Below are 70,900 nucleotides of genomic sequence, written 5' to 3'. Positions count from 1 at the left end.
ACTCTGTCTAAAAAAAAAAAGCCAGGCGTGGTGGCTCACACTTGTAATCCCAGCACTTTGGGAGGTCGAGGCAGGCAGATCACGAGGTCAAGAGATTGAGACCATCCTGGCCAACATGGTGAAACCCCATCTCTACTGAAAATACAAAAATTAGCTGGGTGTGGTGGCACGTGCCTGTAATCCCAGCTACTCGGGAGGCTGAGGAAGAATTACTTGAACCTGGAAGGCGGAGTGGCCCAATCTCAGTTCACTGCACTCCAGCCTGGTGACAGAGTGAGACTCTGTCTCAAAAAAAAAAAAAAAAAAGAGTGGTCAATGTGTTTTATGGCCTCGCTCATCTCAAAAACCACAGGCTGTCATTTCCGCAATCTCCTATTGGTGACAGTGGTCAGCCCTATTTAACGTGGAGGTGCTTGAATCCCGGGAAGCAGAAACCACTGGAGGCCTTCGTGGAGGTTGGCTGCCATGGTTCTCAATAAATTAGCTAATTTAAATTCCATTTAAGCTGGGCACGGTGGCTCACGCCTATAATCCCAGCACTTTGGGAGGCTGAGGTGGGAGGATCACTTGAGGTCAGGAGTTCAAGACTAGTCTGGCAAACATGATGAAACCCCATCTCTACTAATGTGGTGGCAGACACCTGTAATCCAGTATCGGAGGCCGGGGGAGAATCTTGAACCGGAGGCAGAGTTGCAGTGAAGATTACACCATGGTGCACCTTGGGACAGGTGAGATTATCTCAAAACAAAACAAAACAAAACAAAAAAATTCCATTTAAGTCTCAAAAACCCTATGGGGCTATCTAAAAAAACAAAAACAAAGATCCTATAAAGAGAATGTTTTTTTTATTTACCACAAAAAATTTTTCTCATTTTCAGATGAGAAAATAGAGTCACAGAAAAGTGAATAGTTGCCAATTGTAAATAGAATTGGCACCAGGTGGATCAGATAAATTTTTTTTTTTTTTTTTTTTTTTTTTTTGTCTTATTCTGTTGCCCAGGCTGGAGCGCAGTGGCACGATCTCAGCTCTCTGTAACCTCCAACTCCCAGGTTCAGGCAATTCTCTGGCCTCATCCTCCCAAGTAGGTGGGATTACAGGCATGCGCCACCACCCCCAACTAATTTTTGTATTTTTAGTAGAGACAGGGTTTTCACCATGTTGGCCAGGCTGGTCTCGAACTCTTGACCTCAGGTGATCCACCCACCTCGGCCTCCCAAAGTGCTGGGATTACAGGTGTCTTTGCAGTCCATCCTCCTGGCCCTGTTCTAGGTAATCACCCATCTGCTATCTGTCACTACATTCAACTGATAAGAACAGATACTGCCAGCACAGTGGCTCACACCTGTAATCTCAGCACTTTGGGAGGCTGAGGCGGGCAGATAACCTGAGGTCAGGAGTTTGAGACCAGCCTTGTTCAAAGGGTCCTCTTGCCTTAGCCTTCTGAGTAGCTGAGACTACAGGTGCATACCACCATGCCCAGCTAATTTCCTTTTCCTTTTTTTTTTTTTGTAGAGATGGGGGTCTCACTATGTTCCCCAGGCTGGCCTCAAACTCCTGGCCTCAAGTGATCCTCCCGTCTTGGCCTCCCAAAGTGCTGGGATTACAGGTGCGAGCCACTGTGCCTGGCCTGATAATTACTTATTTTTTATTGCTCAATACTATTCCACCATATCAATATAACACAAGTCATTTATTCAGTTCTCTTGTTGAGCAACATTTGGGTTGTCCTGAGTTTGGGGCTTTTCTGAATAAAGCTGCTGTGAAGTTCATGTATGCCTTTTGTGTGGACAGATATTTTCATTTGTCTCAGGCAAATAGCTAGAAGAATTACTAGATCATATGGGAAGTGTATATTTAACTTTATAAGAAACTGCCAAACTTTTCCAGTGTAATTGTGCCATTTTACACTCCCACCAGCAGCTTATGAGAGCTCCAGTTGCTCCATGTCCTCACCAACACTTTGTATCATCAGTCTTGTTAATTTTAGCCATTCTAATCTGTGTGTAGTGGTGACTTATTATGGTTTTAATTTGTACTCCCCTGCCAACTGAAGATATTGAGCATCTTTTCATCATGCTTATTTGCCATTTGTATGTCTTCTTCTGTAAAGTATTTGTTCAATTATTTAGCCTATTTTTTTTTTTTACTGGGCGTGATGGTTAGTATTGAGTGTCGACTTCATTGGATTGAAGGATGTAAATTATTGTTCCTGGGTGTGTCTGTGAGGGTGTTGCTGAAGGAGATTAACATTTGAGTCAGTGGACTGCGAGAGGCAGACCCATCCTCAATCCGGGTGGGCATTATCTAATCAGATGCCAGTGCAGCTAGGATAAAGTAGGCAGAAGAAGGTAGAATGAGCAGACTCCCTGAGTCTTCTGACTTTCATCTTTCTCCCATGCTGGATGCTTCCTGCCCTTGAACATCAGACTCCAAGTTCTTCAGCTTTTGGACTCTTGGACTTACACCAGTGATTTGCCAGGGGCTCTGGGGCCTTTGGCCACAGACTGAAGGCTGCCACTGGGAGCTTCCCTACTTTTGAGGTTTTGGGACTCAGACTGGCTTCCTTGCTCCTCAACTTGCAGATGGCCTATTGTGGGACTTCACTTTGTGATCGTGTGAGTCAAAACTCCTTAATAAACTCCCCTTCATATATGCATCTATCCTATTCTGTCCCTCTAGAGAACCCTGACTAATACAGATTTTGGTACCGAAAATGGGGTGGTTCTAGAGGAACAGAATTTCTTTTCTTTTTTTTTTGAGACAGAGTTTTGCTCTTGTTGCCCAGGCTGAAGTACAATGGCACAATCTTAGCTCACTGCAACCTCCATCTCCCGGGTTCAAGTGATTCTCCTGCCTCAGCCTCCCGAGTAGCTGGGAATATAGGCTTCTGTCACCATGCCCGGCTATTTTTTTTTTTTTGGTATTTTTAGTAGAGATGGGGTTTCACCATGTTGGCCAGGCTGATCTCGAACTCCTGACCCCAGGTGATCCATGCGCCTCAGCCTCCCAAAGTGCTGGGATTACATGCATGAGCCACTGCGCCCAGACAAGGAACAGAATTTTAAGGATGGATTTCTTTAATTGGTTTTGGGGTTTCTGGAGTCGGCTGCTTAATCTGATTAGACCCAAAAATGCTAAGGACTCTACTTCTAATAGTATGAAGAAGACTGATAGTCCTTGGCATGAACTATTTAGAAAGTTATGCAAAATAGGGCCGGGCATGGTGGCTCACGCCTGTAATCCCAGTACTTTGGGAGGCCGAGGTGGGCAGATCATGAGGTCAAGAGATCGAGACTATCCTGGCCAACATGGTGAAACCCCATCTCTACTAAAAATGCAGAAATTAGCTGGGCATGGTGGCACTTGCCTGTAGTCCCAGCTACTCAGGAGGCTGAGGCATGAGAATCACTTGAACCCGGGAAGCAGAGGTGCAGTGAGCAGAGATTCTGCCATTGCACTCCAGCCTGGTGACAGAGCAAGACTCTGTCTCAAAAAAACCTGGCCGGTGGCTCACCTTGTAACCACACTTTGGGAGGCCAAGGCCGGGTGGATCACGAGGTCAGGAGATTGAGACCACGGTGAAACCCTCAAAAAAAAAAGAAACTTATGCAAAATAAATGCTTTTGATACTCCTGATCTACCACTCCTGAGAGGCGAGAGGCAAGGAGTTTAGTGACTCTATGCATAATACCTTTGGCCATTTGTGGAGAACCAAGGAACATAATGAAGTTGGTTGATTGCTCCTAAGTTTGCTGGACAAAGTGACTAAAGAAAAGGATGAGCTCAGGGGTTCTAACTCCCGGCTCCAGAAGCACATACTGAGCCTCAAGTCTTCTAAGACTGCCCTGAGTGAGAGTCTTACCTCCTGTAGACAAAGGGCTGAAATTGTGGAAAATCAGACACATGCCCTTATCATGAGAGTGGCTGACCTGCAAGGAAAGGTGCATGCTCAGTCTCGCCAGGTATCTACTGTTAAAGTTAGGGCATTTGATTGGAAAGGAATGGGGTCTGCAACTTGGAATGGGGATGTTTGGGAGGAATCTAATGAAGCCAGGGACACTGAGCATGTACACTCTGATGAGCCTTTTTTGCCAGAGGAAACAGCCTCCCCACCCTTAGTGGTGACAACATCCCTTCCCCACCCATGCTGCAATCAGCCTTTCCACATTTGTCTGAGGAGATTAACCTTGCACTGCCTGAGGCAAGAGTGATGGCCTCCCCTGAGGCAGTTGCCAGGCAAGACAATGCTGATTCTCCTCAGGACCCACCACCAACACCCCTGTTTGCTTCTAGACCTGTAACTAGACTCAAGTCCCGGCAGGCCCCTAGAAGTGAGGTTCAGAGTGTGACCCTCAAGGAGGTGTGCTACACTGCAAAAGAACTGCTTGAGTTTTCTAACTTATATAAGCAAAAATCTGGAGAACAGGCATGGGAATAGATATTAAGGGTGTGGGATAATGGTGGAAGGAACATAAAGTTGGATCAGGCTGAATTTATTGATATGGGCCCACTAAGCAGGGATCCTGCATTTAATGTTGCAGCTTGGGGAGTTAAAAAAATGTTCTGTTTAGTTGCTTGGTTAGCTGAAATAGGGATCAAAAGATGGCCCACTGTGAGCGAGCTGGAAATGCCTGATCTCTCTTGGTTTAATATAGAGGAAGGGATCCAAAGGCTTAGGGAGATTCGGATGCTGGATTGGATTAGTCACTTTAGACCTACTCATTCCAGCTTGGAGGGTCCAGAAGACATATCCTCCACCAATACTTTGTGAAATAGATTTGAGAGGGGAGCACCTGCATCCTTGAGGAGCTCTGTGATTGCTCTTCTCTGTATGCCAGATCTTACAGTGGGAATTGCAGTCACTCAATTAGAAAATTTAAATGCAACAGGAATAATTGGATCCCGAGGTGTCAGGGGCCAAGTGGCGGCACTCAACTGTCAGAGGCAAGGTGGGCATAGTTACCATAATGGACAGCAGAGGCAAAGCAGCAATCAGAATAGTCTGACTTATGTAGAGCTCTGGCATTGGCTAATAAATCACGGTATTCCTAGAAATGAAATTGATAGGAAGCCTACTGCATTCTTACTTAATTTGTATAAGCAGAAAACTTCCAGGTCAAGTGGACAAAAGACTAATTTGAATCATAAAAACAGAGAACCATGGCCCCTCATCAATTTCCAGACTTGAACCAGTTTAGAGACCCAGAACCCCTTGAATAAAGGGGAGGCCAAGTCCCTTTGAGGAAGAACCCCACTACCTTTCTGACAATTTATACCATTAATCTTTCTTCCATCCTTCCCCAGGCAGACCTCCCCACGGTAACTGTGCACTGGGGAAAGGGGAATGATCAGACTTTTTGGGGACTATAGGACACTGGCTCTGAGCTGACATTGATTCCAGGGAACTCAAAACATTGTGGTCTTCCAGTTAAAGTAGGGGCTTATGGAGGTCAGGTAATTTATGGAGTTTTAGCTCAGGTCTGATATACAGTGGGTCCAGTGGGTCTCCGGACTCATCCTGTGGTCATTTCCCCAACCAGAATGCATGATTGGCACAGACATACTTAGCAGCGGGCAGAACCCCCATATTGGCTCCCTGACTGGTAGGATGAGGACTATTATAGTGGGAAAGGCCAAATGGAAGTCATTAGAGCTGCCTCTACCCAGAAAAATGGTAAATCAAATACAACATTGCATCCCTGGAGGGATTGCAGAGATTAGTGCCACCAACAAGGACTTGAAAGATGCAGGGGTGGTGATTCCCACCACATCCCCGTTCAACTCTCCTATTTGGCCTATGCAGAAGACAGATGGATCTTGGAGAATGACAGTGGATTACTGTAAGCTTAACTAGGTGATGACTCCAATTGCAGCTGCTGTACCTGTACCAGATGTGGTTCCATTGCTTGAACAAATTAACACATCTCCTGGTACCTGGTATGCAGCCATTGATTTGGCAAGTGCCTTTGTCTCCATTCCTGTCCATAAGGCCCGTGAGAAGCAATTTGCCTTCAGCTGGCAAGGCCAGCAATATACCTTCACTGTCCTACCTCAGGGGTATATCAACTGTCTGGCTTTGTGTCATTATTTTGTTGGCAGAGATCTTGATCATTTTTCCCTTCCACAAGATATCATACTGGTCCATTACACTGATGACATTATGCTGACTGGATCCAGTGAGCAAGAAATAGCAAACACACTCAACTTATTGATGAGACATTTGCTTGCCAAGGGATGGGAAATAAATCCGACTAAAATTCAGGGAACTTCTACCTCAGTAAAGTTTCTAGGGGTCCAGTGGTGTGGGGCCCATTGAGATATCCCTTCTAAGGTGAAGGATAAGTTTCTGCATTTGGCTCCTCCTACAACCAACAAAGAGGCACAACGCCTAGTGGCTATTTGGATTTTGGAGGCAACACATTCCTCATTCGGGTTTGTTATTCTGGCCCATTTATTGAGTGACCCGAAAGGCTGCCAGTTTTGAGTGGGGTTCAGAACAGGAGAAGGCTCTGCAACAGGTCCAGGCTTCTGTGCAAGCTGCTCTGCCACTTGGGCCATACGACCCAGCAGATCCCGTGGCGCTTGAGGTGTCAGTGGCAGACAGGGATGCTGTTTGGAGCCTTTGGCAGGCTCCCATAGGTGAGTCACAGCGGAGGCCGCCAGGATTTTGGAGCAAAGTCCTGACATGTTCTGCAGTTAACTACTCTCCTTTTGAGAGACAGCTCTTGACCTGTTACTGGGCTTTGGTAGAAACTGAACCTTTGACAATGGGTCATCAAGTCACCAAGTGACCTGAACTGCCTGTCAAGAACTGGGTGCTTTCTGACCCATCTTGCCATAAAGTTGGGCATGCACAGCAGCATTCCATCATCAAATGGAAGTAGTATGTACATGATGGGGCTCGAGCAGGTCCTGAAGGCACAAGTAAGTGACATGAGGAAGTGGCTCAAATGCCCATGATCTCCACTCCTGCCACGCTGCCTTCCCTTCCCCAGCCTGCACCGATGGCCTCATGGGGAGCTCCCTATGATCTGTTGACACAGGAAGAGAACACTAGGGCCTGGTTCACAGATGGTTCTGCGTGACATGCAGGCACCACCCCAAAGTGCACAGCTGCAGCTACAGCCCCTTTCTAGGACATCCCTGAAGGACAGTGGTGAAGGGAAATCTTCCCAGTGGGCAGAACTTCGAGCAGTGCACCTGGTTGTGCACTTTGCCTGGAAGGAGAAATGGCCAGATGTGTGATTATATACTGATTCATGGGCTGTGGCCAATGGTTTGGCTGGATGGTCAGGGACTTGGAAAAAGCATGATTCAAAAATTGGTGATAAAGAAATTTGGTGAAGAGGTATGTGGATGGACCTCTCTGAGTGGTCAAAAACTGTGAAGATATTTGTATCCCAGGTGAATGCTCACCAAAGGGTGACCTCAGCAGAGTAGGACTTTAATAATCAAGTAGATAGGATGACTCATTTTGTGGACACCACTCAGCCTCTTTGGCCAGCTATGCTGTCATCACCTAATGGGCCCATGAAAAAAGTGGCCATGGTGGCAGGAATGGAGGTTATGCATGGGCTCAGCAACATGGACTTCCACTCACCAAGGCTGACCTGGCTACAGCTACCACTGAGTGCCCAGTGTGCCAGCAGCAGAGGCCAACACTGAGCCCTCGATATGGCACCATTCCTCGGGGTGATCAGCCAGCTCCCTGGTGGCAGGTTGACTTATTGAACCTCTTCTATCATGGAAAGGGCAGTGGTTTGTCCTCACCGGAATAGACACTCTGGATTCGGTTTTGCCTATCCTGCATGCAATGCTTCTACCAAGACTACCATCCATGGACTCACAGTGTGCCTTATCCACCATCATGGTATTCCACACAGCATTGCCTCTGACCAAGGCACTCACTTTACAGCTAAAGAAGTGTGGTAGTGGGCTCATGCTCATGGAATTCACTGGTCTTACCATGTTCCTCATTATCCCGAAGCAGCTGGATTGATAGAACAGTGGAATGGCCTTTTGAAGTCACAATTACAGTGCTAACTAGGTGACAATACTTTGCAGGGCTGGGGCAAAGTTCTCCAGAAGACCATGTATGCTCTGAATCAGCGTCCAATATATGGTACTGTTTCCCCCATAGCCAGGATTAATGGGTCCAGGGGTGGAAGTGGAAGTGGCACCACTCACCGACACCCCTAGTGACCCACTAGCAAAATTTTTGCTTCCTGTTCCTGCAACATTATGTTCTGCTGGCCTAGAGGTCTTAGTTCCAGAGGGAGGAACACTGCCACCAGGAGACACAACAATGATTCCATTAAAGTGGAAGTTAAGATTGTCACCTGGACACTTTGGGCTCCTCCTGCCTCTAAGTCAACAGGCTAAGAAGAAAGTTACAGTATTGGCTGGGGCGACTGACCCAGACTATCAAGATGAAATCAGTCTACTACTCCACAATGGAGGCAAGGAAGAGTATGGGTGAAATACAGGAGATCCCATAGGGCATCTCTTAGTATTCCTGTGCCCGATGATTAAGATCAATGGGAAGCTACAACAACCCAATCCAGGCAGGACTGCAAATGGCCCAGAGCCTACAGGAATGAAGGTTTGGGTCACTCCACCAGGTAAAAAAACCCACAACCCACTGAGGTGCTTGCTGAAGGCGAAGGGAATGCAGTTTGGGTAGCAAAAGAAGGTAGTCATAATACATCTACGACCATGTGACTGGTGGCAGAAACAAGGACTGTAATTGCATTGAATATTGAATATCCTCCTTATTTTGTTAAGAATATGTTTGTGCCTGTATACACTTGTACTAAGAAAATATCTTCATTTTATGTCCTTTCTTTTTCCTTTATCATGTGACATAAGATTTACTGACTTCATATCAGCATTTAAGTGTTGTTAACTTTATGTAATAGCATTTAGGTTAAGGATTAGCGTGCTTCCAGTTGTACAAAGGATAGCCATATTATGTTGGGTGTAATTATGACCTTATTGTTGTCTTTATTTGAAGATTATGTATGATTTCAGGAGATGTATATGGGTTCAAGTTGACAAGGAGTGGACTTGTGTTGGTTAATATTGAGTGTCAACTTGATTGGATTGAACAATGCAACGTTTTGTTCCTGGGTGTGTCTGAGAGTTTGTTGCTGAAGGAGATTAACATTTGAGTCAGTGGACTGCGAGAGGCAGACCCACCCTCAATCCGGGTGGTCGCCATCTAATCAGCTGCCAGTCTGGCTAGAATAAAGCAGGCAGAAGGTGGAAGGAGCCCACTTGCTGAGTCTTCCAGCCTTCATCTTTCTCCCATGCTGGATGCTTCCTGCCCTCGAACATCAGACTCCAAATTCTTCAGCTTTTGGACTCTTGGACTTACACCAGTGATTTGCCAGGAGCTCTTGGGCCTTTGGCCACAGACTGAAGGCTGCAATGTGGGCTTCCCTACTTTTGAAGATTTGGGACTCGAACTGGCTTCCTTGCTCCTCGGCTTGCAGACGGCCTATGAATCAATACTCCTTAATAAACTCCCCTTCATATATACATCTATCCTATTAGTCCTCTCCCTCTAGAGAACCCCGACTAAAACACTGGATTATCTGTCTTCTCCTTATTTAGTTGTAAGAATTATTTATATATTCTGGATACTGAGTATTTATATATTCAGTCTTTTGTCATATTTATATAATGCATATTTTCTTTCGATCCGTGGCTTACGGTTTCATTTTTAAAGCAATGTTTTTGGAAGAAGAAATTAAGATTTTAATGAAGTGTTGTCTGGCAATTGTTTTTATTATTTGTGCTTTTTTTGTGTCCTAAGAAATCTCTGCCTACCCCTAGGCCACCAAGGCTTTTTCTTGCTTTCTTCTAGAAGTTTGTTTGTTTTAGAGATAGAGTCTCACTTCGTCACCTAGGCTGGAGTACAGTGGTGTGACCATAACTCACTGCAGTCTTGAACTCCTGGGCTCAAGCAATCTTCCCACTTTAGTCTCCTAAGTAACTGGGACTATAGTTGCACACCACCACATCTGGCTAATTAAATTCTTTTTTTTTTGGTAGAGACAAGGTTTCACTATGTTGCTCAGGCTGGTCTTGAACTCTTGGGCTCAAGTGATCCTCCTGCCTCAGCCTCCCAAAGCATTGGAATTACAGGCATGAGCCACTGAGCCTGGCCTTCTAGAAGTTTTGTAGGTTTAGTTTTTCCATTTAGGTCTCTGATTCATTTTAAGTTAAATTTTTGCTTATGATGTGAGGTAGGGGTCATGATTCATTTGTTCCTTCCATACAGATATGTTTCAGTCCCAGCTTCCTTTCCTCATTGAATCACCCTGGCACCTTTGTCAAAAATTAATTGATGGTATGTATGTGGATCTATTTTTGAGCTCTCTATTCTGTTTCATGATATACAGCATCATTATGCTACTTCCCACACTGTCTTGATTAATGCAGATTTACAATTCTTCTTGAAATAAAGTCGCTCCAACTTTGTTCTGTTTTTCAAAATTGTTTTGGCTACTCTATAATACCTACAGCTAATATATTTAATGCTGAAAGTCTAAACACTTAAACACTTTTCTCCCTAAGGTTGGGAACAAGGCAAGAATATCTGCTCTCACTACTTCTATATATTAATAACGTTGTACTGGAGGTCCTAGCCAGGACAACAAGGCAAGAAAAATAGTGGGAAAAGGCAAAGTTAAATTGTCTTTATTTGCAAATGACATGATTATGCATGTAGAAAATCCTAAGGAATTTACAATACAGCAAAACTACTAGAACCAATAATTTTATTTAGCAAGGTCAAAGGATACAAGGTCAATAAATAAAAATGTGTTTCTCTACACTAACGATGAACAATTGGGAAATTAAATGTATAGAAACATTTATGATAGCATCAAAAAATGTGAAATACTTAGGGATGCGACCAGGTACAGTGGCTCACACCTGTAATCCCAACACTTTGGGAGGCTGAGGTGGGAGAATCGCTTGAGCCCAGGGGTTCAAGACCAGCTTGGGCAGCATAGTGAGACCCCATCTCTAAAATAATAAAAAAAATACCAACAGGCTTTTTTTTGTAGAAATTATCAGATTCTAAATTGTATATGAAAATGCAAACAAACTATTAATATTTTGAAGCAGTCTTTAACAAGTTGAGGAAGTTTCCTTCTATTCTAAACTCTACATTGTCAGAGTTTGTTTTTGTTTTTAATCCACGAATAGGTGTTAATTTAAATTTTTTTTTTTTTTTTGAGATAGACTCTCGCTCTGCCACCCAGGCTGGAGCGCAATGGCGTGATCTCAGCTTACTGCAACCTCCGCCTCTCGGGTTCAAGCGATTCTCCTGCGTCAGCCTCCTGAGTAGCTGAGATTACAGATGCGCACCACCACACCCAGCTAATTTTGTATTTTTAGTAGACGTGGGGTTTCACCATATCGGCCAGGCTGGTCTCGAACTCCTGACCTCGTGATCCACCCGCCTCGGCCTCCCAAAGTGCTAGGATTACAGGTGTGAGCCACTGCGCCCGGTGAGAAGGTGTTAATTTTATGAAGTGTTTTGTCTCATTAATTGACATGACCATGGAGTGAGCCCAGATATATAGTCTTTTTTTTTTTTCTGTGCCTATGTTTACTCAGTTAACCCAGATGTATTCTTTTTTTAAAAAAGAAACCTGAGATAAGATTCACATAACATACAAGTATTTAAAAGTGAACAGCCAGGCGTGGTGGCTCACGCCTGTAATCTAATCCCAGCACTTTGGGAGGCCGAGGCAGGCAGATCACTTGAGGTCAGGAGTTTGAGACCAGCCTGGCCAACATGGTGAAACCGCATCTCCACTAAAAATACAAAAATTAGCCAAGAGTGGTGGTGCGCACCTGTAGTCCCAGCTACTCGGGAAGCTGAGGCAGGAAGATTGCTGGAACCTGGGAGGTGGAGTTTGCAGTGAGCTGAGACTGCACCACTGTACTCCAGTCTGGGCAATAGAGAGAGACTCCATTTCTAAATAAATAAATATATAAATAAAATAAAAGTGAACTATTCAGCAACCACCACCTCTACCTAGTTCGAAAACATCTTTATCACCCCAAAGGAAACCCCACACACATTAAAAAGTCACTCCCCATTTCCCTCTCCTCCCAGCCTCTGGCAACCTCTAATCTGCCTTCTGTCTCTATGGATTTGCCTATTCTGGACTCCTCATATAAATGGAATAATTTCATATGTGGCCTTTCGTGTCTGGCTTCTTTCATTTAGCATCATGTTTTTGAGGTTCATCTGTGTTGTAGCATGTGTCAACACTTAGTTCATTTTCTTTCTTTTTTTTTGGAGATAGAGTCTTACTCTGGCACCCATGCTGGAGTGCAGTGGTGCGATCTCAGCTCACTGCAACCTCTGCCTCCTGGGTTCAAGAGATTCTCCTGCCTCAGCCTCTTGAGTAGCTGGGATTACAGGTGTGTGTCACCATGCCTGGCTAATTTTTGTATTTTTAGTAGAAACAGGATTTCACCATGTTGGCTAGGCTGGTCTTGAACTCCTGACCTCAGGTGATCTGCCCACCTTGGCCTCCCAAAGTGCTGGGATTATAGGTGTGAGCCACTGTGCCTGGGCTACTTAGTTCATTTTCATGGCTGAATACTATTCCATCACTGTAGGGGTATACCAGGCGATATGGTTTGGCTGTGTCCCCACCCAAATCTCATCTCGAAGTGTAATCCCCACATGTAGAGGGAGGGTCCTGGCAGGAGGTGATTGGATCATGGGGATGGTTCCCCCCATGCTGTTCTCGTGATAGTGGGTGAATTCTCATGTGATCTGTTTTATTTTGTTTTATTTTAATTTTTGAGGCAGGGTCTCACTTTGTCATCCAGGCTGGAGGGCAGTGGTGTGATCTCAGCTCACTGCAGCCTCAACCTGCTGGGCTCAAGCAATCCTCCTGCGTCAGCCTCACAAGTAGCTGGGATTACAGGCACACACCACCATGCCCGGTAATTTTTTTGTATTTTTTGAAGAGACAGGGTCTTCCCATGTTGCCCAGGCTGGTCTTAAACTCCTGGGCTCAAGAAATCCTCTCACCCTGCCCTCAGCCTCCCAAAGTGCTGGGATTACAGGCACGAGTCACCATGCCTGGCGGAGATCTGGTTGTTTGATAAGTGTCTGGCGCTTCCCTCTTCTTGCCCTCTCTAGCCTGCCACCGTGTAAGACATGCCTTGCTTCCACTTCATCTCCTGCCATGATTGTAAGTTTCCTGAGGTCTCCCCAGCCATAGTGGAACTGTGAGTCAATTAAACCTCTTTTCTTTATAAACTGCCCAATCCCAGGTAGTATCTTTATAGCAGTGCAAGAACAGATTAATACACCAGGCTAGAGTGCAGTGGCATGGACACAGTTCACTGCAGCCTTGACCTCCTGGGCTCAAGTGATCCTCCTGCCTCAGCCTCCTGAGTAGCTGGGACTACAAGCAAATGCCACCACGCCCAGCTAATTTGTTTTAAATTTTTTGTACAGATGGTGTCTCACTATGTTTCCTAGGTTGGTCTTGAACTTCCGGGCTCAAATGATCCTCTTGCCTCAGCCTCTCAAGGTATTGGGATTACAGGCGTGAGCCCCCTTGCTCAGCCCTAGGTATATTCTTTTTTTTTTTTTTTTCTGAGACAGAGTTTCGTTCTTGTTGCCCAGGCTGGAGTGCAATGGCACAATCTCGGCTCACTGCAGCCTCCGCCTCCCAGGTTCAAGCGATTCTCCTGCCTCAGCCTCCCGAGTAGCTGAGTTTACAGGCATGCACCACCACGCCCAGCTAATTTTTGTATTTTTAGTAGAGACGGGTTTTCTCCATGTTGGTCAGGCTGGTCTCGAACTCCAGACCTCAGGTGATCCGCCCGCCTCAGCCTCCCAAAGTGCTGGGATTACAGGCGTAAGCCACCGCGCCCGGCCTAGCCCTAGGTATATTCTTAACCACTATTCTGTGCTGTCTCCCTATATGCCAGGTGCTGTGTTTAGTTCTGCACATACAGTGGAGAAGAACAGAGAACTGGTTTTGCTCAAACTGAACCCAAGTCTCTTCTGGAACTTAGTACTCTCTGTGGCGATTATGTATGTCCATCTCAGATCACACAGGGTCTTGTGAGGTCCTGCTCATTCATCTCCATAGCTCCAGTGTCTAGCCCAGTGCTGTTAGCTGAATAGATGAGTTTAATCTGAGAAGGCTTCATGGAGGAAGCAGCTTTGAGTAGCACCTCAGAGCTAGAGGAGTTGAGCAGTTTCCTTCAGCCCACAGTGATTACTAACAACAGCCACCGTATATCAGGCACCTTCCTGTGCCACACAGTACGATGAGCATGTTAACCTCCCAGGGGTGTCCAGCCAGTGAGGGGCAGAGGACAACTTGAAGTTGAACCCAGATCCACAGCCCTAATGACTACCTTGTACTGCCCCTCCAGGCCTGGTTCCAAATTAGGGGTTGGGTCTCGCTACTCTGTATTCTTAATCCCCCGTTTCTCTTTTGCTAGGGACATTTGGATGGGACTAGAGAGTGACAAAATGATGGTCAATGTAGCAAAGCCCGGACTTGGGACACCTTGATGTCTTGGGAAAGACTTTCCACTGCCTCCCCTGCCAGGTCCCTCAGACTCTGGGGGACAGTGCCTTCCGCCCTGTCCTTCGAATCCTCCTTTCCTCCTTCAGCCCCCTCTGCCCCTCCTCCTTCCTTAGCCCCTCTAGTTCATCGGGCTGTGCCGGAATCTGTGGGGAAAGGAGCAGGATTTCAGCTAAATATAAACCAGGCTGTTCCAGTTTCCAAATAGAACAAAGGAGCAGGGTGTTAAGTTGATTTTTATAAATAAAGAGAGAGGGAGTGAGAGAATATTTTTTCGAGATGTTTAATAAAATCGCCTTGGGAGAGGCAGGAAAATCACTGGGCTGCGGTGGGAGGGTTTGCAGGAGGAAGAGGAGGGGGAGGAGGGAGAGTGGGGGATGCTTCCTTCTTTCTGCAGGGATTCTTTTCCTTGGACCAAGGAGAGAAGGTGGTGCAGAGAGGGGTGGAGGAGAATGGGGAGGGGCATGAGTGTCCCTGGGAGGAAGAGGAGGAGGACAGGGAAGGCTTGTCATCATAATAGTTACTGCGCATTATAGAATAGTTCCTGCATATTGAGCACTTACTGTATGCCAAGTTTTATGCCAGATTACTGCATCATCTCACCAAATGCGGTCAGGATTCTCGTCACTTGGAGCTCTGTGATCTAGCACCTGCCTACCTCTCTGACCTCATCTCCTCCCTCTTTCTCCCTAGCTCACTCCACTCCCACCACTGAGGCTCCACACACCAAACTCATCCCTTCCTCAAGGTCTGTGTACCCCCTAGGTCTCACAGCCAGCTCTTTGTCATCATTCAGGTCTCAGAATAAATGTCACTTCCTTCCTGACCACCTTATGGAAAAGAGAGCCCACACCCAGGCCAGTCAGGATTACATTCCCTTGTTTCATTTTCTTCATTAAGATATCATTTCCAAAACTATTCGCTTGCTTTGTTATGTCTCCCCGCTTCCCCCCGCCAAAATGAAAGCCCTATGAAAGCAGAGACTTTGGCTGGATATGGCGGCTCATGTCTGTAGTCCCAGCTGCTTAGGATCGCTTGAGTCCAGGAGGTTGAGGCTGCAGTGAGCTGTGATCACACCACTGTACTCCAGCCTGGGTGACAGAGCAAGACGCTGTCTCAAAAAACAAACAAACAAACCCAGATACTTTTTCTCTCCTTCACTGTGGTAAGGCCAGGACCTAGACCAGTACCTGGCACATGGTAGACACTGCTTAGTATGTATTTGCTAGATGAATGGATGAGTGAATGAAGCTCAGAGAGGTGAAGGGACTTGCCTAAGGTCACACAACTAGGAAATGACAGAATTCAGGAGGAAGCCCAAATTTGTCTGATCTCCAAATGCATGCCCTTTTTTTTTTTTTTTTCTATTTTGTAAGGCTTCCAGCATGATGGAGGAGAGGATTGAAGGGGATCACTATGGAACCTTGGAATTTTGGGGGATGATCAGGCACAACCCCCATAGTGGGTCAGTGAAGCCAAATGTTACCATCACCCTCATCCTTAAGCAATGTGTGTATCATATAAAAATGGTTCCACAGACAGATCTCCTTTGTGGGGGCTATTCCATAGTGAGAGTTTTACCCAGTGCTACCCAAGGGAGAGCTAGTCTAGGTTTTGGGGAGGTGGCAGAGGGCTTCTCACCTTAGGAACTGGAAGGGATGGCTGGAGGAAGCACATATTGTACACCTCCACCTGCCCCGCCTTGCCACTCCTTGAATCTTTACTCTTTTACCTCTGCACACAGTGGTGAGTCAGGAGTGGGTTGGGCTAAGTGGCTGCACAGGTCTCTGGGGCACCCAGTGATGTGATTATGTCTTCCTGCTGACACCAGGTCCTGCCTCACCAGGGATATCCAAGGTATAACCTTGGACAAGTTATGTGGCTCCCTTGGTGTCTCATTGTCTTCCTGTGTAAGACAGGGCTGTTGAAGCTTGCTTGGCTATGAAGAGTAGAAATCCTGTATTAGGCCAGGCACGGTGGCTCACACCTGTAATCCCAGCACTTTGGGAGGATTTCTCAAGGCCAGAGGTTTGAGACCCAGTCTGGGTATCACAGTGAGACCCTGTCTCTACAAAAAAATTTTAAAAATTAGCCACACATGGTGTTGCGTGCCTGTAGTCCCACCTACTTGGGAGGCTGGGGCAGGAGGATCGCTTGAGCCCAGGGGTTTGAGGCTGCAGTGAGTTATGATTGTGCCATTGCATTCCAGCCTGGGTGATGGAGTGAGGCTTAGCCTCAAAAAAAAAAAAAAAAATCGGGAGCTCAAAAAAACTTCCAAGCACATGACACGATAGATGCTCAGCAGAACAGATGAAAACTGTCCTTCTCTTACTTATTATCACCTCTCTTTGGATTATAATCTAATTGAGCACAGGGACCATCACTCCATTAATTGAGCAGCTACTGTACGCCAAGCTCTAGGCTATGTATTTTACGTGAGTTATCTCATTGAATCCTCATACTAATTCCATGAAGTAGGTACTATTATTATTGTTATCCCCATTTTATGAATGAGGAAAATTGAGCTCTCAGGGGTGAAGTGTCTGGCCCAAGGTCACACAGCCAAGAAGCAACAGAACTGGGCCTGAAATCCAGGCAAACCCAGCTGCAGATCCTGGGCTTTCAAATATTATCCAATCCTGGCTGGGTGCAGTGGCTCATGCCTGTAATCCCAGCACTTTGGGAGGCCGAGGTGGATGGATCACTTGAGGTCAGGAGTTCCAGACCAGCCTGGCCAACACGGCAAAACCCCGTCTCTACCAAAAATACAAAAAAGTTAGCCAGGCATGGTGGCACATGCCTGTAGTCCCAGCTACTTGGGAGACTGAGGCAGGAGAATCGCTTGAACTCAGGAGACAGAGACTGCAGTGAGCTGAGATCACGCCACTGCACTCCAGCCTGGGTGACAGAGCGAGACTCCATCTTGAAATATATATATATATATATATAATCCAATCCTGTGTCTCAGAACTAAGGAAGTAGTGGGGCTGTCTGGTGCTCCAGGAGTTAGAGCCTGGCATAAGCGGGGAGTAAAGAGGTCAGAAAGGGTCATGGTGAGAAGAGAAGCAGAGGCCTGGCCTTGGTGAAGAGGACAAAGAGGGAGCCCAAGGTGGGGTGGGGGAAGGATGCTGCAATTCGGGGGGCTGTGGCTCTGCGCCTCTGACTCATTCGGACAGAGCAGCTTGATTCCCTGCGGCAGGAGATGCTATTTATAACCTGCAGGTTCTAGCATCCTGTTGAGCACAGAGCCCTGCAGCTACCTGGGGCCCTTCTTCCTGGACTGTAGGGCGAGGGGAGTAAGGAGCAGGATGTCGGGGTGGAGGGTGTCTGGCAGCCAAGGAGAAGGCCGTGGCTGACCCTCCCTTCTCTTTGCTGTGGACTCTCCAGTGAGCACAAAATGCACATCAAGGGCCCTGTGGGTCATTCTGGGGCTGTCTAGCTTGTCATCAGCAGAGTGTCTGGCACCTAAGAGGAATGAATGAATGAATGAATGCATAGAAGTAGCTTTATCTGGTCAGATCATGTCATGTCTCTGCCCCAAGCTCTTCAATGCTTCCCCATCTCCCTATCTCATTTGGAGTAAAAGTCAAAGCTCTTACAGTGACCTATGAGGCTCCTATAGGACCTGGTTCCTGTTGCTCCTTTTTTTGTGTGTGTGAGACAGAGTTTCACTCTATCACCGAGGCTGGAGTGCAGTGGCACGATCTCGGCTCACTGCAATCCTCAATTCCCAGGTTCGAGTGATTCTCCTGCCTCAGAATCCCGAGAAGTTGGCATTATAGGCGTGTGCCACCACACCGGCTAATTTTTGTATTTTTAGTAGAGACAGGGTTTCACCATGTTGGCCAGGCTGGTCTCGAACTCCTGACCTCAGGTGATCTGCCCACCTCGGCCTCCTAAAGTGCTTGGGATAACAGGCGTGAGCCACTGTGCCCGGTCCCTGCCCCTTTCTTCGTCCTATCTTCCTGCTCACCCATTTCACTCCCGCAGTCTCCTTGCTGCCCCTGGGAATGCACTGGGTCCATTCCTGCCTTGTGGCTCTGCTCTGCTTTCTTCTCCTGGGACACTCTTCCCCCAGATACTGGCATGTTTTCGTCCCTCACCTCCTTCAGGTCTTTGCTCAAATGCTAACTTCTCAGGGAGGCCTTCCCTGACCACCCTACTTAAAATCACACCCATGCAATATACAATCCTTATTCCCTTTCCCAGATTCATTTTTCTCCATCGCATTTACTGTCATCCAGCATACTACGTATCTTACTAACTCATCTTTTTATTGTCTGGCTCCTTCTACCAGAACGTGAGCTCCAAGAAGATAGGAGTTTTTGTCTGTTTTGACTCTGCTGTCTCCGTAAGGGCTAGAATAGTGCCTGGTGCATAGCTGGCACTCAAAAAAATATGTGTTGGCTCCATGAATTCGCTAGGATTTTCACGGCCTTGCTGTGTGGCCCTGGTTAGTGAATCTCACCTCTCTGGGCCTCAGTCTGTTGAACTCACTGGCCTTCCAGTTTAGACATCCTGGGGCTCTGTCCCTTCATCCTGGCACTCAAGAGGTTTTTGTTTATTTGTTTTGTTTTGTTTTGTTTCTCCCCACAATATCTGCTAAAAGGAGAATTGGCTTGATATTTTTCTCCTAGGCTAGACTTTGAGCCAGGCACATGCCAGCACTTTTGTATCTGAGTAAGGGGCTTTGACGAGATGCATTTGTGTGAACGAACTTCTATATGTGTTTGAGAACCTGGGCGAGATGGGACATTCCAGCAAAATGTCAGCATAGGCCCAAATTCTGTCTTTCTGTTTCTTTTTGTTTGCAGTGGAGCAAAGAGTAGAAATCTCCAAGGGCACCGCAGACCCTTCTCTAATGAATCAATAGAAACAAACGCCCACTGCTCTGGAGATGTAAGGGACGAGCCTGCTGGCTGTGATTCCCCACACCTGTAACAGGCTGTTTCCACTTCCTCAGGAGCCAGCTGTGAGAAACCCACAGCAGAACTGCCCACCTTCCAACAAGGGAAGCCTGCAGGAGAACTTCAGGCTTCAACGGGGATGCCAAGCCCATTTTTAGATCTCATCTGTTCTTAATGAGAAATGGGTCCAACCTTGCCCAGGTTTCTAGAACAATCCCTAACAGGGCTTTGGAGTTTATTAGCATGTTCACATGCTATCTGGCTTAATTGCCAGATGATCTCTTGTTTTCTCTTCTTTTTATGGTGCACTCCCTGGGACTAGCACACTACCTGGCATCGGGTAGGGATCACTAGATTTTTGTTGGAAGAGTTAGTTTGCATAAGTCATGAGAGACAGGCAATATTGCCATCATTTTTTTTTCTTTTGAGACAGAGTCTCGCTCTGTCGCCAGGCTGCAGTGCAGTGGCGCGATCTTGGCTCACTGCAAGCTCCGCCTCCTGGGTTCAAGCGATTCTCCTGCCTCAGCCTCCCGAGTAGCTGGGACCACAGGCGCATGCAACCACGCCCAGCTAATTTTTGTATTTTTAATAGAGACGGGGTTTCACCATGTTGGCCAAGATGGTTTCGATCTCCTGACCTTGTGATCCACCCGCCTCGGCCTCCCAAAGTGCTAGGATTACAGGCATGAGCCACCGTGCCTGGCCCATTTTTTTTTAAGAGGTGGGGCCTCACTCTGTTGCTCAGGCTGGAGTGCTGTGGTGTGATCATAGCTCACGGCAGCCTTGAATTCCTGGGGTCAAGAGATCTCCCACCTCAGCCTTCCAAGTAGCTGGGACTACAGGCATGTGCCACAGTGCTTGACCATGTCATCAATTTTTTTTTTTTTTTTTTTTTTTTTTGAGACGGAGTCTCGTTCTGTTGCCCAGGCTGGAGTGCAGTGGCGTGATCTTGGCTCACTGCAAGCTCCGCCTCTCTGGTTCAAGCGATTCTCCTGCCTCAGCCTCCTGAGTAGCTGGGACTACAGGCCTGTGCCGCCACGCCTGGCTAAATTTTGGTATTTTTTAGTAGAGACGGAGTTTCACCGTGTTAGCCAGGATGGTCTTGATCTCCTAACCTCGCGATCTGCCTGCCTCGGCCTCCCAGAGTGCTGGGATTACAGGTGTGAGCCACCGCGCCAGGCTTACATCATCATTTTATAGATGATGAAACTCAGGCTCAGTGATGATATGACTTGGCCCAAGGTCACACAGCCAGGACATAAATCCATGCAGGCAGCTGGCTTGGGGTTACCAGAAAGGAAGACAAGGAACTCCCTCCCAGTGATGACTACAATTTGGGAAAACAAACTTTCCTTGTGAATATGGGAGGACAAGAGGGCTTGGGCCTTTGGAATCCCAGTACTGCACTTGTGCACTTGGAGAAGTTCTAAAGACAACAGGGGCTGGGTGCAGTGGCTCATGCCTGTAAACCCAACACTTTGGGAGGCCAAGGCGGGTGGATCACCTGAGGTCAGGAGTTTGAGACCAGCCTGGCCAACATGGTGAAACACCATCTGTACTAAAAATACACAAAAATTAGCTGGGCGTGGTAGCGCATGCCTGTAATTCCAGCTACTGGGGAGGCTGAGGCAGGAGAATAGCTTGAAACTGGGAGGCGGAGGTTGCAGTGACCCGAGATTGCGCCATTGCACTCCACCTGGGCGATAAGAGCGAAACTCTGTCTCAAACAAACAAACAAAAAAGACAATGGTGCCTCAGTTTTTCTATCTGTAAAATGGACACACCAATGTGTGTGTCCCTCTTACACAGAGCCTGTGGGAGTATACAGTGAGAGAATGCAGTTCAATGCCTGCCACCGGGTGGTGCTCAATACACTCCAACCCTACCCTGACCTTTCAGGTTATCTCTGGAACCCCCCCAGCCCCACTACTGCACCGTTGCCTGCCCTCCCAACTTCGGGGCGGGGCTGGAGAGAACCTGCTGAATAATCGCCCTGCGCATGCGCAGCCGCCATGAGTCACGTGGCCCGGTACCACCCAAGTTCTCAAGGGCGAGTCCTCAGGAACTTTCTGTCGTCAGTGGGGACCCTTGGGACAGCTTTGTTCTCACCTCGGCTGGAGCTCGGGGTACTGGAGCACCCGAGTGTGCACTTGAGGGGCTGAGAGAGAAGGCAAAGACCTTCTAGAACCTCAAATGAGGGTTCTTTTGACCTTCCTATGTTTTCTGTTTTGAGACAGGGTCTAGCTCTGTTGCCCAGGCTGGAGTGCAGTGGTGCGATCACAGCTCACTGCAACCTCTGCCTCCCAGGTCAAGCGATCCTCTTGCTTCAGCCTCCTGAGTAGCTGGGACCACAGGTTCGCACAATCACCCAAGCTATTTTTTTTTTTTTCTGAGACCTAGTCTCATTTTGTCTCCCAGGCTGGAGTGCAGTGACGCAATCCTATCTCACTGCAACCTCCGCCTTCCGGGTTTAAGCGATTCTCTTGCCTCAGCCTCCCTAGTAGCTGGGATTACAGGCGGCTGCCGCCACGCCTGGCTAATTTTTGTATTTTGGTAGAGACAGGGTTTCACCGTGTTGCCCAGGCTGGTCTAGGGAACTCCTGAGCTCGGGCAATCCGCCTGCCTCGGCCTCCCAAAGTGCTGGGATTACAGGCATGAGCCACCGCGCCCGGCCCACCCATGCTATTTTTAAAATTTTTTTGTAGAGAGGGGGTCTCACTTTGTTGCCCAAGCTGGTCTGGAACTCCTGGCTTCAAGCGACGTGCCCGCTTTGGCCGCCCAAAGTGTTGGGATTACAGGAGGTGCTCCCAGCCACCCTTTCCATGTTTGAGGGAGGCTCTCCCAGGCCCCTGGGACCAAAGGAAACCAATCAGGGAAATGACTGGCCTGAGGCAGGGCAGCCCTTCCTCATCCGTTCACTCAGGTAACAAATGAGCCCTTCCCTGGTTTTCAGCACTGAAGATACAGTGACAAGGGCCCAGCTGGGGAGACAGACTTTCCCTGGGAAGTGGAAACTGAGTGGAAACTGAAAGGATGCATCCGAGTTAATCTGGGGGAGCTGAGAGAGGAAGAGGTTGCAGACGGACCAGGGACATTGAGGAGGGTAAAAGCTTTTCAAGGGGAAATGAGCCTGGATGGTCTCGAGAACTGATGGGCGTGGGAACAGTGGCCCTGGGAAGAATTTTGGACTTGATCCTAAGAGCAGCAGGAAGCCACTGAAGTTGGGGGATCATGTAATCTTCAGAGTCCTGCACTGAATCATTTTGCTTTTCTTTCTCATTCAGAAAAATGGCTTTTGAATTCCACACCTGCCATACTAATTTTTAAAACTTTATTTTCAGAAATAGAAAATAAGAGAACGATGGACTATGTATTTCTTCTCAGGGTTAAATATGTTAAAAGGTGCAAATTGCTTAGCATTCTGTATGTGGTCTATAAATGGTAATTCCCTATCTCTCCTCTTAATTCCATTCCACAATTTCCTTCATTCCAGGAGCATCGAAGGAGATCAATCCTCCCTACAGACTAAAGATAAATTTCATTTGAAGTACCTGGATGGATGAAAAATTTGACTGGTTCAAAAGATTAAAGGGTAATTATTTTACAAATTATTATTCAAATAGTATGCTCCCCATGAGCATACAACATATTATTTGATTTATGGAATTGCAATTTACATTCAACTTTTTAGGAGCACATTTATTTATTTACTTAAAAAATCGTTTTGCGACAGAGTCTTGCTCTTTCATCCAGGCTGGAGTGTAGTGACGTGATCATAGCTCACGCAGCTTCGATCTCCCAGGCTCAAGCAATCCTCCCACCTCAGCCTCCCTAGTAGCTGGGGCCATAGGCATGCGCTACCATGCCTGGATGATTTTTTATTTTTAGTAGAGATGAGGTCTCATTATGTTGCCTGAGCTGATCTCAAACTCCTGGGTCTGAGCAATCCTCCCACCTCAGCACCCCCAAAGTGCTAGGATTATAGGTGTGAGCCACCGAGCCCGGCCTAGAAGCATATTTATTTTAGAAAACAAGACTAAGTTTCAAAAAGGCAGGAGCCACGTCCATGTTTTTCCCACACTGTAAGATCACCACCTTGCTGGACATGTAGTAGACTTTCAAATATCTGTTAGATAGATTTAAATACTGAAATATATTTTCTGCTACATTGAAAGTCAGGGGCCTCAATTCTAGGGTTTTCTCTTTATAGTTGTTAACATGAATTTTGATGGCATGAAAATGCTTGTTCTTTGAATTATATTTAGCTCATACAAACTCTACTGCACAATTATGTTGTAAAGGGGAATTAAGTTTTATCTTTAAGTTGTTATTATAGCCTTGGGAAAAGGTGAACATTGAGAATAACTACATGAAGTGGTAGCATATTGTATTGTTAATTTTGCTACTTTTCTTTTTCTTTTTCTTTTTTTTTTTTTTTTTTTGAGATGGAGACTCGCCCTGTTGCCCAGGCTGGAGTACAATAGCGCAATCCTGGCTCACTGCAACCTCCGCCTCCTGGGTTCAAACAATTCTCTTGCCTCAGCCTCCTGAGTAGCTGGGATTACAGGCGCCTGCCACCACGCCCAGCTAATTTTTGTATTTTTAGTAGAGACGGGGCTTCACGATGTTGGCCAGGCTGGTCTTGAGCTCCTGACCTCATGATCTGCCTGCCTCGGCCTCCCAAAGTGCTGGGATTACGGGCGTGAGCCACTGTGCCCAGCCCTACTTTTTCTTTTTAATGTGGTGTAGGTCCTAGAATAGACTGCCACGTGTGAAAGGTATGTCAGGCAGGGTCTGTATAAGAAACAGATGGCACATTCAAATTAGATCATTAGAAGAATATTTAATAAATGGACTATTTACAAGGTTTAAGCAGGGAGTGGGGAAGCTATAAGGGATAGTGCAGTACCCACGGGGCCTTTACCACTCTTAGATCTGAAGGTTGAGGGGAGGGAGAAATGACAGAACCCAGAAAGAGAGAGTTGTGCGGAGCAGGCTGCCTTGAGAAAGAGGGGTGACCTTTTATCAAAAGGCACAACCAACCTAAGGCCATCTGGCAGGAGGGAAGTGGGGAAAGAAACACTTCACCCATGCTGTCCTCCTGCCCTCCCATCTCCTGCTGCCCTCCCATTGGCTGTACCCGCCTGGAAGCTAGAGGGCAGGAGAGTGAGCTGCTGCAGTCCATGTAGGTCAGCCCGCCAGGGCCAAGGGCAGCCCGGAGAAGGGTGGAAGAGCGGATCTGGAGGGCAAATGGAAACTATCTGGTACAGGAAGCTTCATTTGCATGCTGGATAAAGACTTAATATTTCAATCCTGGTATGTTAGGGAGGCTGTGAAACCTTAAGGGATGGTTTTCACCTACTACTATGGCAGCAGGTTCAGGGTTGTCATTTGTTCATTCCTCAGATCTCCTGAGGATACTAGAAAAAGTATTGTGCTGGGTATTTGAGAGAAGCCCAACAATGGCAAAGCACTCTGAAAAATTCAGTGCATTTTCATTCCTGATGCATATATATATATATATATTTTCTGATGCATGTATTTTTAAGAACACATCCCTCCTCTATCAAGAGCACTTGTTTAGAGCTCTGAATAGTAAATACAATCCCACTGGTCTCAGAACGAGACACTGCTTCCCCAGAAGCAAGAAAGTTCAGGCAAAGCACACAGGTGCTGATTTTTTATTTTTATTTTGTTTGAGACAGCATCTCACCCTGTCGCCCAGGCTGGAGTGCAGTGGTGTGATCTTGGCTCACTGCAACCTCTGCCTCTTGGGCTCAAGTGATTCTCGTGCACCAGCCTCCTGAGTAGCTGGGGTTACAGGTGTGTGCCACCACGCCCAGGTCATTTTTATATTTTTAGTAGAGACGGGGTTTCATCATGTTGGCCAGGCTGGTCTTGAACTTCTGACCTCACATGATCCACCCACCTTGGCCTCCCAAAGTGCTAGGATTACAGGCGTGAGCCATGATGCCTGGCCTCTGGCTGTGAATCTTATGGCTAGCAACTGGCAATTATGTCCCTCACCAGGTCAGTACCCTTTAGGTTGTAGCTGGATAGACATTTTTTCAGGCCCGGGGACCAGAATAGAATGTGTGAGTGCGACTCTGGAAAGTGGACTTGCTCCTATGAATGGAGTGGATTGTGGTCTCACATTTTCTGAATCTGTGAAATCATTCCACTCTTTAATGAGGTCCTCTTAGAATGGGAGGGAATAGATCTCCTTTAGTGACATGACTTTGACAAGCAAATCAATTCGTTCCATTTGTTTCCTCTTTGAAAACAGCAATCCTTGAGCGTTACATAATCTAATCTTCATGCCTCACTGGTTTGTTCTGTCCTCCTGAGGAATTGGCAGATGGTGCCAATGCGGAGACCCGCGCACACGCCTCGCAAGCCTCATGGTAACAGGAGAGTTGCTCACAGTGTCTGTCTCTTTGCTGTGGGGTCCCTTGCTGGCATTTGTTTCCCTGGATCGGTTGTCTCTTTAGCATCCCTCAGGCACCGCTGGCTTCTTGCCCTCGGCTCTCATTCCAAGATTAATTGGAAATGCTGAAAGCAGATAAAAAGAGAACAGAAAGTGAAGTTGAAAGGGCAGAGAATTTGCTGGATTTTTTTTTCTAAAAGCCCTCCTCCGTTAAAGGCCGAGTATCTTTGGAGATTTTTAGCTTCAGAATGGTGACTCCCTCCTTCAGCCTGGTCCCTGTGTACATCTTTGTTGCTGGGTTACACACAGCACAGGGACAGGGCTGGTTGTATCAGAGCTGGGAGAGTAGAGATCTGCTTGATAAGGTCTCTGAATTTCTCCAACAGCGAGTCACATATCTGCAGAAATGATTGTTCCCCAGATAGGGCAGTTACCTGGAGTCCACCTTCAGGTCGGTGATGTCACTTACGAAGGGAAAATTATCTCAGAACTCTGTAAGGTGAGGAGCCTCCTGGCAAGGCCCTGTCAGCCAGAACCACAATGCTGAGATGTCCTAGTAAAGGCATTGCCTATACATCTTGTTTAAAAATCTGCAAGTGGCAGCTGCCAAAGGAAAGGAGTGGTGGGCAGAGTTCTAATATTTGGGACTGGAAAGCGGCTGATGTGCTCTGGTATTGCTTTTCAATTGTTAAAATATTGAAATACTTCCATACTACTGGGTAAAGAGTTGGATCTTTGAATTCCCCATGCTCCCATCCCTCTGCTAATACGTAAGTCTGTTGAGAGGGTCTTATTTTATTCAATTTCATGAGGAGCTCTACCTGTCCATGCAGCAATGGGAGCTTCCTTTGCTGAACCCACTTTGCTTTCACCGTGCAGTACCAGTAGGTCTTCTTGGTGCAGGGCCAGGCACCACTCCAAGTGCCACTCCAAGTGCTACATGTAACTGCCCTGCTCACAGACTGCCCTGTTGGCTGACTGCTTTTGGATGGAACCTCGGCAATTAAAACATAGAACTCTCCTGCCTGTGGCGAAAACATGCCTGGTCCTTAAAGGTCACATACACCTTCATGCTTGCTGTCACTCAGGATCCAGGTTGTATTTGCGCGCAACAGAAATGAGCTGTCTGAAGGAGAATGACAGCCCCTGCAGCATCTTCTTTTATGGCCACCCTCCCCCATCCACTGAGTCTAGGCATAGAGGACTCATTTCTATAAAAGCAATAATGGGCCGGTGTGGTGGCTCACACCTGTAATCCCAGCACTTTGGGAGGCCTAGGTGGGTGGATCACCCGAGGTCAGGAGTTCGAGACCAGCCTGGTCAACATGGCAAAACCCCATCTCTACTAAACATATAAAAATTAGCCAGGTGTGGTGGTGCATGCCTGTAATCCCAGCTCCTTGGGAGGCTGATGCAGGAGAATCGTTTGAACCTGGGAGGCAGAGGTTGCAGTGAGCCGAGATTGCACCACTGCACTGTAGCCTGGGCGACAGAGCAAGACTCCATCTCAAAAAAAAAAAAAAAAAGCAATAATGGTTTTCTTTTTAAAAATTTGTTATTCACTAAATAATATTGTGTGAGCACCTATTATGCTATTGTGTTTTGGTCACTGTGCTAAATGCAGGATGTATATAAATCAGAGCTTGTCTCTGCTTTCATGGAACATATAGTTTAGTGGGATGTGGGAAGACAGATCATAAAGGAGGCCACGGTGGCTGGAATGTGGTGGGGTCATCTGAACACGGGTTGCATTTCGTCTCATGGAAACTGTGTAGATGTCATGGGTGGCTTCTGGTGTGTGGTCAACTTATCGAATGTACCTACCCTGTTAGAGCACTGGGGTGCATGGCAGTAGTATTAAAGGTGCAAAGCATAGGGGGTGACCACTTCCTGCATCCAGTGAGGATCTCAGAGAGGTTGGGAACTGCTCTGGATTAGGCAAAGAAAGGGGGAATATTCTGAATGAGGAATGATGGAGACGATAGGTTCTAACATATGGAGGTCGGGCATGCTATTTATTTATGTATTTATGTATGTATTTATTTATTTATGACAGAGTCTCACTCTGTCGCCCAGGCTGGAGTACAGTGACAGGATATTGGCTCATTGCAACCTCTGCCTCCCAGGTTCAAGCGATTTTTGTGCCTCAGCCTTCTGAGTAGCTGGGATTACAGCCTCCCGCCACCACATGTGGCAAAATTTTGTGTTTTTAGTAGACATGGGTTTTACCATGTTGGCCAGGCTGGTCTCAAACTCCTGACCTCAAGTGATCCACCCACGTGGCCTCCCAAAGTGCTGGAATTACAGGCATGAGCCACTGTGCCTGGCCAAGTGTGCTGCTGGAGTGCAATGACGCGATCTTGGCTCTTCGCAACCTCTGCCTCCTGGGTTCAAACAATTCTCCTCCCTCAGCCTCCTGAGTAGCTGGGATTACAGGCATGCGCCACCACGCCCGGCTAATTTTGTATTTTTAGTAGAGATGGGGTTTCTCCATGTTGGTCAGGCTGGTCCTGAACTCCTGACCTCAGGTGATCTGCCTGCCTCAGCCTCCCAAAGTGCTGGGATTACAGGTGTGAGCCTCCATGCCCGGCCCCAAGTGTACTGTTTTAAAAGATGGTAACTTCTGACCCATCAGTCATCTGTAAGGGATAGGATTTCCTTCATCAATGCTTCTTCCTTCCTTTGCCTCAGTAACCAAGTGAGTTCAGTCACCAAAATCATAATTCATGCCCCTAAAATGGTCCAGTCGACCGTTGTACTTGTCAGTATTAATTATTTTTGCTCTATCTGTCCTGATGGTTTGATTTTTCTTTTTATTGAGTTATTATTTATATGCAGTGGAGATGTACAGTCTTGAGTGTATAGTTCAGTTTTGACCCATGCATATATTCTTGCAACCCGTACCCCTTTTCATTTTTATGTTAAAAATGGAGGCCGGGTACAGTGGCTCATGCCTGTAATCCCTGCACTTTGGGAGGCCGAGGTAGGAGGATCTTTTAAGCTAAGGAGTTTGAGACCAGCCTGGGCAACTGAGCAAGACCTCATCTCTACCACAAATAAAAAAAAAAATTAGGTTGGGCACGGTGGCTCACGCATGTAATCCCAGCACTTTGGGAGGCCAAGACGGGCAGATAATGAAGTCAAGAGATCCAGACTATCCTGGCCAACATGGTGAAATCCTGTCTCTACTAAAAATACAAAAATTAGCTGGGCATGGTGGCACGTGCCTGTAGTCCCAGCTACTTGGGAGGCCGAGGCAGGAGAATCGCTTGAACCCAGGAGGCAGAGGTTGCAGTGAGCCGAGATTGAGCCACTGCACTCCAGCCTGGCAACAGAGTGAGACTCTGTCTCAAAAAAAAAATTAGGTCCAGTCAACCGTTGTACTTGTCAGTATTAATTATTTTTTGCTCTATCTGTCCTGATGGTTTGATTTTTCTTTTTATTGAATTATTATTTATACACAGTGAGATGTACAGTCTTAAGTGTATAGTTCAGTTTTGATCCAGGCTTTTTTTTTTTTTTTTTGAGACTGAGTCTTCCTGCATCACCCAGGCTGGAGTGCAATGGCACAATTTCCACTCACTGCAACCTCTGCCTCCTGGGTTCAAGTGATTCTCCTCCCTCCTCCTCCCAAGTAGCTGGGACTATAGGCATGTGCCACCACACCCAGCTAATTTTTGTATTTTTAGTAGAGCCAGGATTTCACCATGTTGGCCAGGCTGATCTCAAACTCCTGACAAGTGACCCACCCGTCTTGGCCTCCCAAAGTGCTGGGATTACAGGCATGGGCTGCTGCGCCCAGTCCCAGGTATAAATTCTTATAACTCATAAAAACCCTTTTCATTTTTATTTTAAAAATCTTGGAGGCCGGACGTGGTGGCTCACACCTGTAATTCCAGCACTTTGGGAGGCCGAGGTGGGAGGACTGCTTGAGTTCAGGAGTTTGAGACCAACTTGGGCAACTGAGTGAGACTTCATCTCTACTACAAATTAAAAAATTAGGTGGGCATGGTGGCATGTACCTGTAGTCCCAGCTGCTTGGGAGGCTGAGGTGGGAGGAATGCTTGGGCCTGGGAGATCAAGTCTCCGGTGAGCTATGATGGCACCACTGCACTCCAGCCTGGGCAACTGAGCGAGACTTTGTCTTGAAAAAAAAAAAAAAAATCTTGACATCCTCTCAAGTGATGAACATTTGGGTCCAAGGGCAGATTATTGGAAAAGAATCCTCTATGTAGTCCACTGACTGTTACCCCCACCCTCTAAAATCTCATCCAATCCTTTCCTGAGTTTCCCAATCACACAGAGGACTTAAAACCGTAAGAACATTTTGTAATCCCAGCTTTCTGAAACCTAACAGAGATATCGTCATCTGAAAACAAGGGGAGATTAAGTGCAAAATTTGATTCTGACAATAGCAGAAAGGAACAAGTTAGACAAAGTACATCACAGAGAATGAATTCAAGCACCACCGTGTAAATGCTCCACAATCTTTTTCAAGACTCTAAACGTGACATACAGTCTTGGTGAGGAAACAACAATTTTTAAAGGAGTTTGCTACAGGGACATGGCATCATCGAACTGCGATCTGTTAAATGAGAGATCCAGGTACATTTTAGGAGTTTTGCTCTTAACCCTGCCTTACTCTTTCTGGATGGATTCTCTTAGGAATGAGGCATAAAGACAGCTAAACACACGGTTCTCTCTACACTGATGCAGTCCTCCCAAACCCACCTTTTCTATTTCACTGCGCTTGTATGCTGAGATGCTTTTCCACTGCTGCAAAACAGTTCTTCTTCTGCCTAGTTTTCACCAATGATTATACAGTCAAATAATATAACAACAGGTAATTATTTAATAATTACAATTTGTGTAACACCTAAAGGCAAATGAGAGGCTTTATGTGAAAGTGCTTTTTTTTTTTTTTTTTTTGAGATGGAGTTTCACACTGTCGCCCTGGCTGGAGTGTAATGGCACGATCTCGGCTCACTGCAAACTCCGCCTCCCAGGTTCAAGCGATTTTCCTACCTCAGCCTCCTGAGTAGCTGGGATTTTAGGCACCCGCCACCACACCAGCTAATTTTTGTAGTTTTAGTAGAGATGGGATTTCACCATGTTTGCCAGGCTGGTCCCGAACTCCTGACCTCAGGTGATCCTCCCGCCTTGGCATCCCAAAGTGCTGGGATTACAGGCTTGAGCCACTGCGCCTGGCCGTGAAAGTGCTTTTAAAGCTGTAAAGGTATATACAATCCAAAAAGATTCTTTTAAAATCGTTTTTACATGGCAGGATACTTTGAAGCAACTGGATTTCCATTGCATCTCACAATCAGTGAGGCAAGCCATTCTCATTTTCCACATTCAGGATTTTCCATGTCTTAATGATGGTATTTCTGGAATATTCCTGGATCTGACCAGCCTCTGAAATTAGTCCTCATGTCCTCCCCACCAGACTTAAAATCCATGAAGAAAGGTATGATACTCACTTATTTACTATTCTATTCCCGAGGCCTAGCCCTTGGTGGGCACTCAGTAATTTCTGTTAAGCGAATGAACCTCACTGGTCTTGCCTTCAGTCTCCTTCCAGCCCACCTGACAATGTATTTTTTGCATTGCATTTTTGAAGCATCATTTCAAAAACACAGTTCTGGGCCGGGCGCGGTGGCTCACACCTGTCATCCCAGCACTTTGGGAGGCCAAGGTGGGCGGATCACTTGAGGTCAGGAGTTTGAGACCAGCCTGGCCAACCTGGTGAAACACTGTCTCTACTAAAAATACAAAAAAAAATTAGCTGGGCATGGTGGCAGGCACCTGTAATCCCAGATACTCGGGAGGCTGAGGCAGGAGGATCGCTTGAACCTGGGAGGCGGAGGTTGCAGTAAGCCGAGATTGGACCACTTCACTCCAGCCTAGGTGACAGAGCGAGACTCCCATCTCAAAAACAAAAAGCAAAAACCAAAAAAACCCACAGTTCTGCTTGCATTTTGCATTGCATTTTGAAGCATCATTTCAAAAACACAGTTCTGCTTGCATCCTACACAAACTCACAAAACCTTCAAGGCTTCTCCATTGCCAATAAAATAAAGTACAAACTGCTGAATGTCACACTCAAGATCTTTCATGGTCTAGTTCCAAACCACCTTTCTAGGCCCATTTCCCAGCCCTCATTTTCCCTCCCCCTTCAATTGCCAAATGATTCCCAAGCATGCCATGCAGGTTCACACTCCCAACCCTGACTTACTCTATGCCCCCTGCCTGGCATAACCTTCCTTTGGCCTTCTTTATTCATCTGATGGCATTTCACTTATTCTTCAAAAAGCAGCTCAAATGTGACCTCCTCTAATGCTTTCTTTAGCTCCCCTTAGGGTTCTCCCATGTAACTTAGCTCATAATCCCCTTATTACACATTTCCCATTATAGTTTAGTTGGTTTTCTCCCCTGACCCTCTGCCTTTTTTTTTTTTTTTGAGGCAGGGTTTGGCTCTTTTGCCCAGGCTGGAGTGCAGTGGTGGGATCTTGGCTCACTGCAATCTCTGACTCCCAGGCCCAAGCCATCTTCCCATCTCAGACTCCCAAGTAGCTGGGACTATAAGTTCATGCCAGCAAGCCCGGCTGATTTTTGTATATATTTCTTTGGTAGAGATGACATTGCACTATGTTGCCTAGGCTAGTCTTGAACTCTTAACATCAGGCAATTCCTCCTGCCTTGGCCTCCCAAAGTGCTGGGGTTACAGGCATGAGCCATTGTGCCTGGCCCCAGTGGTGCTTTAATAATGTCAACTATCATATGCCACCCACTGCTGCAAACCCACCAGTGGCTTCCCTTCACACTTAGAGGAAACCCAAAGCCTTGACTTTTCTGGCCCCTGCTTTCCTCTCCAGTTTCATCTCTCCTACTTTCCCCCTCACTCACTCCAGCCTCCTTTATCTCCGCTTCTCCTGGAACATGCCAAGCTATTCCCTCCTCAGGGCTTTTGAACAGCCTCCCTCTGCCAGGGAAGCTCTTCTCCCAGATATATACATGACTTGCTCCTTTACTTCATTTGAGTTTCTATTCAGATATTTCCTCTGCAGAGAGGCCTTCCTTAATCACTCTCTAAAAGACCACCCTCAGTCGGGCACAGTGGCTCATGCCTGTAATCCCAGCATTTTAGAAGGCCGAGGCGGGAAGATTGCTTGATGTCAGGAGTTTAAGACCAACCTGGCCAACATAGCGAGACCCTGTCTCTATGTAAAAATATTAAATAAATAAATAAAATAGCACCCCCCCGTTAAGCCCTACTCTCTTACCTGCTTTATTTCTCCCCATGGCATGAAACACCACCAGTTTGTCACCATTACTTTTCCATACATTTATGTATTTGTTTATTTGTTGCTGAGGATAGAGACCATTTTGTTTGCTATCATATCCCTGGTACCTACAACACTGCCTGGCAGATAACAGGCACTCCATTATTTGCTGAATGAGTGGATCAATCTTTGTATCCAAGATGACTACTGCAGTGCCTGGTTGTATACCTATTTGTCAAATAAGTGACCAAATTAATACATTTTACAAATGAAATGGAATCGTGGCATACATCCAGGATTATCTGGGATATGAGTGAAGGTGTTTCATCCATTTGCTTCATGGACATAATTTTTATTTATTTAGTAATCATAGGTAACATAATCAGATTCTTCAGTTTTTCAGAAACTAGTTGGTGACTGAGGTCTTGCCCAAAAATATTTAGGGCATTTCAGAAAGGTTATCAACAGTGGCACAGCAGGGATTTAGAATACCCAGCAGTCCTCTGCCTCTCATTGGCTCCTGAGGGTTTCTGATAAGGTTCTTTATCTCCTGTGATTTATATTGAATGTGCCTTTGTTTTTAATCCTGCCAAACACTGATTATTCTGAGGGCTGGAACAGGTAAGACATTGACTGACCTTGAACTCAAAGGGGGGACTCATTACACCCTGCATATCCCAGCGGACCCTGCAATGAGCCTTCAGGGCTGCAACTTCCCAGGCTGCTTCAGGATTTGGGCTTTAGGAACCTGAGTGGCTTTGATATGGCAATTCAGTCCCTTAAGGGTAGCTGATCTGGGGAACAATTTGCCACACTTTCCTAGTTTACTTTAGCCTCTGGGCAGTTGCTTTCCCAGCCCATCCATTTTCCTTCATTCCTTGCCTATGGGTAAGTAAAAGAGGCACACAGTGCCCAGCGCGGTGGCTCACGCCTGTAATCCCAGCATTTTGGGAAGCCGAGGCGGGCAGATCATGAGGTCAGGAGATCGAGACCATCCTGGCTAACATGGTGAGACCCCATCTCTACTAAAAATACAAAAAATTAGCTGGGCGTGGTGGCGGGCGCCTGTAATCCCAGCTACTCGGGAGGCTGAGGCAGGAGGATCGCTTGAACCCGGGGGGGCAGAGGTTGCAGTGAGCCGAGATCGTGCCACTGCACTCCAGCCTGGCGACAGAGTGAGACTCTGTAAAGAAGCAGACAGTGCAGAGAAGGATGAACTCTTGGCATGAGTGAAGTGTAATATCGGCAATCTGTTTGTGTATCCTTTTTTTTTTTTTTTTTTTTTGAGACAGGGTCTCACTCTGTTGCCCAGGCTGGAGTGTAGTGACCCAATCTCGGCTCACTGCAAGTTTCACTTCCCGGGTTCAAGTGATTCTCCTGCCTACAAGTGGCTGGGATTACAGGCGCCCACCACCACGCCTGGCTAATTTTTGTATTTTTAGTAGAGACAGGGTTTCACCATGTTGGCCAGGCTGGTCTGGAACTCCTGACCTCAAGTGATCCGCCGGTCTTGGCCTCCCAAAGTGCTGGGATTACAGGTGCGAGCCACTGTGCCTGGCCTCGTGTATCCTTTTAATGAGGCCGAGCAGTGACCAGACTGTGGATGGCATTGGGGCCAGGGGCCAGAACAGGGAGAGCCTGGGAGGAACCCCTCCAGTCCCCCGCAAAGCTCAAGCACCGGCTACTAAAGAAGAAGGTAGATGGGGCCTCATGATGTGCAGGGGGAAGGGAACTGGCTTAACTGGATGGCGACCTGTCCAAGCACTGGCCTAGGCCTTTTGTGTGCATAGTATCGTCTGCTGTTACCAAGAAATTAGTTATGCTTATCATCTGCATTTTACAGAAGAGGAGAACAAGGCTCAGGGAGGTTGATGACACCTGCCCAAGTTACCCAGATGGTAGGTGGCAGAGCTGGGATTTGAGATTCAGATCAGGCCTGGGAGGCTCCCTGCTGCCCACCAAGAGCAGGAATTTCTCTAGCATCTAGAAAGGCATGAAGGTGAAAGAGGGGACAAGAGCTGGAGGGGCAGCAAATGGGTCCTACCTGAGACTTACCATCATCAGGTGCTGCCAGACCTGGCTTCTCTTCTATTCTGAGAACTGATATCCTGTGGCTGAGTTACCAGGGTCGTCCTAGTCCCCCCGCACGGTACTGGGAGTGGAGGCAGCCCCACACGGAGGCGCTGGGAGCCTTTCCTCCCAGCAGTGTCCTGTCACTGCATTCCAGCCCCTGCGTTTGTAGGCAGTGGTGTCATAGAGTGCCTTCACGCTCCTCGGGTCTCCGGTTCTCCTCGGACCTCTGTAGTCCTCATTGCCAAAGTTGTACCCCCTGGGGAGTGCACTCTGCCTGCATTTCTGGAGGTTCTGGCGGTTCCGGGGCTCTGCAGGAGCCTCCAGGCGTGCTAAAGAGCGCTGCCGGCACTCCCGGGGTCTCGGCCTCTTTGCGGCCCATTGCCAAGCCCCTTCCCTCCTCGTGCTCCCGCTCCGCGTTGCAGCGTCCCCTTCGCCGCCAGGGGCCGCCCGGAAGCGGGGCTCCCCCAGGGCGGGGCGGGGCAAGGGGCGGGGCGCGGCGGTACCTGGGCCGCCAGGGAGCCGGGGGTGGGCTCTCCGGGGACAGCCGGCAGCGCCCCCAGATCTGCACCGCCAGCCGCCGGGAGCTCCGGGCTCCGGGCGTAGAGGCTGCGCTGTCACATGGGCGGCGGCGACGGGGCCGCATTTAAGCGGCCGGGGGACGGCGCCCGCCTCCAGCGCGTCCTCGGGCTTGGCTCCCGCCGGGCGCCCCGTTCTCTGCCCGCCAGGGGCCCCGCGCCACGCCGCACCGCGCCGCCCCCGCCGGGCCATGCGAGCGCGGGCCCCGCCGCGATGAGCTCGCACATCGCCAAAAGCGAGTCCAAGACGTCGCTGCTGAAGGCGGCGGCGGCGAGCGGGGGCAGCCGGGCTCCCCGCCACGGCCCTGCCCGGGACCCGGGGCTGCCCAGCCGCCGGCTACCCGGCTCCTGCCCGGCGACGCCGCAGTCGTCCGGGGACCCCAGTTCGCGGAGGCCCCTGTGCCGGCCGGCGCCGCGAGAGGAGGGCGCGCGGGGGAGCCAGCGTGGGCTCCCCCAGGCTCACTGCAGGCCCCGGGAGGCGCTGCCGGCCGCGGCGTCCCGACCTTCGCCGTCGTCGCCGCTGCCACCGGCCCGCGGGCGGGATGGGGAGGAACGGGGACTGTCCCCGGCGCTCGGCCTCCGGGGCTCTCTGCGAGCCCCGGGCCGCGGGGACTCCGTTCCAGCCGCCGCGTCCGAGGCGGACCCGTTCCTCCACCGGCTGCGCCCCATGCTCAGCTCCGCCTTCGGCCAGGTAAGGGCCGCGCCTCCCGTCAGCGCTCCCTGGAAAGGCGCTCGGGACCCTGCCGGCCGCGGCTGCGCGTCCACAGCCTCCTCCCGCGGCCCGTGGCCCCCCACGGGTCACGCCTCGGCTCACCTCGTCCTCCCCCGGCCGGCGCCCTTGCCGGCACTCCTCCTCCCAGTGCCTGGTTCAGCACCCCGTGCGCTGTCCACGCTCCGGGCCTCTTGGGGCAAGGCCCTCCCCGCTAGCCTCCCTCATAGCCGCCGGAACCCGCCAGTCCTGGAAGAGAGCGACCTCTACGACCCTCCTGGAGATTTGCGGGGGTCGAGGAGGGGCGCTCCGAGCAGGTGGCGCCAAACCCACTCCTCTGGCCTCTGGCCAGTACCGCCAGGGAGCGACTCAGGAGAGCAAGCGGTTTGGAGTCTGGGGGTCAAGAGAGGGGACCTCCACAGAATTACTTGAGGGCGAGGGACACTAGCCACTGCCTATCATGTCCCTGAAGGCCTGAGAAAAGTTAGGAGATCCAAAAATATGAGGAAAGAGAAGAGGTGTCTGGGTAGGCATGGAGGGGCATGCAGAGCTGTGGCTCAAACTAGAACTTTGGAGTGGTTTAAGGAGGCTGTCACTCCAGGGATGCCATTGGAAGGGTCAGAAAGGCCACGAAGAGGTCATCAGTGGTTCCCCCAGGCCTTTCCCTCAAGAGTCCCAGGCACCTGGGAGCCTGCCCTTTAAAAGCAGCTCCGTAGTCACAATCCAGGTCTACAGTTTGAGGCTGTGCTGCTGGGGAAACAGGCTCAGTAGAAGGAAACCTCTGAACTCCAGAGCAAAAAAGCCAGGGTTTCCCCTAGTTCGGAGTCTGTAATCAAGTCAAACTCATTGGCACAGCTTTGAGACAGTTCTGTGGCAGCCTCCGAGAGGTGTCATGCAGAGGTCTGATGAGAGCGTTTGCGTGGTTTGTAGGGAAACAGGGGGGCCTGTGCCTTTCTGTGCTAAGATCTAGCATAAAGAAGCTGTTTCAAGCTCCTGGCTTGCCACGCCGGATCAGAATTCCAAGGAGGCCCTGTGTGTTTTGCTTCAGATCTGCACATTTCTTTTCAAAATACTACTCGGCAGTGGCTGATGCTGGTGGAGGTCTGACATGAAGGCAGCCGCACATGTATTTGGGTTGCGTGGGGCTGCTGTGGTGGGGCCATAGGGCAGTGGTGTGTGGCTTTGTTCCTGCAGGGAGCCCTCGTTAGCCGAGTTAGCTGGAAACAGTTCTCTGGAGTAGAGATTGGATGCAGAGCCGTGAGAGTTAGTGAGGCGATGTATCAGGGGAGTTCACTGCAGTGGTTTGTGTTAATGAGGAGGTGTAGGCTGTCAGGGCACGAGTGGTCTTTGGATTGGGGCTGGGTTGCAGCAGGAATGCTGGGTTGTTGAATGGGTGATACCAATTCATTCGTTTATCAATTATTTCTTGAGCATTTATTAAGGAAACCTTCAGGGGTTTCCTTAGTTCCTGTGATTTGTTTGTTCAGACATTTGCTAGATACCAGGAAGACAACAGTGAACCAGATAGCCAGGGCCCTGGCTGTACCTAGCAGTTTGGAAGGGTAGGTCATTGGCCTAGAATCATACACTTTCTGGTTACTCAGTTTGCTACTGATCTGACTCAGCTCCTGAAAAAAAAAAAAAAAAAAAAAAAAAGAGTCCTTTCTTTCCTGTCTTGCAGAATTTGCCTACATGAGCCCTTTCTGAGCTGCGAGCATTGTAGCGACGTGCTTTTGTTTCTCCTTCTAATTTCTCAGTCATTAAGTGAATTTTCCAGCCCAATGTTCTGAAATGTCGCCAGGGTCACCTGAGTCAGGAGGAGCTGGAAGTTCCCATCAAATATTTACTGCCTCGCTGTGGAAGCTCTTGCCTCTCAGAGCTGCGGGCTTTTACTTTAAAGCCCAGCACATTCAGTTTGGGCTTCCATCTGACACCTCCAAGTCATCTACGTGAGCAACAACAGCAAACCCAGGCTGGGACTTTCGTGTCAGAGCCTCCAGTCTCCTGTGACGAGAGGAATTAATCTTTTCTTCCCTTTTCTTCGTATTGAGATTTCTGTCCTTAGAGGCAGGGTCAGAACCAAGAGAAGACAGATGGGGTTCTGAATACAGAAACTTTTAGTTAAGATCTGCTTAGGACAAAATACAGCCCTGGGGAAGTATATTTTTCATGTCTCCCCAAGTTTCATTTGTTTTTAACTTAACTGAATTGCCTAACCTCATTAAGTCTATTTCTTTTTTAAAAAATATGTTTTATAATAGAGACAGGGTTTCACTTTGTTGCCCGGGCAGTCTGAAAATCCTGGGCTCAAGTGATCCACCTGTTTCAGCCTCCCAAAGTGCTGGGATGACAGGCATGAGCCACAGTGCCTGGCCAAGTCTATTTCTTTACCTGCAACGTAGGGATCATCGGGGTGCTTGGGAGATTAAATGGGATATGGAGAGATAGAGCTTGGCCCAGGCCTGGCACGGAGCCCTTGCTAACTCTATCAGTGTTAGTTATTCTTCTTCTTTGTTGTTATTGTTGATTAACTACCAAGGCCTTCTTCCTTTTCATTTGTAATAGTCTCAGAGAGCCAGGGTTCAGAATGACACTGAAGGCACCAAGATGAATTCCTACCTTAAAGGAAACAGGGATGAAAACTCTCCCAGTGACCTCATAGAGCATCCTTATTGCATATGCAGGGAGACAGCATGGTTTTGAGGCTAAGGCGTGGAATGATGGCTTGGGAGATAGCAGAGATGCAAGTTCTAATCCTGGCTCTGTCACTTTCAATCTCTGTGACCTTGGGCATGTTATTTTCTCTCTCTGGTCTTGGTTTCTTCATCCAGGAATGAGATTGACAAAAACTGCTTTGCAGTTATTAGGAGGCTTACACAAGATTAAGGATATCAAATGCCTGGCTCATAGTGGGTGCTGGATAAAGGGCAGCCTTCATTAATGTTATTGCTGTTATTAATAGGGTAATTGAATGAGGGCCTGGGTAAGGTACTTTGAAAGCTGATTCTGAGCCAGGTGAGGATGGCTATTAAGGGAAGGAGCTGAATGTCAAAGGATCTTCCGTACTCCTTCTTTGTGGCCAGCTAAGGACATGCCACCCAGCTGCCTAGAGAAGATGTGATGTCAGAAATTAACTCGGCAGAGGCATGATGACATGGGGCTTTGGGTCTTGGAAGACTATTTTAAGAAACAGGCTTTCTGCTCCTTACCCTGAGCTTGAGAAGAAACATGCCTTATGGAGGAGGCAAATGTGGATAAAACCCACAGCTCTGTCCCATCCTTCCCATTTTTCCAGCTGTAGAAACATGTCTCCTAATACAGATAGGCTATCCCTGTTCCCATACTGCTTTGCACATAGCAGGATCACAGTATTTAATGAATGAATGAATGAGTGAATGAATGGTATCACCAGCCTCCGGACTTCAGAGGCTTCCTTACTTCCTGTGGTTTGTTTGTTTATTTTGAGACACAGTGTCACTCTGTCACCCAGGCTAGAGTGCAGTGGTATGATCTTGGCTTACTGCAACCTCTGCCTCCAAGATTCAAGCCATTCACGTGCTTCAGCCTCTCTAATAGCTGGAATTACAGGTGCCTGCCACCACACCTGGCTAATTTTCGTATTTTTAGTAGAGATGGGGTTTCACCATGTTGGCCAGGCTGGTCTCGAACTCCTGACCTCAAGTGATCCACCTTCCTCAACCTCCCAAAGTGCTGGGATTACAGGTGTGAGCCACCGCGCCCGGCCAGTTCCTGTGGTTTAGATGGGGAGAGATGCCATGGTGGTTTGGGTCATGGATTTAATTGCACTAAGCATATGCTCCTAAGATAGGGCTGTGTCTATTCCTCACTCCTGCTCCAGTCATGTGTCTCCCTCCTTCTCTCTGAGAGGGCTTGGAGCCCCTGTAGGTTTTCTCTGGGGCCTGGGGAGAGGGAAAGTGAGGGTCAGCTTGTGGTTAACATCAGCCACAGGTGATAGGAGTGGCTTGGAGTCAGTTCAGTGAGAGTCCTCCAGGAGGTCGGCCTTTGCCTCCAGCTGTTTTTGAGAGGCAACAATGGCACTTGAGCCTCAGTCTAGAGCCCACTGCACAGTGGACAAAGTATCTTCTTATCTTCACAGCTACCTGTGAAGGTTAGCATCAACCCCCCCACCCCCACCACAACAATTTTAGAAATGATGAAGGCTTGGCCAGGCATGGTGGCTCACACATGTAATCCCAGCACTTTGGGAGGCCAAGGCGGGTGGATCACTTGAGGTCGGGAGTTTGAGACCAGCCTGGCCAACACAGTGAGACCCGTCTCTACTAAAAATACAAAAATTAGCTGGGTGTGGTGGTGGGCGCCTGTAACCCCAGCTACTTGGGAGGCTGAGGCATGAGAATTGCTTGAACCCAGGAGGTGGAGGTTGCAGTGAGCTGATATTGTGCCTCTGCACTCCAGCCTGGGTGACAGAGGAAGACTGGAAAAAAAAATAAAGAAATGAGGAAGGCTCAAGAGAGAGGAAGTGACTTGTCCAAAGGTCATATAGTAAGTACAAGGCAGGGCCAGGTGTAGTGGTTCACATCTGTAATTGCAGCACTTTGGAAAGCCAAGTCAGGAGGACTGCTTGAGCCCAAGAGTTTGAGGCTGCAGTGAGCTATGATTGCACCACTCTACTCTAGCCACAGTGACAGAGTGAGACCCTGTCTCTAAAAATAAGTAAATAAGTAGGTGGCAGGACTGTGCTGAGAATTGTGGTCTGCATGTCTCTGAAAATACCTGCATGTTCTGTATGTGCCATGCTGCTTTGGTGGGAAGTCACATAAGTGTGTTCCCTGTTTGTCAGAAGCATCTGCAAAGCACCTCTCACGTTACAGTCCAGCTTTCCCTGAGTGTCTTAGTACTGGGCTGTCATCCAAGTTCAAAGGCTGGTGATAGTTCAAATGCTGGTGATAGAACTGACCAGGGCCAAAGGCCAGCCTCCCTTCTAATCAGGAATAATCAGCAATGAGTTTATCCTTCTTATCCCTCTGATCCTGTTATTCCATTCCAGCACTCAAAGTAGGGCTTCTGGAGGCCCAAGGGCTGCTGCCACAGTGGATAGAGATGGGAGGTGGGGGCATACAACATGCTTCACTCCTTATAGGAAGCCCCCGCCGTTCAGCCTTTTTTGTTTTTTGTTTTGTTTTGTTTTGAAGAGACAAGGTCTTGCTCTGTCACCCAGGCTGGAGTACAGGGTACAATCATAGCTCACTGCAGCCTCAAACTCCTGGGCTCAAGTGATCCTCCTGCCCCAGCCTCCTGAGTATCTATGACCAGGGGCACAGCCGCCATGCCTGGCTAATTTAGACATTTTTAATGGAGATGGGGTCTTGCTATGTTGCCCAGGCTGGTCTTGAACTCCTGGCCTCAACTGATCCTCCCACCTCAGCCTCTTGAAGTGCTGGGATTACAGGCATAAGCCGCCATACCCAGCTGTTCAGCCCTTTTAAAATTTCCTACTGAAGTCTGAGCCATCTGTCCCTCCTGCCTACCTGCCCAGCTCAAGTAAGCTTTAAGTAAGCTTTAAAGCACATCAAAATCCCTGGATCCCTTGCTATCCTCAAACCTCAAGCTAGTATCAGCTCCTGCACCTGCCCCCAAAGCAGGATGGGATTTCTTCAAAGTGTGTGATTTTTCCATAGAGGCCTGGTTTTGCTGGCCCCTGTCTCCTGTTTCCAAGGACAGAGGCATATCCCAAGGTCGACAAGTGGGTGCTATGCCCGGACTCGCCTGCAGGGGGCAGGAACCACCAGATTTGACTGAGTTGATGCCCTGCTGAACAAATGGATGCCACGCTTGGCCCTTTAATACCAATGCTGGGCAGGGGAAGACGGCGCTTTCTAGATGCTTGGCACAGTGCCAAGCCCTTTGCATGTATTATCTCATTAGCTCCTCACAAGAGCCCTGTGGGAGGTGCTATTAGAATCCCTATTTTATAAATGAAGAAACTGAAGCCGAGAAAGATCAACATGTCCTCTAGGCCACATGGTTACTAAGCAGCAGACAAGATTTTTTTTTTTTTTTAATAGAGACGAGGTCTCACTATGTTGTCCAGGCTGGTCTCGAACTCCTGGGCTCAATGATCCTCCTGCCTTGGCCTCCAAGGATTACAGTTGTGAGCCACCATGCCCGGCCCAGGACATGATTTGAATCCAAGTCAGTGTAACTCCGCAGTCCAAGCCTTTTTTTTTTTTTGAGACGAAGTCTCGCTCTGTTGCTTAGGCTGGAGTGCAATGACGCAATCTCAGCTCACTGCAATCTCCACCTCCCGGGTTCAAGGGATTCTCTTGCCTCAGCCTCTCGAATAGCGGAGACTGCAGGCACCTGCCACCACGCCCAGCTAACTTTTGTATTTTTTTTTTTTTTTTTTTTTTAGTAGAGACGAGATTTCACCATGTTCACCAGGCTGGCCTCAAACTCCTGACCTCAGGTGATCCACCTGCCTATGCCTCCCAAAGTGCTGGGATTCCAGGCGTGAGCCACCGCGCCCTGCCCCAAGCTCTTAGCCTCCACATCAGTGCTTCCCAACACCGGCTGCAGGTTAGAATTACCTGGGAGTACGAAGCAATACCAATGCCCGGTGCCCATCGGAGACAGAATTAAGTCAGAATTTCTGGGGAAGCTCCCCAGTTATACCAGTCTACAGCCAGCATTGAGAATCTCTGCTTTACGCTGTGCTGTTTTGGCCTTTACATATATCCACCCATTCATACCTGGACCTTAACCTGAGCTTCCCTCTGGGGTCCCTAGTGAGCACTATTGTTTCAAAGGAGCCTACATATGGTCTATTTTCTAGATTTTGCCTGCAAGTCTTTCCTGATCCCCTAGACTCAGACAGATTCCCCTCATTCACATTCTCAGAGTTTTTGTGTTTTCCCTTCATAGCGTTTATCTGAAATGTAATCAGATAACTGTGTCCCAGCTCTAATATCTCCTGCCCACCTGCTAGAATGTAAGCACCCTGAAATCAGGGACTGTGTTTCTCTTATCCCCCAACAACGCTCCCAGAGCCAAGCACAGTGCCTGACATTTCTCCACTGGACAAGTGATACTTCTTTCTTGCATTTAAATAATTACCGATCCAGTAGCTATTCGGTGTCTCACACTTTCTCATGTATGCTATATAAGCAAGCTAGGGAAAGCCCCATTTTCCAGTGGGGGAAACTGAAGTTCAGGAATGGGAGGCAGCCACCCAGTCAGAAGCTGGCAGCGCTGGGCGTGGTGGCTCATGTCTGTAATCCCAGCACTTCGGGAGGCCAAGGCAGGTGGATCACCTGAGGTCAGGAGTTCAAGAGTAGCCTGTTCAACGTGGTGAAACCCCATCTCTACTAAAAATACACAAGTTAGCCAGGCATGAAGGTGTGCGTCTGTAATCCCAGCTACTCGGGAGGCTGAGCCAGGAGAATCGCTTCAACCCAGGAGGCAGAGGTTGCAGTGAGCTGAGATTGCGGCACTGCGCTCCAGCCTGGGCAACAGAGCAAGACACTGTCTTAAAAAAAAAAAGAAGCTGGCAGAGCTAGACTCAACTCCCCGTCCTTCCCATTCATCGGAGTCCACTGACCCCTGCCTGGGCCTGCTTCCTTCATGCTGTTTCCAAGAGACAGGCATCATCACCCTCTTTTCTGTTCTTTAGTCATCAATACCCGCCCCCCAGTCTCCTCCTCCTCCATCTCCCCCTCCAGAGGTTTGGCCCAAACAAGGCTGCTGAGTAACTCCCCTGATTAAACCATTGCGTGGTTGTCAGCAGCAGCACTGGGGAGGTCAAGGAGTTATCCAGGGACCTTCTTCCCAGCTCCCTAGGAGTGAGCACCCTCTGTGCAGCGCCCCCACCCATCTTCCTAACAGGAGTTCTGAGCAGTCACCCCACACGGGACAAAAGTTCCTGGGAAAGGAGGCTCTCCGGGCTGAAAACTGAGCTAGAATCGGCAAGAATCGGCTGCATCGGGGGCCTGGGAGGAGTTCTGCTTCCAGTCTATCTCTGGTGCCCCCTGCTGGAAAAAGCTGGGTGCAGGAAACAGGGACACTTGCACGCGGGGAATCTGGCTGGGGCTGTAGGTCTCAAACGGGACATCTGAGGCGTGAGATGAATTCATATCAAAGCCGACCATGGAAGGACGAGGAAGAGCCAGTCACCTAAAAAGCTCCAGCTGTGGGACCTCGAAGAGTGCTTCGTAAAGGGCTTCTTCTCTGCTCGGCACCCCAAGGAAGCTGAGGAGAGGTCTTTGCTCTGGATGAGGCAGGGGGCGAGGAGGAGGAGGTTCTGAGACCTTTTGCTCATGCCCTCTCTGCCTGCGCTGCCTCCGTCATGCTCCTGTTGGGGCCATCTCCTGGTTTCCTTTGAGTCGGAGATATTGCACACAGAGCAGAAGGATCTGATCTGACTGTTGGCTCATCTGCACTGCCGGCCCCCGAGCCTCGTCCCATTTCAGTGACAAGGCAAGTGTGAAAAATGGAGCATGATGGAGGCGTCACCAGACCTCCCAGGCTCTCGACTGGAGCCGTAGCTCTCAATGCAGCTGGAATTGCCAGGGGCAGTGAGTGCTTGTCCAGCTCACTGCTCTTTGGAAGGGGCATTCATCTCCCTGAGTGCTTGTGTGTGCATGCATGTGTGTGTGTGTTTGTGCGTGTGTGTGTGTGTGTGCGTGTGCGCGCGCACATAAGGCTGGGAGCTGTGCGGCAGGCACCCTGGCTTCGGGAACCCAAACTAGCCAGCTTCCCTTTCTGGGCCTGCTGGCCTAATTCCCAGCCGCAGCTGCCATTCTGGGCCCCCCTCCCTGAGGCTATCTCCCTGCAGATTTGGCAGCGGGGAAAGGAGGGGCCGAGAGAAGGGGAGAGAACCAGAGAGAGGACTGAGCGCTAATCTGATGTAGATGATTCGGCAGCCTTCTCCAGCTTGGTTCCCCTCTGCCATCAGCTCTCGAGGTGATTTTCCCTATGCCCTGCACTCTCCCCTTCTGCTTTCATCTCCTTAAGAAAGTGCCCAGAAAGTGAAACCCACACACAAACACACACAAAATCCACCCAAAAAAAAAAAAAAAAAAAAATCGGAGAGCAGGAGCAGGCAGACGAGTAAGAGAGTGCGCGCGCAAGAGAGGGCTCACATCCGTCCTGGAGGAAGAACGGCACAGACGGAGGGAGGCTGGGGTTGGCAGAGACTGGGACGGAAGTCCCTCAGTCCCCCAGGAGCCTCCTTCATGGACCCGGGGATCCCAAGAGGGGCTGCCTCAACTTAGGATGGGCAACTGTGTCAAGTCTCCACTGAGAAATCTCTCAAGGAAGGTATGTTTTTGGAGTTTCCAAGATCTGGGGCTGGGGATTAGGGGTATCTCACCATCTGTCTCAGAGGTTGGGCACAGAAACGGTGGCTGGAGCTTGCTACCCTTCCCAGGGGTTCTGTCCGGGGCTGCCTCCCTGCTTCTACCCCAAACACCCTCCTATTGCCGTTTTCTGTGTCCCAGGCTTTGGGCATGGGGGTCGGGGTGAAACTGTGTTTGGCAATTTTCAGAAGGCTTAGGAAAGAAACTGTGTAGCTTTGGGGTTTCTGGGATGTAAAATGAAAAGGGTGGATCCTTAAGATGTCAGTGAACTTGACTGGCACCTCAGTCATTCAAGGGACTGGCCAAGTCCCTTAAAACCGGCAGAATCTGAAGACCCTTCCCAGCAGCAAGGCCAGGAACTCATTCATATCCTTTGAGGGTCTGTGAGCCTCTCTGATGGCCCCTAAGCCTTCAGAGTTGTGGATTTTGAAGTAGATCCCATTGCTACTGAAAGGAACCAAACAATAATCCTTCCCCAATAATTCTTGAGTTAAGTCACAGTATCTCAAATAGGACCCGAGTGGTTTTAGGGCCCAGGAGTTTTCCATTAAGAAGTAGGCTGCCCGGGTGATGTGTTGAGCAGGGGTTGCATGTAAGTCACTTTCTGTGGTGGCTTTATCGCCATACACTTGGATTTTTTTTTTTTTTTTTTTGCAAAAATTCCTTTTAGAAAGAAAATGATCATCTCTAAAGCATCTTTCATGCAAGGCTGGGTTTGCACCTATAGAGTTTTGGGTTAGGTGGGCTCTGCCTATTTTTCTAGCCCTCTGTAGCCAGGCCATAGAAGAGACTCAGATATTATTTAAAGGAAGAGGGAATGATGGGGTTGTTTTCCTCCAATTCTTCCATTTTCCAGACAAGGAACTTGATTGACATTCAGAGGGAGGGGTTAAGTGACTTACCTATGGCCTTGGGTGAGCTATTGGCGTCTCTATCCCCAACCCCATCCTATCTCGGTCAGTTTAACAGCCTCTCAATTTAGGACATTTTGGGCTTTTCTGCTTGTCGTCTTCCTCATTTGGCTAAGCTGCTCACATCAAATTCCTTCTAATCTTTGCTGTTCCTTGGATCCTTCCAAGGGCTTGTTGTTTCTTCCATGCACACCTCCCCCATAATCTGGTATCTTCTTAGGGGAGTCTTCTGCATCGGAAGTGGCCTCCGTGCTGTTCCAGAGAAGCAGAAAGTGATCTGAATTAGCCCTTGTAATAGGTTCCATCCAGAGCTTGAGGAAGTGAACTTAAGAACAAGGATTATCCTTCTTTCCCACCCATCTTCCCTTACACAACAGCGTGCTTAAGAGTCAGACTACAAAGGCCTCCTCTTTCTGGCCATGTGACCTTAGACAAATTACTTAACCTCTCTGTTCCTCGATTCCCTTGTCCATCCATCAATTGGGCATACTAATATCCACCTCTTAAGGTGATTCTGAGAATGAAATAAAGTGCTGCGCACAGTGCCTGGCCTATAGTAGTCAATAAATGTTAGTATTCTTGTCATCATAACCATAATTGTTCTGCTCTGGGTTTTAGAGAAGCGGGATGGAGGAGAAACAGGAAATAGGAGAGATTTTCAGTCCATAGAGTAAAAGATAAAAAAAACTGACTGCATTCAATTTCATGTTTCTATCATAGTATTAATAATTGCTTTTTTTCCCCTAAATATCTACAACATACCTAATGTCTGTTATCTCATTTTCTCTTTTCCACTACGTAGTTCTTTTGGCTATTTTATAGAGAAAGAAGCTGGACTCAGAGATAGAGCCTTCCTAAGGTTACACAGTCGATAGGAAGCAGAGCTGGGATTTAAACCCTGGTCTGTGTAAAATCAGAGCTGGCATTTTATTTTTATTTTTTCCTCTATGAGAGGCTGCCTCTCTCTTTCCCCTGCTGTCAGAAATGTTATTCATAGATTTCCGGATCTGACCTTAGAAGTCGTCTGGTCCAAATTCCCGCTCAGCGCATCAGTCCCCTCCCCGCTCACCAGGCGCTCCCTCATTCGGCTTCTCCTTGAAGACCTTCATTCAGCGTCATTCAGCGAGAGGGAGCTTTGATGTGCATACTCTTGGCCAGCTTGTGTTATTAGAAAGCTGTTAGGTCATGAGGCACGCTTGCCCCTCCTGTTGCCATGCCACACTTAGGAGACGTCACCTTGGTGCCAGAAGAAATTGTCGGTCCATGGGCTGCTGCCCACTTGGCTTCCTGAGCGGTATCTGGGGAACTGGAAGTGGTGAGAGTCAGCCTGCACCAGGCTCAGAGCTGGGCAGGACAAGGCTGTCAGGTGCCATCATTGGCCAGGGAAGAATTGCAGCCTCTGGGGCAACTTGGTGCCAGGCAGTATTATGATCAAGAGATGCAGTGGAAATTCCCCAGCTACCACTGCTCCATTCTTCATGGGAGCAAATTCCTCTCCATCCTTCTCATTTCTTTTCTGATTGGCAGATGCTCCCCCACTTCTTCTGCAGCCAGAAGTAAATGCCTTCTGGCACCCAGCATCTCTTAAATTACATCACTGCCACCACCATCATCATCGCCATCATTGCCATCACTATGGCAACTCTATTTATTCACCTCCTCTTGCCATGCCCTAGCCACCATGCAGAGCACTTTATGTGTATAACTCATTACTTGTCGCAGGAATCCTGTGACTAGTCATGATCATCTCCCACAGTATGGAGAAGGAAACTGGAGCACAGAGAGGTGAAATGACCTGCCCAAGGTCACACAGCAAGCAAGTGGCAGAGCCAGAATTTGTCCCTAAGACTGTTTGAGCCCAAAGGCAGCAGGCTAAACTGCCTTTTAAAGTTTTTTTTGTTTGTTTTTTTGTTTTTTTGTGTGTGTTTTGAGATGGAGTCTCGCTCTGTTACCCAAGCTGGAGTGCAGTGGTGCATCTCGGCTCACTGAAGCCTCTGCCTCCTGGGTTCAGTGATTCTCCTGCCTCAGCTTCCCAAGTAGCTGGGATTACAGGTGCCCGCCACCACACCCGGCTAATTTTTGTATTTTTAGTAGAGACGGGGTTTCGCCATGTTGGCAGGCTGGTCTTGAACTCCCAACTTCAGGTGATCCACCCGCCTTGGCCTCCCAAAGTGCTGGGATGACAGGCGTGAGCCACCACGTCCGGCTCACCTCTTGGAGTTCTGTGCCACCTGCTACCTCCCTGCCTTCCTGGGTTATGCTATCTCTGAGCCAAGTGCAGAAGATTCAGCCAGAAACAAAAACGCTGACTCTCTGCAGACATCACCTGAGACTGGTTCCTGGGGTTCGGCCAGTCACTGTCATCTCAGGCATGCTTTCATCCACTCTCCCAGATGGGAAGGTCTCTCTTGTTCTGCCTCGCTCTAGTCTTGCCTCGCTCTAGTCTAGGTCCCAGAAGTCTGAGGGAGTGAAGCCGAGGCTCTGAATCACAAGTCTTTGGGATATCAAACCAGGAGGGGCTGTTGGCCTGTCTGACATCCCTCAAGTTCTGGGATCACCTAAAACAGACATTTATTGCACTCATTGAACTTGACCCTGGGACTGAGTTCCTTCACCTCCAGCCTGAGTAGCTGTTTCCCCTTTGAGGAACCAGAACACTGCACCACCATCTCTAGGCCTGGAAGGGGCTTAGGAAGTTGGAAGGGAGTCTCCGTCTGTAGCCCCACAGGGCTTTGGGGAGAGGAAGCAGGAGAGGATATGGTGGGCAGGAGGTTGTTCTGCATCTCAACCTGGAAGGACAGGCTGCCCCTGGGTCTTGGGATGTTCTCCTAAGCAAGGCCTTCTTTGCCCTGGAGGAATCTGACTGCAAGTAGAATGCAGTAGGATGGAAGGATCGGGTGCGCAGACCTGCAGTTCTCAGACAAAGACAGCCCTCAGGGTTTCATCTCCTGTCGCTCCTTGGGAAGGTCCTACTCTAGCCAAATCCCCCCACGTTGAAGGAAGGTATGTAAACTCCAGGCTGAAGGCAGAGTGCAGGAGCTGGATTCTGGAGAGGCACTGGGCATCCCGGGAGGCCAGGGAGAACTGAATGTTGTGTCTGGATGCTGCTGTTGTCCTAAGGGGAAGGTCTGTAGGCAGTGCTGACTTTTTATAGCTGCATGGGAACCTTCAGGGCGGAGGATCGGCTGGTCAGGGCCTGGGAGCACAGCTATATTAGGTAAGCAGAGAAGGCCCCTGCCTTAGCCTCTAGAGGTCCGGCACTCTGGGCCAGGCAGGGAGCCAGAGAAGGCGGGAGGGAGGAAAAGGAGAACTGGCGGATGGCAGAGAGTGTCTAGTCTTGAAATCACAAACTGGGTGGAATCCTACCTACAGATGTGCCTTGTGTGGCCCACCTGGTGCTTTAAATCAGATTTGGTTACACTGGGCTGGAGTTAAGTAGTGCTGCCTCTTCAGAGAGGGCACCATCTCAGGCTAGGTGCAGTGGCTCACGCCTGTAATCCCAGCACTTCGGGAGGCTGAGGCAGGAGGATCACCTGAGATCAGGAGTTTGAGACCAGCCTGGTCAACATGGTGAAACCCCATCTCTGCTGAAAATACGGAAAAAAAAATTAGCCGGTGTGGTGGCGGGTGCCTGTAAACCGAGCTACTCGGGAGGCTGAGGCAGGAGAATCACTTGAATCTGGGAGTCAGAGGTTGCAGTGAGCCGAGATCACGCCACTGCACTCCAGCCTGGGCGACAGAGTGCACTAGCCACACACAAAAAAGGAGGGGGCATGTTTCCACTTTGCCCCAGTCCCCACCTCTCACACCCTGCCTGCTTCGTTTATGTCAGCAATGGCACCTGCATGTGCAACCTCCAGTCTGGCAGACCAGCCAAGCCTGGTCTCCATGCTGCCAGCTCCGATTGCCCTCACAGCCTTCCAGCGGGGATCTGGCTGGGGTAGGACAAGTCCGTTTGGGAGCTGGGAGGAATGACTTAGCCCTGGAGATTGATTGAACTGGGAGGTTGGGAGCATTTTGGGAAAGGATGTTGTTTCATTAGGCTCTGAGTGAACACTTCCCATTGGTGAGAATAGAAGCCCCCCGCAGCTCCTGTCTCTTCATGCACATGGGTGTGTGATTCTGTGCATACGAATGTGCCAGTGCGTGTGTGTGTGTGTGTGCGTGTGTGTGCACGTGTGCATGTGCCACACAGAGGGCATCACATTCAGCTCTCCCCGGAACCACCATTTCCGTCAAGGATTGGAGACTCCGTCTGTTGGACCGATTTGATGCCTGTGCACGCTCAGGGCTCTCTGAATCCCACTCCTTGACTCTCAGGGTCCCCTCTTGTGGAAAGCCCCTCCCGGGACCAGGATCCAGGCTGGGCAGGGAGGTGACACCCTGCCTCTCTTTTGCATTTGCTTGGTGCTGGCTGAAGATGTGCCAGGAGGAACAGACCAGCTACATGGTGGTGCAGACGAGCGAGGAGGGGCTGGCGGCCGATGCCGAGCTCCCGGGACCGCTCCTGATGCTGGCCCAGAACTGCGCAGTCATGCACAACCTGCTGGGCCCTGCCTGCATTTTCCTGCGCAAGGGCTTCGCTGAGAACAGGCAGCCTGTACGTAAGTTGGCCCAGTGGAGCCCGCTGAACTCGGCTTCACAGGGTGTGAGGAGGTGCTGGGGTGAAGAAGGGGTCTATACAGAGCTCACACCCCCAACTTATGCATCTGATCCCCAGAGTTTTCCACTCATGGCTACAAAGTGCTGGTGAGTCCATATCCACCAGCAAAATAATAATAATAATAATAATAATAATAATAATAATAATAATAATAATATCAGATACATTGTTTTGAGCCCTTACTAGGTGAGCACTGCGCCTAGTGTGTTGGCGGATTGCCTCATTTAAGCCTCAGAGCAACTCTAAGAGGTAGGTGCTTTTATCATCCCCATTTTACAGATGAGAAAACTGACTTGGGCTGGGCGCAGTGGCTCATGCCTGTAATCTCAGCACTTTGGGAGGCCGAGGTGGGTGGATCACTTGAGGTCAGGAGTTTGAGACCAGCCTGGCCAACATGGTGAAACCCCATCTCTACTAAAATACAAAAATTAGCTGGGCGTGGTGGCGGGTGCCTGTAATCCCAGCTACTTGAGAGGCTGAGGCAGGAGAATCGCTGGAACCCAGGAGGCAGAGGTTGCAGTGAGCCAAGGTCGTGCCATGGCACTCCAGCCTGGGTGACACAGTGAGACTCCAATAAGAAAGAAAGAAAGAGAGAAAGAGAGAGAAAGAAAGAAAGAGAGAAAGAGAGGAGAGAGAGAGAGAGAGAGAAAGAAAGAAAAGGAAGGAAGGAAGGAAGGAAGGAAGGAAGGAAGGAAGGAAGGAAGGAAACTGGTGTGCAGAGGTCACATGCTCGAGGTAACAGCTTGTTGGTCGTAGAGGTAGGATTCACACTTGGATAGTCTGACTCAAAAGCCTCTTGTGCTCCTAATGACAACTCTGTATATGTGGCACTATCTGGTAGAACTTTCTACAATGATGGAAATATTCTAAATTCCATGCTGTCCCATACAGTAGCCACTAGCCACATGTGGCTACTGACCACTTGAAATGTGGCTAGTGCAACTAAGGAACTGAATTATGGATTTTATGTTATTCTTACTCAAATTTACATAGCCACATGTGGCTAGAGGCTACTGAATTGGCCAGCTTTCTACAAGCAGCTAAATAGTTCAAAGAGAGGAGAGGACTAATGAGGATGTTATAGAGGTAAACATTTGTAGGTTGCGTTTATTGAATGCCACATGCTAAACACTTTAATAGCTTGTCTCACTGAATGCACACTAAGACCCTTTGAGGTGGGTACTGGTATTAACCCATTTTACAGATGAGGAGACTGTGGCTCAAACAACAGAGTGACCTGCCTGAGGAAGTAGATCTGAGCTTCATACTCAGGTCTGTCTGCCTCTAGGGCCCAAGTGTGTCTTCCCAACCACATGAATTGGGGAGAAAGGCATGTTCCTGCACCCCATTCCACCTGACCCTGAGTTGCTGCACGTGATCTTCCTGGCACATTAATGGGCATCCCTGGCTCTACTCCAGGGCAGAGAACACACATAGCTACTGTTGTGCACGGGGAGTGTGATCCAAGGACCAGCCATCAGTGCTCAGCAGACCAGCTCTGGTGGCGGGCACACCCCGTGAAGGGGCACCTGGCTTTGCTGTCCCCGGGGCTCTGGGCATACAGGAGGAACGGAAGGGGCTGCCATGGGGTCAGCAATGCTTGTTCCTCCCAAGTCCTGCAGAACTGGGCCCTGGAGAAATGGGAGGCTGCTTACGGCCTGATGCATGGGAAAGGATTTATTGGGTCTCAGTAGCTGGTCCTAGGGAGTATGCTCTGCATGTATGTGTACACACGTGTGCTTACTCACTCACTTTCACAGACTGGTGGTATGACCCATTGCACAAAACATCCTTTTTGGTCACCCAAAAACGTCTAGGAACATACGGATTTGTGTTGGAGTGGCTGTGACCTACCCTTGAGCCAGGGACCATCACCAGCTTTTTTTTTTTTTTTTTTTTGAGACAGAGTCTCACTCTCTTGTCCAGGCTGAAGTGCAGTGGTGCAATCTTGGCTCACTGCAATCTCTGCCTCCCAGGCTCAAGTGAGTCTCCTGCCTCAGCCTTTGGAGTAGCTGGGACTACAGGCGTGCACCACCATGCTTGGCTAACTAAAACAAGGTTTTTTTTTTGTAGAGACGAGGTCTCACTATATCGCCCAGGCTGGTCTTGAACTCCTGGCTTCAAGTGATCCCCTTGCCTTGGCCTCGTAAAGTGCCAGGATTACAGGCGTGGGCCACCGTACCTGGCCCATGGCGAGCTTTTTAGGTGAACGTCCATGCAGTCATCTCAGAGACACGCCTCCCTTCGGGTTACTCCTACCCCAAGCCTGGCGGTGCTGGGAGCTTGCAGCCTGCTCCCTCCGAGCTCACACACATTCTCAACACTGTCCTGCCACACAGAGCCACCTCTGAGCTCTTGGTCCTATGCACCTGGTTGTCCCACGAGATGTGACTCAGCAGCCCTTCCTTTTCTAGATGATCTGCAGATTTTCTGGTGTTGTCGTCTTTTGTTCTGGGGCCAGTTTGGAGTGGCTGTCTCTACCCACCCTGGCCCCGCTGGCTGGAACGGCCTGCGTGCACAGTGGAGGTGCAGCACGCTCCCTGTGGCATGCCTGCGTGTCTGTGTTCATGAGAGGTGTGCCCATACCTGTGTGAGCCTCTTCAGGATGGGCACACCTGCCCGGTATTCTCCCTGACCAAAGGCAAAGAGCTGCAACACGCGGGAGGCTGGACGCTGAAGGCCACTTTTGGAGTCTACTAACCAGGTCCAGCTGGGCACCTGTATCCATTTCATGCCAGTCTGTCTCCCTCCTGGGCAGGCCCGGGACAACTGGCACCTCACCAACCTGAGCTTCCTCTAGGCCTGCTCCTTGGAGACGTCTCTGCCATCTGTTCTGACGCCTAGATTCAGGGTTGCCTTGATTGTCCAGGAGACCTGGGCACTGCTTGAGGCTGGAGACATGTGCTTTTTGGACCCTGGCTGCAGCCAGAAGCACTGGTGGCCCCTGGGGTCCTATGTGGTGTCCTGTGACAGGGGAATGTATAGGGATGGGGGTTAAATTGGAGAAGGTGGGGCAGTTCCTGGGAAGCAGGCACAGCCCCATTCTGCTGCCACGTCTCCCCCTGACTCCTCCCTGTCCTCCTACCCCCACTTCAGGATGGCCCTGCCTTCTCTCCCCTCCTGCGCCTCTTCTGTTGTCTTGCAGCCTCTGTCGCCCTGCTCTTCCTGTTTCATTGGGTGGTGCTCTCTTCTCCCTATTGTGACCTACCTGGACCCTGTTTTATTTGCAGGTTTTTGTCACCAGACAAGCTCTGTTCCCTGACTCATTCTTTTTTTTTTTTTTTTTTTCCTGAGACAGGGTCTCACTCTGTTGCCCAGGGTGACAGAGTGCAATGGCACCATCATAGCGCACTACAGCCTCAAACTCCTGCTGACCCATTCTTGTATCTGGAACAAGGGCTGGAGGCACAGAGGTTCTGTGCCCAGGCTGGTGGGGCTGGTGGCTCCTTGGGCATCTCCTGTTAGGGGCCCAGGAGCTTCTATGTCTAAGGGAGATGTGGGGCTTTCTTTTCCCCTCAAGGACCTGATCCAGGCACACCTGTGCTGCATCCTCATCACCTCCTACCCAGTGCCTGCTGCCACTTGGATGGCCCCCAGGTTAGATATTTTGTGACTTCCCGGTCTCTTGTCATGGCTAACAGGACATGTTCTTTTGTTTCAGGATAGATCACTGCGACCAGAGGAAATTGAAGGTAAAACTTGGCCCCTTGGGGGAAAGGACTGCCTAGCCCTCTAGGAAGGTGTGGGAAGGGAGGTTGATGGGAAGAGAGGCCCCTGGGAATGGGGCCTGGTGCAGCGTGGGGTATCTTCTGTGAAACCAGCTGCTGAAGGTGTGCACAGGAGGCCAGAGAAGTGCCCCAGCATCCTGGGAAGCTCCTGGGCCTCTCTTTCCATGCCGGTGGGCCTTTGGGCTGCCTTTGCCCACAGAGGCTCTGCGGGTCCTACCCCCGACCACATCCACCTTTGCTCACTTCCCCAGAGCTCCGAGAGGCCTTCAGAGAATTCGACAAGGACAAAGATGGCTACATCAACTGCCGGGACCTGGGCAACTGCATGCGCACCATGGGCTACATGCCCACCGAGATGGAGCTCATCGAACTGTCCCAGCAGATCAACATGAACCGTGAGTCCCTCTACCAGGCACCTGCATCCCTTCCGGTCCTCACCCTTGCCGTCCTCTGCAGTCAGACAGGACTGGCTTCAAATTCTGCATCCACCTCTTTCCAGCTCTGTGATCTGGGGCCAACCACTTACCCTCTCTGAGCCTCGGTTTCCTCACCTGTAAAATGAGGGTTGAATTGGAGGAGTGGAGCCCAGAAAGTAGATTAGGGAATATCTGTAAAACAGCCCAATAACTGGCTCACAGGAAGAAATGAACAGAGGGCTCTTGTTATTATTGAGTTTGTCTCTGTCTGATGAGCAGGTCAAGGAGGGGTTGCCCATTCTGTCAGTTGTCTAGTTGAAGACAGGGAATGGGTATATTGGGGATGACCTAGCCCTTTCCTCTTTTTCCAGTGGGTGGCCATGTAGATTTTGATGACTTCGTGGAGCTAATGGGGCCTAAACTCCTGGCAGAGACAGCAGATATGATTGGTGTAAAGGAACTGCGAGATGCTTTCCGAGAGGTAATGGACAGAGGCAGGCAGGCATGGGGCGGCTATTGGAATCCTATCTGCAGTATAAATACTTCAAAAGAAGCCTGAGCCCCAAGTCCCAGATCAGGGGAGGGAGCTTGGACAGAGAAAGGTCTCTGGTAAAGGGGGGCAATGACACTGGAGAAGGAGCTCAACTTTGGGATCTGCTGCTGCCAATCGCCATGTTGGGGCGACCCTCCTCCCTTCCTGCCTTCTCTAGTTTGACACCAACGGTGATGGGGAAATAAGCACCAGTGAGCTGCGAGAGGCTATGAGGAAGCTCCTGGGTCATCAGGTGGGACACCGAGACATAGAGGAAATTATCCGAGATGTGGACCTCAATGGGGATGGACGAGTGGACTTTGAAGGTAGGTGGGGCTTGAAAGTGGGAGAGAAGCAAGCCAGCAGTGGCCATCCATGGAGCCCCCCAATTGTGTATCCATCATGCAACCATCAATCCGCCCTAACTTTCCAACCCCCAGCCCTTTCATCCTCCTATCTCTCCATCCATGCCCCCATCTAATCCACCTCCCATCCCTTCCCCATGCATCTATTCATGCATCTGTCCATCCATCCATCTATCCATCCTCTACCTTTCCATTCATCTGTCCATTTATCCATCCATTCATCTACCTATCTATCCATCTGTCCATCATCCATCCATCCATCCATCCATTTATCTACCCATCTATCCATCAATCCATCCTCTACCTATCCATCCATCTGTCCATTTATCCATTCATCCATTCATCTACCTATCTATCTATCTGTCCATCATCCATCCATCCATTTATCCATCCATCCATCCATCCATTCGTCTACATATCTATCCATCTATCCATCCATCCATCCATCCACCTATCCATCTATCTGTCCTCTTTCCATATCTATCTCTCCATCTTTTCATCTGTTTATCTCCTTATCTATCCATATGCCTATTTATCCATTCCTCCATCTCTAAACAATCATTCATATAGCAATTTATCCATGCATTTATCTGTCCATTCATGCATCTATTCATTCTTCTCTACATTCACCCGTGAATCTATCTACGTATTCATCTACTTATATAGATCTCTCTATGTGTTCATACTTCTATACTTCCATTCACACATTCATGTCTCTTTGTCTGCATATACTTCTACCCATACTTGCATTGATCTGTCCATCTATCTGTTCAGTCATTTCCCCATCTATATTCATCTACTCATCCATTCACCCATCCCTGTGTCCATCTGCACCCATCCTTCTCTATCCATTTATCTGTCTACCCACGCATGCATCCATCCACGGTTGGTGTTTTCTGAACATTACATTCCTCAGCTTGACACTCAGGCTCCCTAAGATCTGACCACAGCTCACCTCCCCAGCCACAACTCACAGTCCTTCATTCACACTCCACCAAAATACTTGTGATCAGTGAAGCTGCTTGGGTGCCTCTTGAATACACTGATCTTTTTGCCAGGAGGGCTTTTTTGTTGTTGTTTGTTCATTTGTTTGTTTGTTTGAGACAGAGTCTCACTCTGTTGCCCAGGCTGGAGTGTGGTGGCAGGATCTTGGCTCACTGCAAACTGTGCCTCCCGGATTCAAGTGATTCTCCTGCCTCAGCTTCCCAAGTAGCTGGGATTACAGGCGGCCACCACCATGCCCGGCTAATTTTTGTATTTTTAGTTGAGATGGGTTTCACCATGTTGACCAGGCTAGTCTTGAACTCCTAACCTCAAGTGATCCACCCGCCTCGGCCTCCCAAAGTGCTGGGATTACAGGCGTGAGCCACTGCGCCTGGCCACCAGGAGGGCTTTCATCCTGTTCTTTTTTTTTTTTTTTTTTGAGACAAAGTCTCGCTCTTGTACCCCAGGCTGGAGTACAATGGCACGATCTCAGCTCACTGCAACCTCTGCCTCCTGGGTTCAAGCGATTCTCCTGCCTCAGCCTCCTGAATAGCTGGGATTACAGGCGCCTACCACCACGTCCAGCTAATTTTTGTATTTTTAGTAGAGATGGGGTTTCACCATGTTGGCCAGGCTGGTCTCGAACTCCTGAACTCAGGTGATCCGCCCGCCTCGGCCTCCCAAAGTGCTGGGATTACAGGTGTGAGCCACTGCACCTGGCCTATCCTGTTTTTTACTTGGGCTAAGTTCTGTTAGCCCAAGGGACATTCTTCGTGACTCGACGGTGGGACTCCTTCTAGCACCCTTCCCTGGTTCCTCAAACTGAACTTCCTCTTTTCTGGGTTTTCACAGCACGTCAGACTCACCCTGTTCTTCACACTGTCCCCTAACTGCTGGTTAGAGTTGTCTTCCCAATAGACTCTGAACTTTGAAAGAAGAACCCTATTTTCTTAATCTCTGCGTTTCCTGCATAACACAGCTAGTGCTCAGTGAAAGGTTATTTATTTATTTTTTTTTTTATTTTAAGACAGGGTCTTGCTCTGTCGCCCAGGCTGGAGTGCAGTGGCATAATCTGGGCTCACTGCAACCTCCACCTCCCGGGTTCAAGTGATTCTTGTGCCTCAGCCTCCCGAGTAGCTGGGACTATAGGGGTGCGCCACCACGCCTGGCTAATTTTTTGTATTTTTAGTAGAGACAGGGTTTCACCATGTTGGCCAGGCTGGTCTTGAACTCCTGGCCTCAAGTGATCCACCCGCCTTGGCCTCCCAAAGTGCTGGGATTACAGTCGTGAGCCACCGCGCCCAGCCTCAAAGACTTTCTTTTTGAAGAATCAATAATAATCATAATAGTTATAATTTACTGTACACTTATGTGCAGTCATTGTACTAAGTAGCTTTACACATATTATTACATTTAATTCTCACAATGACTCTATGGATTGCATTATTATAACCTCATGTTACAGATGAGGAAACTGAGGCTCAGAGAAGTAATATAACTAGCTCAAGATTGCCTGCCTACTAAGAGGCAGAGCTGGGGCACAGCCCCAGGCCTGAAATGACAGCAGAATGCAGTCTTATGCATGACACCATGTGAGGCACTACGGGATACAGGAAAAGGGTAAAATGTTGACTCTGTGCACGGGGAACTTGCATTCTGAGCAGAAAGACAAGATAAGCATGTGCCAGAGACCGTGAGTGTCCAGAACACAAAGGCTGGGAGGTTTTCTCTCAGGAGCAGTTGGGCTTCAAGGCCAGGGAGTGTGAATAGTTGGAGAGAAGGCTTTGTTATCACCAGATCTGAAGATCTCAGGTCTCCCTGTATCCAGGTAGCGCCCACCACAGATGACAGCCTTGTTCTCGAAAGCCTGGCATCCCCCATTCACCCTATGAGGATGCATTGTACATCTGCTGTGTCCTAAGATCTGTTCTCTGCCTGGAAGAGCCCAAGACCAGCAAGAAAACCAGAGAAAACAATAGCATAATCCATGTGTGCTGGGGGAAGCACAGGAGGCTGCGATAGAGGGGGCGCCTGTGCCAAGCTGCAGGGAGGGATTAGGGAAGACTTCCTGGAGGAGGTTATAAATAATTAGAGCCCCCCAAAATGAGAAGAGCCACCAGGTGAGAGGGAAGGGCAGGTATTTACCCAAATGAGTTGAAAACCTATGTCCACACAAATCTGTACATAGATGCTTATAGCAGCTTTATTCATAATTGTCCAAACTTGGAAACAACCAAGGTGTCCTTTCAGTAAGTGATGGATAAATAAACGGTGGCACATCCAGACAATGGGATATTGCTCAGTGCTAAAAAGAGATGAGCTAGGCTGGGCTCTGTGGCTCATGCCTGTAATCCCAGCACTATGGGAGGCCGAGGTGGGCAGATCACTTGATGCCAGGAGTTTGAGACCAGCCTGATCAACATGCTGAAACCCCGTCTCTATTAAAAATACAAAAAAAATTAGCCGGGTGTGGTGGTGTGCACCTGTAATCCCAGCTACTTGGGAGGCTGAGACACAGAATCGCTTGAACCTGGGAGGCAGAGGTTGTAGTGAGCTGAAATGGTACTGCTGCACTCCAGCCTGGGCAACAGAGCAAGACTCTGTCTCAAAAAGAAAAAAAAAAAGAGAGAGAGAGATGAGCTATCTAGTCATGAGAAAACATGGTGAAGAGGGGACAGAAATGCATATTACTAAGTGAAAAGCCAATCTGAAAACACTGCATACCATATGATTTCGTCTATATGACATTCTGGAAAAGGCAAAACTATGGAGACAGTAAAAAGATCAGTGGTTGCAAGGGGTTGGGGGGAGGGAGGGATGAATAGGCAGAGCAGAGAAGATTTTTAGGGCAGTGAAACTATTCTGTATGAGGCCAGGTACAGTGGCTCATTCCTGTAATCCTAGTATTTTGGGAGGCTGAGGCAGGAGGATCACTTGAGGTCAGGAGTTCGAGACCAGCCTGGGCAACATGGCGAAACCCCGTCTCTACTAAAAATACAAAAAAAATTAGTCAGGCATGGTGGCGGATGCCTGTAGTCCCAGCTACCTGGATTGCTGAGGTGGGAGGATCACTTGAACCCGGGAGGTCGAGGCTGCAGTGAGCCGAGATTATGCCATTGTACTCCAGCCTGGGTGACAAAGTGAGACCCTGTCTCGAAAAAATAAATAAATAAATAAAAATAGAAACGGTTCTGTATGATACAACAGCAGAGAATGCATGTCATTACACATTTGTCCGAACCCATAGAATGTACATTGCCAACAATGAACCCTGATGTAAACTGTGGTCTCCAGGTGATAACAATGTGTCAGTGTAGGTTTCTCAGTTATAACAAATGCCTCACTCTGTGTGGAATGTGGTCGGTGTGGGAGGCTATGCATATGCGGGGACAGGGGTTGCAGAAACAAATCTCCATACTTTCTAATCCATTTTGCTGTAAACCTAAAATCCCCCTTAAAAAAAGAGAGAGAGAGAGAGGCCCGGTGCAGTGGCTCACGCCTGTAATCTCACCACTTTGGGAAGCCGAGGCAGGCGGATCACGAGGTCAGGAGATCGAGACCATCCTGGCTAACACGGTGAAACCCCGTCTCTGTAAAAATACAAAAAATTAGCCGGACGTGGTGGCGGGCGCCTGGTCCCAGCTACTCGGGAGGCCGAGGCAGGAGAATGGCGTGAACCCGGGAGGTGGAGCTTGCAGTAAGCCAAGAGCATGCCACTGCACTCCGGCCTGCGCGACAGAGCGAGACTCCGTCTCAAAAAAAAAAAAGAAAAGAAAAGAAAAATGAGGGGGGTGCTGGGCACGGTGGCCACACCTGTAATCCCAGCACTTTGGGAGGCCAAGGCAGGAGGATTGCTAGAGCCCAGGAGTTTGACATTACAGTGAGCTATAATCATGCCACTGCACTCTAGCCTGGGCGAGAGAGCGAGACTCTGTCTCTACATTAAAAAAAAAAAAAAAAAAAGAGGAAGAAGAAGAAGAAGGGAGGGGGTACAGGTTGCTTTCAGAAAAGCTGAGAGGAGACCAGCCTGGCCAACATGGTGAAACCCTGTCTCTACTAAAAGTACAAAAATTAGCCGAGCGTGGTAGTGCACACCTGTAATCCCAGCTACTCGGGAGGCTGAGGCAGGAGAATCACTTGAACCCAGGAGGTGAAGGCTTCAGTAAGCTGAGATCGCATCACTGCACTCCAGCCTGGGTGACAGAGCAAGACTCCATGTCAAAAAAAAAAAAAAAATGCTGAGAGGTGAGAGAGAGAGTGCGCCAGCTGCACTTGAGGGGCTGAAAAGAAGATGTGTGTAGTTGGAGCACAGAGGTTGGGAGTTAGCCCGAGAGATATGGCTGGAGATGTCAGCTGGGGCCAGATCAGGGAGGGCCATGAGGCTGTGTCAGGATATTGGAGATTTTCCAGTGGAGAGCCGTGGGAGGTTTACACGGGGGTCAGATCCGCAGATTAGAACACTCTCGCTGGCTGCTGTGTCGATGGATTGGAGGGGGCGGAATGAATGGGGGACCAGCACAGAGTTGGGGCAGTGGCAATGGGGTGGGGTCTGAAGGCAGCACTGTGGGGAGGCCTCTGGCTGCTGCTTGCTCCCCAGCTGCTCCTCTACCCTTCTAGAGTTTGTCCGGATGATGTCCCGCTGAGGCCGCGAGGGCCCCTCCAGAACTGCCAAGCTCCCAAAGGCGGGGCGAAGAGGAGCCAGAGCTTGCCTCACCCACTGTAGCCGCCGAGAGCCCAGGATGAACTGGCAGATGGGGCCTGCCTGCACCCCGGGGAGGCGCCCACCCCGGACCCCCACCCCTCTGCACTGTGAAAGACTAACTCCTGCAACTGGAAAGCGGGGGTACCCGCTGACGAGGAGGCCACCGTGCCAAGCCGGCAGAGGTCATGCCAGGCGCCAAGGGCCATGTGCCCAGCTGCTGCTGGCTGGGTGGGCCAGGGAGCCCGCCAGCAGACCCCACACAGCATGTCCGCCCCAAGGCAAAGCCTCCCACCTTCGCTCTGCGCCCGTCCCAGCTCGCCTCAGCCCTGTTATCTCAGAACCAATAAAAATATTTCCAAGAGCAAGACAGCCGTGATGGTCTTTCCTCCTTGGGCCTGGTTAGATGACCCTCACATTTCCTGAGTACCAGCTGCATGCCCAGAACCAGCTGATCATTTTTGCATTCAGCATTTTTTATTTGTTTATTTATTTATTTCGAGATGAAGTCAAATGAGGGTTCTTTTGAACTTCCCATGTTTTCTGTTTTGAGACAGGGTCTAGCTCTGTCACCCAGGCTGGAGTGCAGTGGCGTGATCTCAGCTCACTGTAACCTCTGCTTCCCAGGTTCAAGCGATTATCCTGCCTCAGCCTCCCAAGTAGCTGGGATTACAGGCACCTGCCACCACGCCTGGCTAATTTTTGTATTTTTAGTAGAGATGAGGTTTCACCATGTTGGACAGGCTGGTCTCAAACTCCTGACCTCAAGTGATCTGCCTGCCTTGGCCTCCCAAAGTGCTGGGATTCCAGGCATGAGTCTCCATGCCTGGCCAACGTGCATTTATTGAGTACCTATTATGTACTCAGTGACTTCCATTCTCATCCGTGGGCCAGAACCTGGGACTGCTAAGGGAGACTGAAGAATGTAGTTGGTTATTTAGCTGGGTACTCAGCTTCCCCAAACAAAATCAGGTTCTATAAGAAGAGAAGCATCCAGCAGGGTCTGTATCACTTCTGACTTCCTGGAACTTTCATACTGGTTGGAGAGACAGGCATGAGAGAAACACATCATATAGGATTACAAATTGTGATACTGCTATGAAGGAAAAATATAGGGACCTTTGGCAGGATATAATAAGGAGGCCTGGCCTCCTGTAGGGAGGTCAGAAAAGGCTTGCCCAATGAAGTGATGAGAAGGGTTTTGCCCTGGAGGAAATCCCAGTGTGTGTGGACAGACAGATATAGACACAGCTGCCACTGGCTGGGCGCCGTGGCTCACGCCTGTAATACCAGCACTTTGGGAGGCCGAGGCGGGAGGATCACCTGAATTCAGGAGTTCAAGATCAACCTGGCCAACATGGCAAAACCCTGTCTCTACAAAAGTAGAAAAATTAGCTGGGCGTGGTGGCACGCGCCTAGAGTCCCAGCTACTTGGGAGCCTGAGTCAGGAGAATCACTTGAACCCAGGAGGTGGAGGCTGCGGTGAGCCGAGATCATGCCACTGGGTGACGGAGCGAGACTCCGTCTAAAAAAAGAAAGAAATAGCTGCCATCCTCTCTGCTGAGTGGGAAAAAGATGTGTAGCTGATAGGCCCAGGGTTTGCTTGCTGTGTGACTTAGGGCCAGTCGCGTCCCCTTTCTGAAGCTCAGTTTCCTCATGTGTAATGTGGGGATGATAAAGGATGGGATCAGTGCATAGCAAGTGCCCTGAGGGCATTGCATGGCACTGCACACCCCAGGGACTGCTATTCAGACTGCAGTGGAATCATGCAATTGAAAAGACCCATTGTAATTCGTTTCTATAAGTGAAGTCTTAAAGGAGCCCAAAGGAGAAATTTGTGGGTAGAAGTTGTCGAGTCTTAGACAGGCTTGGAGCGTACTTAGGCAGGTGTGTGGGGTGGCCGGTGCACCTCAAGCCATTGGTTCCCAAACCTTAGCATACAGCAGAATTGCCTGGAGCATTTGTGAAGCCGAGATCTGGGCCACCCTCGCAGTGATTCTGATCCCATGTCTGGGGTGTGGTCCATGAATCTGCATCTCTTACAAGTTCCCAGAGGGTGCTGATGCTGCCAGTCCGTGGACAACAACCTGAATAGCACTGCTGTGAATCCCAGACACAAGGGAGGCTGGTGTGCCTCCAGGCAGCCAGGGGAGGCTGCGGGGCTGATGGCTGGGGGTGGGAGGTGGGCAGAGCATCCGTTGCCCACTGTGCTGCCGCAGAGGGAGGATCCTTATTCTCAGACCTGGCAGGGAATGTGGACGATTGTGGGCCCCAGCCAGAGGCCCGGGTAATCCTCACGATCCCGAGGTCAGTGGGACTGGGAGCTCCAAATTCACTCTAATAATCCAATTCTGAGACTAAGCCCTTGGCTCTGTGCCCTGCTAGGCAGGCCTGCAGCCCTGCCTGCCTCTGTACTAGCTTGGCTCTGCCCAGAGACTCCAGAGTTTCACTGTTTCAGAAACGCAGTGGCCTTGGAGGGCAACTTGCAGGAAGAGGGCTTCTGTAGACATCTCTCTCAGCCGGCAGGGTGAGCCCCCAGGAACACCACTCAGGATAGACTTAGGGATAAACTAGGACTCATTTGTCCCCAGTGTGTGGCTGCCTAAAATCGAAGTGGCAAGCCTGGCCAACATGGTGAAACCCCGTCTGTACTAAAAATACAAAAATTAGCCAGGCGTAGTGGTGTATGACTGCAATCTCAGCTAATAGGGAGTTTGAGACAAGAGAATTGCTTGAACACGGGAGGCGGAGGTTGCAGTGAGCCGAGATTACGCTACTTCACCCCAGCCTGGGCGACACAGTGAGACTCTGTCTAAAAAAAAAGATAATAAAATCATAGATATGCCAGTTGTGATAAAGGAAATGGAGAATGTAGCCAGGCTACTGTTCAGAGGCCCCTTAATGCTCAGGGTAAGGGGAGGCCCAGGGCAGGCCTTCTGCCTCCTCCCATGCTGAAGCTAGGACTCCTCCCCATTAATTTGTCTTTTTGTTGGTTTGTTCATTTTAAAATTATTTTTATTTGCTTTTGTTTTTTGTTTTGGCTCCTGCCAGGAAACGATTTTTTTTTTCTTTCTTTCTTTGTTTTAGAGACAGGGTCTCACTCTGGCACCCAGGCTGGAGTGCAGTGGTGGGATCATAGCTCACTGCAGTCTTGAACTCCAGGGCTCAAGCGATCCTCCTGCCTCAGCCTCCTGCATAACTAGGACTACAGATGCACACCAGCTGATTTTTAAATTTTTTTGTAGAGACGGGGTCTCAATCTGTTGTCCAGGCTGTCTTGAACTCCTGGCCTCAAGGGATCCTTCCACCTCAGCTTCCCAAAGTGCTGGGATTACAGGCGTGAGCCACAGTGCCCAGCAACTTGTCTTATATTTTGGGGTTCCTAGTATGATTGTTTGAAGAAAGGACTCTGAGACTTTTCAAGGACTGAGATGCACTTTCCTAGGCAAGAGTTCTTTCTGCAACCTGCACCACTGCCTTCCCTGGTGGGGAGCTCTGGGTGTGTCATCTTAGAGAAGCTCTTTGTCTAAGGCCAAGCGAGGTGGCTCATACCTGTAATCCCAGCACTTTGGGAGGCCAAGATGGGTGGATCACTTGAGGTCAGGAGTTCGAGACCAGCCTGGCCAACATGATGAAACTCCATCTCTACTAAAAATACAAAAATTAGCCAGATGTGGCGGTGCATGCCTGTAATCCCAGCTATACGGGAGGCTGAGGGATGAGAATCACTTGAACCCGGGAGGCAGAGGGGAGATTGCACCGCTGCACTCAGCCTGGGTGGCAGAGTGAGACTTTTGTCTCAAAAACCAAAAAGAAAAGCTCTTTGTCTGAAAGCTGTTCTGTTGCACCTGGATTTGCCTCCTGCTGACTCATAAAGGCCAATTTGTCTGCTCATTCATGCACACATGCACTTGATGTTTATTGAGCTCCTACTATGTGCCAGGCCCCATGCAAGACTTCCTGTCCTCAAGCAATTCAGACTCTAGCAGGGCAAATAGATCAGAAACCAGACAAATGTAATCTAGTGGCCTAAGTGCTACATATTAGTAGTACCCACTAGGTTAGCCTAGAGCCCTGGAGGTACATAAAAGGCACCCAATTCAATCTGGTGGGTGGGTGTGGGGAGAAACAGACAGATCTACTAGGACCTCAAGGATCAGCAGTGCTTAGTTAGGAGAGGTGGGCAGGCAGGGTGGGCATGGTGGCTCACGCCTGTAGTCCCAGGACTTCTGGAGGCCGAGGCAGGCAGATCATTTGAGGTCAGGAGTTCGAGACCAGCCTGGCCAAATGGTGAAACACCATCTCTACCAAAAATACAAAAAATTAGCCAGGCATGGTGGTGTGCGCCTGCAATCCCAGCTACTCGGGAGGCTGAGGCAGGAGAATCACTTGAACCCAGGAGGCAGAGGTTGCAGTGAGCCGAGATTGTGCCACTGCACTCCAACCTGGGCAACAGAGCAAGACTCTGTCTTAAAAAAAAAAGAAGAAGTGGTGGTCAGGGGCATTATTTCTGGTTTGCAGCATAGGCAAAGGCCCCAAGGTAAGGGAGAGTGTGGCCCTTTTGGGAAACTAAGTGGAATTTTGTCTAACTGATGTACTGGGCTGGAGAGAGGAGCAGAGAGAGGTGACACTCAACAGGGAGGCAGGACCCCATCCCTCCGCAGACCTTGGAGTGTGGAGAGGCTCAGATGGGAACTCTGAGGGGCTGCCTTCTGGCATTAGCCAGGCCCACGGCCACAGAAACGCTAGTGTTATGAAGGGCTCACCTTTGAGGACAAATTTGTCCAGAAGATAGAAGAAAACCCAGGTAGCTGAGGGTAGCCGGGAGGCGTTCCCATAGCAGTGTGGTTAAAAGCATGAGCTCTGATCAAAAAGCAGAGAGCCAGGCTGGGTGCAGTGGATTGCGCCTGTGATCCCAGTGCTTTGGGAGGCTGAGGTGGGAGGATCACTTGAAGCAGGGGTTCAAGACCAGGTTGGGCAACATAGTGAGCCCTCATCTCCACCAAAAATTTAAAAAATTAGCCAGATGTGGTCGCATGTACCTGTAGTCCCAGCTACTTGAGAGGCTGAGGTGGGCGAATTGCTTGAGCCCAGGAGTTCGAGTCTGCAGTGAGCTATGATCACGCCACTGTACTCCAGCCTGGACAACCGAGCGCGATCCCATCTCAAAGACAAACAAGCAAAAATACCAGAAAGCCAGACATTAGATACCACTGATGAGAGAACACAACACCAGCCCCTGGGGTTGCTGAAGGGATCAAATCTGAATCTGATCATGCCTTGAGATCCAGCTGGCAATTTGGAAAAAATCCACGGGCAGAGAAACATGTTGAGCTGTACCATGAGGAGGACATCAGTTTTTGACATCCACAAACTCCAAACTGGGAAAAGCAATACAGGTCAAATGGCTCATACTCTTCAAAGCAAATTACAAGAAAAAGAAAGAGATGGGCTGGGCACGGTGGCTCACGCCTGTAATCCTAGCACTTTGGGAGGCCGAGGTGGGCGGATCACATGAGGTCAGGAGTTCGAGACCAGCCTGGCCAACACGGCGAAAACCGTCTCTACTAAAAACACAAAAACTAGCCAGGCATGGTGGCACAGGCCTGTAATCCCAGCTACTCAGAAGGCTGAGGCAGGATAATTACTTGAACCCAGGAGGCAGAGGCTGCAGTGAGTCAAAGATAGCACCACTGCACTCCAAAAAAAAAAAAGAGATGGAGAGAGAGAACTTATAGATCAAATCAAAAGAGACTAAAAAGTATCGTGTTTTAAAAAGTGGGCCTGACTAAATGACAGTATCTAGGGATGTGCACTTGGGTGAAAAAAAAAAAAAACACAAAGAAACCCAAGGGAGGCCAGGTGTAGTGGCTCACGTCTGTAATCCCAGTACTTTGGGAGGCCGAGGTGGGTGGATCACTTGAGGTCATGAGTTCAAGACCAGCCTGGCCAACACGGCGAAAACTCGTCTCTACTAAAAACACAAAAACTAGCCAGGCATGGTGGTGTGCGCCTGCAATCTCAGCTACTCAGGAGGCTGAGGAACGAGAATAGCTTGAACCTGGGAGGCAGAAGTTACAGTGATCTGAGATCGTGCCACTGCACTCCAGCCTGGGCAACATAGTGACTCCATCGCAAAAAAAAAAAAAAAAGATTTTTAAAAAGAAACCCAAGGGAATTATTACTATAAAAGTCAGGAAAGTGGTTGCTTTTAGAGAGAAGGAGGGAAAAGCTATGATTGCGAAAGGGCATGGAGAGGAGCTTCTGGGGCATCTGAGAAAGTTCTATTTCTTAACAAGTAAGGTGATTACAACAGTGGTTGCTTCATGATAATTCACCAAGTTGTACATTTGTTCTGTGTGGTTTTCTGTGTCTTATTTTACAATAAAAAAATCTAAAAAGTCCTGGCATGGTGGCTCACACCTTTAATCCCAGCACTTTGGGAGGCCAAGGCGGGAGGATCACAAGGTCAGGAGATCGAGACCATCCTGGCTAACATGGTAAAACCCCGTCTCTACTAAAAATACAAAAAATTAGCCGGGCGTGGTGGCAGGCGCCCGTAGTCCCAGCTACTCAGGAGGCTGAGGCAGGAGAATCGCTTGAACCCGGGAGGCGGAGGTTACAGTGAGCCGAGATCATGCCACTCACTGCACTCCAGCCTGGGTGACAGAGCGAGACTCAGTCTCAAAAAAAAAAAAAAGTCTAAAAAAAAACAAATGTAGGTTCAGGAGCCAGCTATCTGGGTTCCAATCTGAGTTCTACTACTTATCAGCCGTGTCATCTTGGGTAGGTTATAAGACTCTTTAAGTCTCAGCTTCCTCATCTGTAAAATGGGGATGATGTTATAGGGAGGCAAGAATTCTACCACTAAACCACCAGTGGTTCCTGACCAGGGGGATGATGTGATAGGGTTGTTCTGAAGATGAAACAAATTATTATATGCGAAGCCTTTGGAATAGTGCCTGGCATGCAGTAAGCATCGTAAATGTTTTTGCTGCCTGGTGTGGTGGCTCATGCCTGTAATTCCAGCACTTTGGAAGGCCAAAGTGAGAGGACTGTTTGAGCCTAGGAGTTTGAGACCAGCCTGGACAACATAGCAAGACCCCATCTCTATTTTAAAAAATTAAAAATTAGCCAGGCATGGTGGTGGGAATCTGTGGTCCCAGCTACTCAGGAGGCTGAGGCACAGGGATCACTTGAGCCCAGGAAGTTGAGGCTGCAGTGAACCATGTTCATGCCACTGCACTCCAACCTGGATGATGGAATGAGGCCATATCTCAAAACAAAAAATTAAATAGAAGTGTTCACTATCATTCTTGTCGGTTGTTACTCTCCAGTTGCCTACCACTCTCTCCCATGTGTTGTCATGCCTCAGCGATTCCTTCTCAAGGAAAGCGGAAGAGAAAGTTGGGCATGGCATTCTTGAATGGCTATGGCAGAACCTCTTATTGACAGTGACGAGATAATCATAGCTTAAATCTGGGATCTGGCTCTAGACCAGGGAGGGGCTGCCTGCACCACGTGGTCCTGCAAGGCAGCCCTGATCCTGCTGTGCCTGTAGCAGAGACTGCAGGGCTGGAGTATCCTTTCATGCCCCTGGCGGTGTCTGCTGCCTGCTTCTGCACTCCAGCTGATGGTTCCAGGGAAAAGAGTGCTTTTCCCTGCACTCTTTGAATAGCTAGATCCTTCTCATTTCTGGGGTTGAACTTAAATATCTTTTTCTTGACTTATCTATTGAAGGAAGGAAGGAAGTCACCACCACAGCTCATTTGTATTCTTCAGAGCACATATGAAATCTCTGGCCTGACATATTTAATTATACGACAATATGTTTGTATCTGCTTATTGTCTGAGGCTCCCTCCCCTTCACTAGAATGTAAGCTCCATGTTGGTGGAGACCATTTCTACCTTGTCCAGCATAGTGTCTTCACTGTCTAGTAGGCACTTAGCAATGATTTATTGTATCGGGCAGGCATAGTGGCTCACACCTGCAATCCCAGCACTTTGGGAGACCAAGGCAGGCTGATCACCTGAGGTCAGGAGTTCGAGACCAGCCTGGCCAACATGATGAAACCCTGTCTCTACTAAAAATACAAAAATTAGCCAGGTGTGGTGGTGGGCACCTGTAATCCCAGCTACTTGGGAGGCTGAGGCAGGAGAATCGCTTGAACCCGGGAGGTGGAGGTTGCAGTGAACCGAGATCGCAGCACTGCACTCCAGCCTGCATGATGGGAGTGAGACTCCATCTCAGCCTTGATTCCTAGTCTCATGGAGATAATAGTCTAGACTATGCTGTCCAATATGGTAGCCAGTAGCCATATGTGTCTATTTAAATGAATTAAAATTAAACAAAGAATTAGTTCCCCAGAGATACCAGTCACATTTCACCTGTTCAATAGGCTCATGTGGTGTGGACAGACTACCTTCCCATCATGGCAGAATGCTCTTGTCTGGAGGGGCAGCTCACAAGTAACCTGGCCATTTATAATCCAATGTGCAGGTGCTGGCTATAGGACTCCTTGTTACCTCCCTAATGTGTCCGGCTCTAGGAAAGAAACTGAAAAGAATAAAACAGCTGCTTTCTTTCTTTCTTCTTTTCTTTTCTTTTTTTTTTTTTGAGATGGAGTTTTGCTCTTGTTGCCCAGGCTGCAGCATAATGATGTGATCTCGGCTCATCACAACCTCCGCCTCCCGGGTTCAAGTG

General features: G+C 49.0%; 1 protein-coding gene across 2 annotated transcripts; it reads left to right on the top strand.

The window, feature by feature from the left end:
• The first annotated feature begins 35,773 nt into the window (after positions 1 to 35,773).
• On the top strand, positions 35,774 to 62,568 carry CABP1 (calcium binding protein 1). 2 transcript variants are annotated; one of them, XM_032168511.2, is made up of 7 exons: positions 44,840 to 45,860; positions 51,230 to 51,409; positions 55,134 to 55,164; positions 55,452 to 55,595; positions 55,988 to 56,097; positions 56,327 to 56,474; positions 62,115 to 62,568. In XM_032168511.2, exons 1-7 carry the CDS (start codon positions 45,816 to 45,818, stop codon positions 62,138 to 62,140), a joined length of 684 nt encoding a protein of 227 aa, XP_032024402.1. In that variant the 5' UTR covers positions 44,840 to 45,815; the 3' UTR covers positions 62,141 to 62,568. The 2 variants fall into 2 exon arrangements, with proteins under 2 accessions (XP_032024401.1, XP_032024402.1); XM_032168510.2 differs by lacking the exons at positions 44,840 to 45,860; positions 51,230 to 51,409 and adding an exon at positions 35,774 to 36,545.
• The last annotated feature ends 8,332 nt before the right edge of the window (positions 62,569 to 70,900 follow it).

The sequence above is a fragment of the Hylobates moloch genome, unplaced genomic scaffold (assembly GCF_009828535.3).
Source record: "Hylobates moloch isolate HMO894 unplaced genomic scaffold, HMol_V3 SCAFFOLD_12, whole genome shotgun sequence".
In the NCBI taxonomy this organism is placed as follows: domain Eukaryota; kingdom Metazoa; phylum Chordata; class Mammalia; order Primates; family Hylobatidae; genus Hylobates; species Hylobates moloch.
The sequence above is the reverse complement of the archived record's forward strand: the minus strand, read 5'-3'. Positions and strand labels throughout refer to the sequence as shown.

What these genes read in the sequence shown, in the direction of transcription:
- CABP1 (XM_032168510.2), top strand. Translation starts at nt 35,898, where the DNA reads ATGGGCGGCGGCGACGGGGCCGCATTTAAGCGGCCGGGGGACGGCGCC. An exon ending in TCAGCTCCGCCTTCGGCCAG is followed by an intron (nt 36,546 to 55,133) that starts GTAAGGGCCGCG and finishes CTTTTGTTTCAG; the next exon opens with GATAGATCACTGCGACCAGA. An exon ending in TGGACGAGTGGACTTTGAAG is followed by an intron (nt 56,475 to 62,114) that starts GTAGGTGGGGCT and finishes CTACCCTTCTAG; the next exon opens with AGTTTGTCCGGATGATGTCC.